Here is a 72,089-nt window from a genome sequence, read left to right as displayed (position 1 = left end):
GTCCAAAATTATATTTTTAAATTTAAAAGAACATTTTAAAATTTTCGTAGGGTGATTCTCCACTTCTTAGGTTGGGAAAAGCAATTTCCTTTTTTTTTAAATCTACAACTGTTCTAACTATTCTCTGAGGATATAAAAAGCAACTTGGGCTGGCCCATTTATTTTATGTAATAGAAACCTAACTAACTGTACAATTTTTAACTGCACCTGGACACATACTAGGTAGGAATAGGATATCTCAATAAGACCTTTGAAATGACCAGATTACCACAAGGGAAAAACAACTTTTGAAAAATATTGTTTTGTTTTTATCAAAATAACATAGGGTGTTTTAACGATTCTCTATAACTGTTGGATAAAATTAAAAATTCTTATATCTAGCTTTTTTGTCAAAATGAAATTGCTCTTTAAAAACAAACACATCCTTACATCATATAGTAATGGTTTTTAGAAAATATAAAGGAGGAGAGTTGGATAGTACCCTTTATTAAGCTATATCAATAATATAACAAGATAGTCATTTTATATATATATATAATCTTCGATGAAAACACTTTACTTTTGTGAGAAACAAGAATAAATAATCATATTAATTTTTTCTGAGATAGTCATTATATACATAATTATATAATATGCTTTAATACTAAAAGCATTAGAAGATATAATCATATAATATATTCTATTATTAAAAAATTTCACTGTCATTTAAAAAAATAGCATCCTCTTAATTCATTTTTTTTCTTATTTCTTTCTAAAATTTAAAATTAATAAAAAGTTGAAACTTATCTCAATTATTTACATATTTAATTCTTTTATTTAAGCTAATAATGAATTGTCATGTCTCATGCATCAGTATTTAAAATTTATATTTTAGATTAAATATATTTTAGATTTCTTTAAATACATAAACTTTTTTTAATTGATTTAGAAAAATTCAACTTTAAATTCATTTAAATTTTTTATTATTAACTTTAGTCCTGCTCTTTTTTCTTTTTTTTTTACGTAAAAAAAATAAAATAAATTTTGTAAATAATTTTTTTTAAATTGATTAAAAAAGTTTATATATTTTAAAGAAATTTAATATATGCTTATTCTAAAATATAAAATTCAAATATTAATGCATGAGACATGACAACTCATGATTAGCATAAATAAAAAATTAAATATGTGAATAATTGAGATTAGTTCCAATTTTTTATTGAATAATTTTAATTTTTAGAAAGAAATAAGAAAAGAAGATAATGAATTATGAGGATGTTTCTTTTTTAAATGACAATGAAAACTTTTAATAATAGAATATATTAATATGTGATTATATCTTTTAATGCTTTTAGTAATAGAAGTATATGATTTATGTATGGAAAAATTAATATGAAGCATTGATTTTCATTAATTATAATCTGACGGTTGTAATATTTTTTCTCGTTCCTCACAATAATAAAGTGTTCTTACCAGAGTCACTATATATATATATATATATATATATATATATATATATATATATATATATATATATATATATATATATATATATATATATATATATATATATATATATATATATATATATATATATTTGATATAATTTAATTTGAAATATTAAAATTTTCTTCATGTTAATTGGATTGAGATAATTTTGTTAAGTTTATGAGAGGAGAAATTTAAGGTCTAAATAGTCCAAAGGAAATTGTAAAAGGCTAGGCGAGCACGCTCCTGGGTCTTCCGATTAGGGTTTGGATTGTCCAACTCGAATATGTGTCTGCTGCTCCTCCATCCCACTAATATGTGGCATGAGAAAAATGGTTGTTGCTAGTCATATTTGAAAAAAAGGAAATTGTTCCTCCATTTTAGGAGAAAGAACTGCTCATCCCCTTCTCCCACGTATTTGTTGGTTAGTTGAGAAAATGCTGTCCCTCTTCCATTATGCAGCCCATAAGCTATCTATAAATATTTCAATCTCTAGGATCAGGAAGTGATCATTAAATATTCACATAATCAGAATGTAAAAACACCCTATTGTAATCACCTTTGTAAGTATAGTCACCCTCATGATATCGAATCAAACCATAGAAACATGTTTTAGGTAGCTAATCCACAATAAGCATTAAATACGAATAATTCATCAATATTTAATTATAAGATTAATTTAATAGAAAACCGTGATCACAATCAATACATGAGCATTTAGACGACTACATCTAACCCTAACAAAAGGGAAATTAGCTATAGTTACGCATCATATCTTTACAATTATGATCTAGAAGAAAGAAGTTTAATATGATAAGTGTCAATTCCTCAAAAATGTTTCCTCCCTTGATATTCCTCTCATTTCATCTCCTATTAGGATTTTGGTATCAAGTATGTTTCTACCTCCAACCTATTAGTGACATTAAGAATCCAATGAAAGTCCCTGAACTAAATGACTTGAAGTCTTATTTATAGAGTTTTTCCGAGGCCTCATCGCTTAACAAGACTTATAGCTTGCCTATAGAACTTGCATTTATTCTCCCATAAGTCATGCCAACTCATCTTCAATTGGGCTTTGTCGCTATTCCTCGATTGGCAATCCGCCCATCCTCGATTTTTGCAAAGACCCTTCCTTCTCTCTGAAGTAACTTAGTCAAGAAGCATTGAACCTCCATTCCTCTCTTAGCAAAGTTTCCAGTTTGCTTAGCGAGCATCTTGCCTATCTTGTAAATAACTTGGCTTTGAAGAAACCTTGTGTCGTCACTACTTGCTTATCGCAGCACTTTTCTTTTTTTAGTGAGCATGTCTTCTAGAAGGTGTTATGTTCTTTCTTTGTTAGATCTTTTATTTTTGTTTGTGTTTTCTTGGTTCTTTTTACCTACACTTTATGAATACATGGTTAAAAAGTTCATATAAGTGTTTTATGTCGTTTTAAGGATAAATTTGGGGTTTTCTGTTGATTACTTGTGAATTAAGTTAATAAGTCTTTATGTAGTTTAAGTAATTTTTAAACTTATCAACTCTCTCCAACTTATCTTTTTGTTTGTCATCAAACAAAATCAATACAAATGGTTCAGAAAAAATTCTATATGCATAGTTCATGTGAGGTTTCAAAACTTTAATCAAGATTTTTTTTAAAACCTTAGTTTCGCATGATTTTATTAAAATGCAAATTCACAATCAATATTGTAATATCCCATATTCCCTTAAATGCTCAATTAGTTGTCAGTTGAGACCAATTGAGTTCCTATGTACTCTATCTATTATCAGTTGTAACAATTGGAGCTCCTATGTGCTCCAAATATTGTTAATTGGGACCAATAGAATAACCAATGAACTTTGAAGAGATTGATTATTAATAAAAGTGATAGACCAATATCAATAAGTACAAGAGATAATATTTTTGGTAACATTAATAATTGATCAATTGGTACTGGAAGATAAAATATCAATTAAGATATTTTATGTTACTACTTAATATTATATATTATTTATATATATTATATAATATATGTGTGGTGGATAAGAAGAAAGGATAAGAATAAGAAGAGTATGTAGGGAAGTAGAGAGTTATCAGAAAGAACAAGGAAAGAAGAGAGAAAGAGGAAAAGAGAAGAAGGGAGAAAGGAAGAAGAAAAGAGAAAGAGGAAGGAAGCCATGGAACCACCATCATCATGTCATCTTCTTCATCCTCTTCTCACCATCTTCATCAATCATGAGGTGAGTTCTAGTGAGTTTCTTCTATAGAGTAGGCTTCTCATTTAGATAGAAGACTATGGTTTGGTGTTGTTGTCTTGAATCATAAAATTGTGAGTGAATCCATGATAGCATGATAAACATTATAAGTTATTCATGAAATATTCCATGAATCATGAGTTAACCATGTTTTCTATGATTATGGTGTTGTTGTGATTGAACATGGTTGTTGTTGTTATGAACATGTGTTTATAAGGTTGAGAAATCCCTGAGTGTTGATTGTTCTTGAAGAATCATGTTATGTGAAAATAGTAGGTGGAAGCCATATTATTAGTAGAAAATGGTAGGTAAAAATGGTAGATGGAAAGGAAAATAATAGAGGAGTTATTTAAGGAAAGAAGTTAGTTATTGACCTTGGGAATCAATTGATTGATTCCTTTGTACTTTGTGAGTACGAAGTTCCATTCTTTGATAAATTAAAATATGCTATCAATGAGGGTCAAACCTGGAACCTCCTCGATATGGTACAAGCCTTACCACTAGGCTAATGACTTTGTTGTTGAATACTTATGCAATGAATAAATGTTAATCTAAATCTTGATTAGGATTGATTGATTAATTAATTGAGTGTTATAACTCCGTTTTGGACGCGGACGGATGCGTTAGAAAGATAACGCAAAAGACTATCGTTATTATACCATGTCATAATATATCATGTGATTTATAATGCTATGAATGATATTATGATGAATGGTTAAAAACATATGATGATTAGTGAGGAAGCCTAGGAGAATAACTTGATTAACAACTTAGAAAGATAATCTAGGTTATGGAAATAAATATACGGTGATACTTGGATTCAATGGTACATAGGTGTGTATCGTGGATAAGTATTCACTTGGTAAGCAAATAAATATGCTTTGTATGGAACATGTGTAATATATGTATGAGAATGGATCATGTTATGATGCCATGAGAATTGATATGATATCATGAGATTGTTTGATATTTTGGTGAGGAACTTTTGTTCCAAAAGTCCTATTTTGATGAGGAGCGTTGCTCCGAAAGTCCTATTGGTTATTGAGAATTAATCACGTATTCAGAATTATTTGTGATTGTGCGTATACCACTTCAAGGGCTTAGGTAAAGCGGTAAGTGGGGATGTGGCACCAGTGATTCGTGCCTCAATTGGGTTTGAGCCGCAACCATGGTGGACATGGGGGAGAGGTGGACACCTAAGTGGGTTAGAGTCCCATACGGTGAAAGATACTCAAAGTGGGTTCGAGTCTCATACGAGTGATGGTTCTTAAAAGTGGGTTTGAGTCCCATAGGGGAACCTGATATCCACCGTGAAAGTCGAATCATACGGACATGCGTGAACCAAGCCTTGGCCTAGACGTAGGTTCGGTTAGGGATCGATGTTGCGTGAATCCGAACAGTGATTTGTTGAGTGGATGCACTCAAGTGACATGTTTCCATACATTGCGATTATCCCTTAGTTACTCAAGTCCTGGTTACAAGGTGAGAATGATGCACAGGTAACGGAAGGTGAAAACTTGAGTTAGAATCGAGTAGGAACCCTGTAGAGCCGAGTGGACCCATAGGATAAGAGAACTCACTGAGATTATTATCTCACCCCATCAATGTTGTTGTTTTTCAGGTGTCTTTGCAGGTTTGATTAAGAGGAGTTGCTTGATGACGTTTCAACATTGTTATGATGCTATGATCTTCCGCCGTGGATTTTGTACAATGGTAGATATTGTACATAGGTCTTAGATTTTTATTTTTGGAACTTTCTATATCTTGAACCATATATGGTATCTATTTTGTATAATTGGTCAAGTATGTAAATGATGTCAATAGGCACTTATGATTGTGTCAGTACCAAATAATAACACTTGTATGGTATTTTTCTAGATATGTATTATACGGGTTGTTACAGTTGGTATTAGAGCAGGTTGATTCTCGACCTAGCCTTGAAACATCATAAGTAAATCTATTCCTGCCTCATATGTGTGTTTAGCTAACATGATTCTTAATATCACTGTATGTAGTATTGGGCCTGATCAACCTAATGTTATGTGCATGTTAAGTAGGATCATGGTTGAGCGACCACGAGGACTCCGAAGTGTGGGTGGAACTTGTGCTTTGAGAGTAGGCTCAAGCCAAGAGTTAGGAAGTAAGGAGAACTGGATAACCCAGTTGAAGTTTCATAGGAGTTGTGATTTGGGTATTATGGAATTGAAGAGTAGTGTATTGTTCAAGCGATTCTGCAGTGTTAACGGAGTTGAGAAGTTGAGGATTTCTATTGGATAAATTGTCAGAGCTTTGAGAAAGATGTGAATTGCTAGTGGAATAAGATATACTCACTGATATGGAATAAGTATTGTGAGTAATTCCGTATGGTGAAGGAGAAAGGATGGTTATGTTACCCATATGTCATAAGGTCTGGAAGTGAGGTAGTGTACCAGTGTTTCAGTTTCTAAGGCCACTAAAATATTTTGGAAGAACGAGAGTACCTTATTGAGTATATATTTGGAATGGTACCTTGCAAGTGGTTGAGAACTTGAGGGATAAGGACCTTCAATTTTGTTGGGAGCCTAAAGTAGTGGTGAAGTCTAAGGAGAGACTCGAGGACATGGATGCCTGTTCTAAGTGAAACACATATGGACCAAATGAAGGCTAAAAGATAAATCAAGTATATTCAGTCTTAGAAGGGAGATCAGATTCAAGATAGCTAGTCAGAGGTTTAGTGTTAGTGAGAAACTGTTACAGAATGTTGAGTTACCTAAGGATCAATTATAAGAGTTTGTGTTGGAGAGAGAGAACACACATTATATAGTAATTGAAGCTCCAATGAGTTTTGGTTGTAGGAGATCTGGTTGAGGAGAAGAGCAAGTAAGTTAGATTTAAGGAATTCTAGTAGAATGGTTCTGTAATTGGATATGAGAGAATTACCATAGGAAGACAAGTGAACACCGAGTGTAGAAGTAGTGTGGATGTTGCAATACAACTGTTGCAATGGGGTACATTTTAGATAAAGGCACAATGGGACCATTAAGATTCATTAAGACGAACTTATGGGCATGTAGTTGATGATTGTTCGCATCGAGGATTTCTAGAGTATGTAGTGGAATGGAGGAAGTTAAACCTTGGTATTAAGAGAAGTATGTGATAGCAGCATTATGGTCACAAGCATGTGTAATGGATTCCTTGTCTTGAGATGGATGCGAAGTGACACAATTTTTTTGAGTAGTGAGTCCTGTATTCTAAGAAGTTAAGTTGATGATAGACAATGAAAGACAAGCCAAGCTGGAGCATGGGGACTAAGTGTAGAATGTGAAATATGTTATGTTGTAAAAGCTTATGGGGAGACAATGAGGATTGTCCGTGGCAAGTCGTCTAGACAAGTAACCCCAGTATGATGAAGTATGTGATAGGTATTGGGTTAGAAGAAAAATTCCAGTCATAAGCGTGCGACAATGATAAGGTTCATCTTAAGTGCATTTTATTTGAATTGCAAGAGTAATAGTGGATTATTGGAAGTTTGGTTGTTATTTATCTTCTTGAGGAGTGTTTGGTTGGTTGGTCACGGAGTATAAACATTCACACCGTGTTGGAGCTAAGGGTGTCTTAAATGTCATAAGTGTATCATTGTGGATGTACAAATTGAGGATGGAGTTACAAGTCACCACAAGTCAGATTGGTAGTTTTGAAATTGGGATTTCTTAAGGTGTAGTGCATAGTTGGTCATCTGTAGAGATATCATAGAAGTCATATGTTTGGGGAACCAACCTAGTGAACCATATTCGGTGTGAGTAACTCTTGGGTGTATCACTATTATGGATAATGGGACCATAAGGAGTGACGTTGGAAGAGACTTACTAAGTGATGATCTGGAAGAGATTAGTTCAGTATATTGTATTTGTTAGTAAGGTGTAAATTGGTTAATTAGAATAAGACATCCAATAACTTCTTGGATTCATGGCTTCGGATGAGGACCCCTAGGAGAGTAGTATTTTTATATACAATGATACTCTATCCTATTGGAAGGATTCATGAGTTATACTTCCAAGGAGGAACGAGGATAAGATATTCCTGAAATTAATCATGTAACTCAAGTTGTATATTAGTAAGAGCATGAGCTAAGATTATTGAAGATGGATCAGGACGTTGAGATGAGGAGTTTTAGATAAGAAGTGCAATGTTATTTCTAAAGGTGTGAAATGTTGTGTGACTCTGAGGCTAGTGTGGAAACTCACAGTTACAGTCTAGTTACTTAAGGTTTCTTGGAAGTGGTGTCTCATTGATGACTCGAAGTTCCTTAATAATGTTATTTTGTTATTGGTCGGGATCCTGTGTCAGCAGAAACCGTGAAGGAATCAGAACCCTATAAGAGGATTTGATATGGAACATAATAACAAGAATTGGATATTGTCAAACTAGTTTCGATAAGTTCATTTGAGCATAGGATAAATTTGAATGTCATACACCTCTATGGTTGTAGTATATATATATATATATATATATATATATATATATATATATATATATATATATATATATATATATATATATATATATATATATATATATATATATATATATATATATATATATATATATATATATATATATATATATATATATATATATATATATATATATATATATATATATCTTATGGAGGATGTTGGTCATATTTTAAATCTTTGTGTGTCAGCGAGAAATTTATTCTACTAATGGATGTCAGTGAGGTCCTATTATTGTTTTGGATGGTGGGCACTCTACAAGATATACATGGTCTTCTATGTAAACTGTTAGCTAACAAGTGGTACCTAGGAATCCTAGGTGATCCATTATTGGAATCAGAGTAGCGCAGTAGAAGGTGATGGATGAAAGAGTTCAATCAAGATTATGAGGATCAGAGAGATAGTTACTCATAAGAGTGAGAGTAAGACAATCTCGTGTTAATGGTGCTATCTTATTGGAATAGTACGAGAGAAGGGAAACAATAAGAGCAGAGGCTTGCAACATACATTATCAGATCATGTGAAGTTGATGAGATTATCGATAGATGGATTACAAGTTTGTCACAGTTGTTGAAGGGATAATGAGAGAAGAGTAATCAATATTGTGTGTGGTCAAGGAATCACTAATTTTTCTTATGAAGAATTAATGAGTATTGATTAACCTAGTCAAGATAAGATATCATAATTATGTTTTGTGTAACTTAGTGAAAGGAAAGAAAGTCGTGATTTCCGGGAGGAAAGTGACCAACTGATGTATATCGGTATATCAAATGAATTAAGTGGGAGCAAGTTTAAATGTTAATCCAATATCAGGATAAGATTATGATGGAAATCAAGAAGTTTCAAGAGTTCATGAAAGAAGGAAATTTGTCAGCAAGGACAAGTTAGAAGAATGAGTATGTCAGAGGTTTGGAATCGAAGAGAAGTTAAGTATTGGTCTAAGATGTTGATACAAGAATTGCTTGTTTGTTGAGTGAAGGAAATTCGGGGCGAATTTCAATTTAAGGGGGGGGGGGGAGAATGTAATATCTCATATTCCCTTAAATGCTCAATTAATTGTCAGTTGAGGTCAGTTGAGACCAATTGAGTTCCTATGTACTCTATCTATCTATCATCAGTTGTAACAATTGGAGCTCCTATGTGCTCTAAATATTGTCAATTTGGATCAATAGAGTAACTAGTGAACTCTGAAGACATTAATAATTGGTACTGGAAGATAAAATATCAATTGAGATATTTTATATTACTAATTAATATTATATTTTATTTATATATATTATATTGTATATGTGTGGTGGATAAGAAGAAATGATAAGAATAAGAAGAGTAGGTAGGAAAATCCTTGACAAAATATCAATTGAGATATTTTATATTACTACTGAATATTATATATTATTTATATATATTATATAGTATATGTGTGGTGGATAAGAAGAAAGGATAAGAATAAGAAGAGTAGGTAGGGAAATCCTTGACAATAACAACAATGGGGGACAAACCCGGGACCTCATTGGGATGGTAAAAGCCTTACCACTATGCCAATGACTTTGTTGTTGAATACTTATGCAATTAATAAATGTTAATCTAAATCTTGATTAGGATTGATTGATTAATTAATTGAGTGTTATAACTCTGTTTTGGACGCAGACAGATGCGTTAGAAAGATAACGCAAAAGACTATCATTATTATACCATGTCATAATATATTATGTGATTTATAATGCTATGAACTATATTATGATGAATGGTTAAAAACATGTGATGATTAGTGAGGAAAGCTAGGAGAATAACTTTATTATTAACTTAGAAAGATAATCTAGGTTATGGAAATGAATATACGGTGATGCTTGGATGCAACAATACATATGTGTGTATCGTGGACAAGTATTCACTTGGTAAGCGAATCAATATGCTTTGTATGGAACATGTGTGATTTATGTATGAGAATGGATCATGTTATAATTCCATGAGAATTGATATCATATCATGAGATTGTTTGATATTTTGGTGAGGAACTTTTGTTCCAAAAGTCCTATTTTGATGAGGAGCATTGCTCCGAAAGTCCTATTGGTTATTGAGAGTTAATCACGTATTCGGAATTATTTATGATTGTGCACATACCACTTCGAGGGCTTAGGTAAAACGGTAAGTGGGGATTTGGCACCAATGATTCGTGCCTCAATTGGATTTGAGCCCCAACCATGATGAACATGGGGGAGAGGTGGACACGTAAGTGGGTTGGAGTCCCATACGGTGAAAGATACTTAAAGTGGGTTCGAGTCCCATACGAGTGATAGTTCTTAAAAGTGGGTTTGAGTCCCATAGGGGAACCTGATATCCACCATGAAAGTCGAATCATACGGACATGCGTGAACCAAGCCTTGGCCTAGACGTAGGTCCGGTTGGGGATCGATGTTGCATGAATCCGAATAGTGATTTATTGAGTGGATGCACTCAAGTGACATGTTTCCATACATTGCGATTATCCCTTAGTTACTCAAGTCCTAGTTACAAGGTGCGAATGATGCACAGGTAACGAAAGGTGAAAACTTGAGTTAGAATTGAGTAGGAACCCTGTAGAGCCGAGTGAACCCATAAGATAGGAGAACTCACTGAGATTATTATCTCACCCCATCAATGTTGTTGTTTTTCAGGTGTCTTTGCAGGTTTGATTAAGAGGAGTTGCTTGATGATGTTTCAACATTCTTGTGATGCTGTGATCTTCCGCTGTGAATTTTGTACAATGGTAGATATTGTACATAAATCTTAGATTTTTATTTTTGGAACTTTCCATATCTTGAACCATATGTGGTATCTATTTTGTATAATTGGTCAAGTATGTAAATGATGCCAATAGGCACTTATGATTATGTCAGTACCAAATAATAACACTTGTATGATATTATTTTTGATATGTATTATACGGATTGTTACAAATATTATATACATTCTTAAACTATAGCATAAATATAAAAAACTTGGTTAACCAAGTATAATTTGAAAACATGTTTTAGATCAACATTTAATCAGAATCTTAATCTCACTAAGTATCACTCAAATGATTAGTGTTTCCCTCATTAATAGACAATGCATCATTTATATAAACAATTTACACTTCATCTAAGGAATATGACAAGATACATAACCAGTCATGGATCATTAAGGTCTTTATTTTAGTCTTAACGTGGATGGGCTACAAGAATCTTGGTTTTTCTGGAATTCAAAAGTGCCTAGCAGATAAGAGAGTAAAATTTATTCGTATATCACTTTGTTTTTCAAAAAGTTTCTTTTCTTTTCCACTTACAACTTTTTCTTTTTGGTAAAATTTTGTTTGTGTAAACTTTGATATTTTTTTTATTCTTTATTATTTCTTTTTCTTTTTGATTTTCAAAGTATATTCTTTTTCTCTTCTTTTGATTGCAATTACCAATTAACTATTTAGTTTTTCTTTTTCAAAATAACTCATTCTCCTCAGCTTTATCATTTGTAATACCCTTGAATTTTAATGCTCTCCTGTCTTTAAGACAAGATATGAACTTTTTTTTTTCTTTTAAAATTGATTAAGGGTTGGAATTTTTTCAAAAACAAAAAATTTCATGTTTAGGCTCAAAGAGGTTGTCAAAGAATCACACGCTACTACAAAAGGTACATTTTATCATAGTTGAAATAGTGATTTTACCATAGGTGATGGTTTCTGGTAAAGGAGGGTGTGATAGTAAATATGCTACATTCCACCACAGGATAGTGGTCGTGGTGAAATTTTTTGTAGTGCCCCATATTTCACCACGGTTAGGACTATCAACCATGGTGAAATGTTTCTAGGTCATGTGTTTGATTCTCAGCCAAACCATGCGTATAAAATAGTTGACGCGCCATATTTCACCATAGTTGATTGATAAAATCATGGTGAATTTCTTTATTAATTTTAATCTTTTTTTAATTTTCCATTTATACCAAATTATTTTTAATTCCTATATTTTGTACATATTTTCTATCAGAATATAAAATATATAAGCACCAACATATGCTTAAAATTTATAACAAAATTATACATTATATATAAGCACCAATGACTTCCATCTACTACCAAAATGTTAAACAAACTTAAACAATATTTATATCAAAACCAATATATTACAAATATATATTACAAAATTAGTGTCACTTTAGCCTATAAATCTAATTGAAGCAAGATGTTTAATGTGTACGAACGTCTTTAAGTTTTCTGATGTGAATGGTGTAATATCGTTAAACATCTAGATAAATTTGAAGGAAATTAATGTTAGATCACTTGATTTGAAATGATAACAAACTTTTATGCGCTAAAAGTTATTGATATGTTTTTGTTAATATATATTACATTCTCTCAATAGTCAATAATATCGACAGATATAATGTTTATCATGTATTTCATGACATAATATTCATACTCGTATCCTCTTGGATGTTTTCTCGTCTATAAATTTATTTTATATATTGAGTAATAATTCAAACAAAAAATATAATTATAGATAAATGAATGTCACAAATAATAGAGTTATCATATGGGTATAAAATTTGGGATTTTTTTTTCTAATTCCATTCAACATATTGGTTTGTTCCATATCTCTATGTATTGAAAACAATTTAAACATTACACGTTAAGCTAATTACAAAGTCAAAGATAATATTACCAAGAGTCTCATAAAATATAAACTTACGTAGAAATTATACGTTTCATCTTTAGTTAAGTCATTTGGCTAAGGAATATAGCATAATTACCATATTCTGCCGAGGACATATAATAATCAATTGCCAGTGACCACTGCATAAACATGGACATAATTAGTAATCTGTAAAATATGGAAACTAAATATAAGCCAAACCACAATTTTAAAATTACTCACGAATAGATAAACGATGCTAAATAACAAACTTTATTTCAATCTCTTAAATGTGATGATAAGTATGCTTCAATCACATTTTGATGATTCGATATAAGTCGCATACTAAATGGATCCAAGAAACCATAAATATGTGATTTATTTGATTCTATTCAGAAACAATGAATGTACCTAAATAGTTAAATAAAATTCAAAAAATGAAGCGAGTCTTAACATTGAACGTACTTAAGTGCATAAATTTAAAATTGTCATTGCTTAGCATATAAAATGTACTTATGTGGAGTATCGTTATGTCTAACCACTCATTTCCAAACAAAAAATCCCTTATTTCTTTAGAATCAGTATAGAAAGCAGAAACTTATGGATCATGTTCTAGTTGTAGATGAATGAGTTCTTTAACATCCATGATGAAACATACAGTTTATTTTAACAAATTGTCAAAAGGAACTTCCGTCTCATTTTGAGTATGAGCAGCTGAAAAACTTCCTTTTGTGTTTGCACAATCTAAAACAACCTTTAACAACCTTTTCATGCAATTCATCATCTACATTAGTACTCAGTTGGAAGATTACACTCACCGGTGCCAATTTTTTCATCATAAAAACAAAAGTAACACACAACGCATATGTCATATTATAAGACCATAAAATAAATGCAACACACAAAACAAAATTTGTACATACTTCATAAATCTCGCCCAACTCTTTCTTGCACTGTTCCCGCTCTTGTGCTAACCTTTCTTCCAACTTCCTATTGTAAAGCACATCCATCTTTTTTTTTTCAATTCTCGCTCTTGTGCTAATCCCTTGTCAAACTTCTTACCGTAGTGCTCATCAATCTATTTCTTTTTGGATTCTTAGTCCTGTGCTATTCTTTCTTCTAATTTTTTATTAACGAGCTCGTCCATCTCTTTGTTTCACATATCTTTACTTTTTCTTGATGTTATGAAGTATAATTTATGTCTGATGCATTGTCCAAATCACGCACACACCTACCATGCTCTATTGTTCCTATTTCTTCTACTAATATATCATGTTATACATGTGGAACAAAGGAATCTTAACTAGCCATATCAACCAACAAATCTTACACACGACATGAATAAGACATCATTATGAAAGATATTTAAATTACACACAACAAATCATACACACAAAGAAACATATATTTAATATTCTAATTGACAAAAGAATATACTTACAATCTTCTCAGCGACTGGACGTGATGCATCTGATGTGAACTCTCCATCTGGTGTTTGTCGGTCCTTCTTCCACTTGTCGTGTTGTTACAATGGATATGGGTTGTGATCACGACTTTTTGAGTCATCTCTCAGTTTTTTTTTTCATTATTCATTTTTTCCTCAAATTTTGTGTAACCCCACAAGACAATCTATGGGGATATTTTTTTCCTTGTTTTTCTTTCTTGATTGACTTTTGACATGTTATAAACATAGTGAAAATATTAATTTAAATGGTTGTATCTATTAAGCATCACCATAAAACACAATAAATTATTATTCATAAAATAAAATTACTATAACTATGAAATAAAAAGAACTACGAGACTTGACAAACTTCTCCCAAACACATTTCTCACTAAAATTATATTTCACAGTTGGATGCTCAAAATCAGGCTTAGACTTCCTAATATAATCACGTGTGAGTTGTGACTTAAAGCCCCTCTGACGCTCAACAATATAAGAGATTCATTTATTCATCAACTTATCTTCACCGTCACTTTCTTCAAACTTAAAAATTGATTACAGTTACATCAATAATTAAATATCTATCTATTATCTATTATCTATTATTTATTATTATAATATATTAATTATGAGCTACCATCTGATTTATTAACAATTCATTATCTTTTATGCCACATCATTAAAATTTGATGTGACACTCTTCAAAACTTATTAATATAAACCTATTAATATTCATCTTAGCACAATCTGTAACATTCTATTCATAATTTTTTTTTGAAACAACAGTATTTATATTCTACAAATTATTTCCCTATTTTCTTTTTCATATAGTAATCAATTTTTTGTATCTGTCCGTTTTTTTTCGAACCTAAAATAAATTACATATTGTTTTATTCCATAAAAATTATAACTAAAATGTTTTTTTTTTTAAAACCATAGTAAAAAAACGTAGTACATTATTTAAAATAAAATGATTAAATAGCACTTTTAAATTTATTTATAACTTTCAAATAGCCAAAAAAAATCTCACATTCTTTCTAAAATATAATTCAATTATAATTATAATTATAATTACATATTAAAAAATTAAACTTCTAATATAAAATTAAACAATCATTTTCTAAAATATAATTCAATTATAATTGTAGTTACATTATATTAAAGAATTAAACTTCAATATAAAATTAAACAATCATTTATCAGCCAATTTACATATAAATGCCCTCCAATATATTGGTAAATTAAAAACAATTAATATGAAAAGACAACTCAATTGAATTAAATCAATTATATACATTGAAAATTAATGGGATAATGAAAGACAAACACAAAAAAAAATATTTGTTGATTTATTTCAATACACAAGTCATAAAAAGATATTCGACAATTATGCTCTCATTTCACTTTCAAACTACAAAGACTTTGAAAAATGGAGAGTTTCATCTTATATCTAATTGATTACGAAGTGTCTGAACCGTTCGAATGTGACATATATTCAATTTATATAATGATGAAAAAACATTCTTGAATATGTTGGATAAGTGAAAAATGAAGGAATAAAAAACTACATAAAATTTATACACTTATTTTAGATTTTTCATTTTCATTTTAATATTTTATCTTATATTTTCATAATCCAAACATATTTTTTTCACTTAAAATTGTATTTTTTTAATACTCTTTTCATATTATTGTCTTAATTGTTGGTGCACAATGTGATAGATTTGAATAATGAAATAAGAGAGAGAAGACAAAATAATAATAAACTTTCACTACTCTTAAAACACTTACAAATGGTTGCACACACATACTGCTGAGTTGTAAGGCTGATGTCACACCTGCAGAAATAAATCAGAAATTGGATTCTGATTCTGAAGGTGATGATGTAGATGTCACAACTTTCAAGCAATTGGTTGACTCTCTGAGGTATTTGTGTAATACCAGGCCTGATATTTGCTATGCAGTTGAAATGGTTAGTATGTTCATGAGTAAACCGAAGTGGTCTAATTTTCAAGCTATTGTCAGGGTTCTGAGGTATATAAAGGGGACTATGAAGTATGAAGTTTTGTTCCCTTATAAAGAAAAGATTAATTCAGAGTTGATGTGTTACTCAGACTCTGGTATGGTGACATAGTTGACAAAAAAAATAATTCTGGATATTTGTTTAAGTATCTGGGTTGTCCTATTTCTTGGTGTTCCAAGAAGTAACTAGGTGTTGCGACTTGTGAAGCTGGATGTATTGCAGGTGTTTTGGCTGCATGTCAAGCTGTTTGACTTCTGGATTTACTATGGGATATGAAGATCAAGGTAAACAAACCTCTGAAGCTGATGATTGATAACAAGTCTACGATCAATCTTGCCAAGAACCCAGTGTTGCATGGGAGAAGGAAGCATATTGAGACTAAGTTTCATTTTCTGAGAAGTCAGGTTAAGAATGGAGTGTTATAAATTATGCACTATAGCACCCAGAAGGAGCTGACAGATGTTCTAACAAAAACGATCAAGATTGATCAATTTCTCCACTTAAGGATAAAATTGGTATTATTAGTTAAATCCTGAATTAAGGGATGATGTTGAAGGGTAATTTAGTATTTTAGTATTTCGCTTACGTGACATTATTATTTGTATATATATAGTATTGTAGTTATCAACACTTGTATCCACTGAGTATTGTATTGCAGTGTGTGTGCAACCAATTTGGTGTAACTGTTTTAGTAGAATAATGAAAAATTGTTATTCTCTCTCGTCTCTCTCTTCTTCCATCTTTATCTTTTCATCTTGTACACCAACAAAAACATCCCCGCTCAAAACTTCGACCTTATGTAAACTAATACTATTCGCGTCCAATAAACTTCTCTGCTTTGTTTTTAGCCCTATAAATTACACTATTGTATGTTTTTAGCCCTATAAATTACAATGTTAGTATGTTTTTTCAGCTTTCAGATCCATCATACTGAGACATTTTTTTATATGCATATGGGAAAATGCTGCCAAAAATAAGAATAACTATGTGAGAAATGTAAAAAATTCAAATAAATAACTATAATAACTTCATTTACAGCCTCTTCAACTTTAACAGCTTCATTGACAGCTACTCCATACTTACCAAATTCATTAACTCTTAGTCTATTATTTTCACAATAATCTATAATTATTCTAATAACTACGCAATTTGGCCCAATCTGTTCTAACAATTTTTTTAATTTCAATTTACATAAAAATACTATTAATATATATTATTAAAATATTAAGCATAATTATGTTTTATTATTCTAATAACTACAAATTATTATTAATACTTTTAAAATGATCACTTAAAAAAAATCAATTTATACAAATATTATATATTTAATTTTTTTGGAATAATTTTTAAATAAAAAACCTATTCTTTGTAATTTTAAAATTTATACATCAAATGTCACATTACAATTATATAAATAGTTTTGAAATAAAATTAATGCATAAACATTATATTTTTTATCAAGTATAATACTATTAAATTATATATTTTTTATTAGTAATGTATAAAGCACTATCAAATTGTAAGAAAATACGTGTTGCAATCAATTTTTACCTCTTGATAATTTTTTTAAAGCAAATAAAGGATCAAACTCAAATTATCATGTCGACAAATATTGAACACACTTTTACAAAATCATATGCAAGGAACTTATTCATTAATTTGTCTCAAGATAGAGGAACAACAAATTCTTTTACTATGTTTATTTGTTTATGTATATTTTTTTCTTTGCTAAGTACATCAAATTCGTTAATTTTAATTATAATAAAAAATGAGAGAGTACTATATCATTATTTTACATTGCCTTCGCTTAAACTTTCATTAAAAAAAAAAAGACTTTCATCAATTGATTATGTTGATTCTCATAACATTATATATTGGTTTGTCGTCTGAACAAGATAGATGTAAAGGTGAAAAACTGATTGCTTTCATAAACAGCAAGTTCAACAACCTAATGGAGTGTTGTGAAATCTAAACCTTCATTAAATCATTAATCCATGTGCATTTTCAATCATATATGGATAAGGGTTTAATTGGTTCAAATGAAAGGGGAGAGAAAGGGAGATGAGAGAGATTTTAATGGAGGAAAGAAAAAGAAAGAAGAGGTGAAGGAATTTTTTATTCAGGTTTAAAACAGAAAAATGGAGAGATTTTAATTAAAAATATGTTTGATTTGGAAAGGAAGATAAATTTTTTTTATTAATAATTTACATATTTATTTTTATGATTTTATATAAATAATATGATATTTAAATGACAAAATTTTATAATATATTTTTGGTAATAAATTTTTTAATATTGAATGATTAAAAAAAATTATAATTTATCAAATAACGTTAAAAAATTGAGTATATTTAATTTAGATTATAACTCTTCTACACAAATTAAATTATATTTTAATAACAACTTTTAAATTATGATGAATTATCTAACAAAATAAAAATATTAATAATTTAAATTTTTTAATAAAATTAATAAATAAAAATGCAAAATGAATGGTTTAAAATTTGATATAAAAGAAATATGATAAGATACATAACAAAATTAAAAGAAAAAAACAAACATAAATAAACATTAAAAGAAATTATAAAAAATGAAAAAGAAGTGATTTTTATTAAGTACAAATATTTAAAAGTAATTTGAAGGTGGAGCAATTATAATAAATTAACGAAAACAATTAGGAAAGACGACACCGAAAAAAGTAGAAATTTTAAAAAAATGAATAATTTTAAAATACAAAAATTAAATTGAAGACATTTTAATAAATGTAATAATTTTGTAAATATCAAAATTTATATTTTTTTCTCCTCCCCTCTAGATCCCTTCAATTTAGAGGTACTCAAAAAAAAATATTTTGCAGCTCCGTGCAAGGATCAGTTAATTTTGATAGTAACATAAATAAATATGTATTTTGTGTTGAATTAAACATAAATAAAATTGATATTTTATTTTTGTGAAAGAATCCAAGTGTAGAAGTGGGTTCTAGAGATCTATTTCAGTTTAATCAAAGATCATGTATACGAATTTATTTAAACATCCATAAATATTAATTTTTTTTAAAGAAAACTTTCTCATCTATTGAGATTTTCTCTAATTCGAAAAATAAATCTATACAAATATACCTATAAGATATCTATTTTTAACTCGCCACGTGTCATTTATTCATCTTAAATTATAAAATTTTAGGATATTTCATTTTTCTTAAATCTTAAAATTTTAGGATATTCCATTTACATCTTTAAGATATGAAACTCTAACCTTATAATTTTTAATCTTTTTAAAATTGATCCAATGTGGACCACTTACAAAGGTGATCCATTGTTTTTTAGTCCTAAACCTAAATAATTGTTAGGGTAAAGATTAATTAATGAATTCATTATTGTTAGTACTTCCTTAATCTATCAAAATAATTATTTTTTTCTTCTTTAGCTTCTTTCCCTCCCTCTTATTATTGACCTCAAATAGGACTGAATGAGTAATAAGTTGAGTAAATTGTACTCTAAAGCCTAAGGAAAGTGCAACAAACAAAGACCTATCAAATGTGTCATACTTAGGACAAGTTTCACAACTTAAGAATGGAAGCCCTTGCTTTTGTTTTAAACAAAGACCCATCAAAGTCTCAATGTTTTAACTCTTGTATTTTTCTACTTCTACTCTCAACCACTTGCACCCCCCAAAAAAAAGTAGTGGGTGGGCCCACAAAGAAGCACATTTTCTATAACCGTGATTGATGGTAGGGAGTGGGAGATTAGATTTTCACATGGAATTCTTAGGTCTCACTCACACCTCAAAGTTTGATCATAACATACCATGACTAGTTTTGGAGGGAACAAGAACATGGGTTACATACCCCACACACATCCCTTTGCTTTCTTTTTCTTTAGTCACTCTCAAGGTTCAACTAATAACTAATTTTTCAAAAGCATGTATAGTCAATTACCTACCTCATAAAGTAAGATTTGTATTATTTTGTACACTCATTTATTTGTACACGTGGAGGGATCATGATTTTGAGTGAAAAAATTGATCACGCTCTCAAAGATTATAAATCTTTCGATTTAGACGGATAAAAATCAAACAACCATAAATGCTTCGGAAGAAAAAAAACAATTACAAAAATTATTATTTTGATATAAAATTGCAGGTCTCATTTGTTAAGTTTAATAACGACCCAACTACTTGTAAAAGAGTTGGATTTAGATCTATTATTTAGTCTCAATAACGTATGATTTCATCGTTAAACAATCTACATCAAAAACGTCATATTAAAACGAACAATTTTAATTTTAAATTGAATTTAGCTAATTTGTGTCTTAAGAATTAATGATAAAAAAAGTTAAAAATAAAATTTTATTATTGAAAAATATAATATTTTGAATTTGGGTCCCACAAAGTCTATATCACTAGTTTTTAACTGATTTATTTTTTGTTTCACTTTACCAACCCTAAACCTCTCTTTCACCTTTTATATATACATCCCTCATGAAGTTAAAAACTATACATACCATACCATACACAACACAACACACTCATTTTTTCAGCTTAGAAACCATGGATTGGTTCTCATGGCTTTCAAAAACAAATCTTGATCCATCTCTTGTATATGAGTATGGCCTCACATTTTCACACAATGAGCTAGAACAAGAAGACATAGTTTACTTCAACCATGAGTTTCTCCAAAGCATGGGAATCTCCATAGCCAAACACAGGCTAGAAATTCTCAAGCATGCAAGAAAAGACAAATCAAAGAGACAACCACCGAGACCAGTTGCAAAGATCATGGTAGCAATCAAAAAGACAAAAAAGTGCTTAGCTGATTACATCATGAGAAAATTGGTTACATGTGAGGAATCAAATTCAGCACTTGTTGTTGTTCCAACATCAAGACCTAGTAATAGTGCTTATTATGGAACAAGATCATCATGGAAGAGTAGTTCTTTGAAGAGGAGTAATAAGAAGATGAAAGTGGAGAAACAAGAGAGGTTATTGCTTACAAATGGAAGTCCTAGTCCTACAATGATGCCTGGTTTTGCTCTAGATAGTTTTTCTAGTACTCCTATGGTTTATCATTTTCATGAAGGGAAGATGAAAGGAGAAGATGATGATAATAATGGTTATTGGTCTGCTGCTGTTGAAGATATCAGGTGGGATGCTATGTTTCAAGATCTAAAGCCAAATTAATTTTTCTAATTTTTTTATGACTCTTTTTATTTCAACCTCAAATTTTAATCGGGTGTTTGAAACTATGACAGATAGTCATAGTCATTTAACGGAGATCAGAAGCTCCAAGTTAGATCTGATCTAACTTAGAGTTCTTATCGTAACGTGTCTGATAATGCGAATTCAATGCGTTTTCAAACATGTGATATACTATTTGGTGAGAGATGAATTTTTTAGGGTTCTTCCACCATTTTGAATGTGCTTTTACTTTCTTTTTTTTTATTCATTAGTGGTGTGAATCATGTGGATGGGTAACTTTAGCACTTGTCTGTATGAGTAATGATGTTTGACTACTTTTGCTTTTGATTTTGAATGTTTGTGACTTTTAGGTTTGAATAGGTGAAATTTGGATTAGATTAGCGTAATTGTGGGGAGAGAATGATTAAGATAGGTGATTATTGTTTTGTTCTTTGTAGCAAATTTGAAGTCCAAATTTGTAATATGTTATGGTTATTTTGACAATATACACATTGACAAAAGTATATTTATAGTTAAATTATGTCTTACCTTCATATTCTTGTTTTTGAATTCTTGAATGGAACTTTATCTGAATAAACAATTGATTAATTTTATAAAAAAAAATTATATATAGTTTTTAGCTGCATATTTAAATTCTTGTAATCAATTAAAACATTAAAGTTACTATCAAATTTCGTCCCTATTTTAAAAAAGAAATAATATAACAAGAAACCTATTTGAGAAAGCTATTCAAAATGATGGAGGAATGTGGTTATTATGAAAAAGAAGGGAAAGGACGAAACTGCCCCGTGCCCCACATAGGTGACAACTGACACTAAGGCCCATTTATTTATTTCAAAGTGGTGACCATAGATTCAGATTTGTGAGTTATTATTTTGAACACTTAGCCAATTTGTTCAGAAAAATTGAACACTGAGGACCCCATTTATGTCCTTTCTTGTAATTATATTAGTCTAGCATTTAGTAGTACCTGAAGTTACTTTTTTTCTTCACATGGCAATATCAATAGGTTTAAAACATGTAAATTTATCTCATAGAGCTCTACAATTAATCAAAAATATGCCAACCATAACCACATTTCCATGTTATGCTACTTAATAAGTTGGAATCATATCCATTACTCCATAAATGAATATGACTCCACTTGAAGAGAGACACAAGAATGAATGTAGAAATAATGAACAATTTTTTTTTACAAAGGGAGCCCGCCGCCCTTAATGGAGAGGATTCTGACTCGTTTTTATCTACCTGCAATAAAATAACAGCTCGGTTTAAAGATAAAACATAATGTTGGAAACCTCCTAGGCCAAAACAATGTCAGGTCCGCATAAGGGCGATGATATTACGCAGTCAAGATATCTTTCCACGATCCATACTTTGAACTGAATGTTCCTCCACCAAATTGTTGTGCATATTCAGAAACAACACCGCGAGCAGAAACATCCCAAGTCTTCACTATATCTTTAAGGGACATCGGTTGTGAAAAATTACGTAAGGACATGCTAAACTTTGATTTCGCTTTCTCTGAAAGATCTTCATTCCCATTACTGTCATAATAATATAAAGAATAACACTTTGCATTAGAAACATTTGTCAGCATATTTAAGTTAAGGTTGAAAACTGCTACATGCACTGTGTAGATTACCAATATTTGGAAGAGAAAATCCAAAACACTTCAGATCCAAAATTAGCAAGTTAAGAGTGAAGGGGCTAAAATATTTCATATCTCACCATGATTCAACTGGAAACTTGTCTAGGAATATGGGAGAAGAATTAGGATAATTTGGAGGAACCAGTAAGCGCAGAGGCTGAATAGGGTACTGTAAAGTGATATAAATCACACATTAGACTAATAAAACAAATAAAAATCTAAAAGGTTTAAAATTTGTTTTAATTGCTAAATATGAGAGTCCCCACCTGTAGTGAAGCATAATGAGATTTTAAAGATGGGCTGAGAGCCACAGGAATGAAAGAACATTTGACAATGGTCCCTTCTGTCCCTTCAGCAGCAGCAACAGCAGCTGCAGTTGGATCGACATCTCTGTCACTTATTTCTACCACGGTGTCAATAAGTCTGCGATTAATTTGCTGTATTTCTTCCAAGAGGGCGTGAATAGCCTGCCACTCAATTCACATAAAGTCCCATATCAGAGCCAAAAAATCAAGGCATCAGATATTTTATTAACTAACAAAAGACACAAAGTGCATAACTATACAGTAGTTTGCTAGCAATGATACAATACAAGTGTATTAAAATCATCACACTCTAACTAACTATGTTTTAATAAGTATCCAGAAAGAGTGAGTGCATCTATTCAAACCCATATAATTGACAATATCCAGCCAATGAACAAAGATCACAGACAGTAAAGATAATGTTATATATTAATTATAAAATAAAATGTAAACAGTTAAAAACATATAATTTAGTAACCTCGGCGTTTGGTTTCTTGAAATCGGTTGTATCAGTTGACTCCTGTTGAGAAGCCTCTGAAGCAGATAACTGCGTTATACTGTCATTCTTGCTCACAGGCACAGCAGATGACTTAACATTCAACGGTCTAGCACTCGTATAGCGCTTTATCTTCCTGATTCCATTAGTACCATCTTGAGTGATGAAATTTCTAGCCTGAAGACGACAATTAGTCATGGAAACCAAATCCTCGCCAACAGCTGCTCTGGATCCATTACCTGGAGCTGATCCTGCTATCCTATCACTCATGCTGACAACTGAACTGATATCATTGACAGCAGCGGTTAATGTTTCAGTTGACATTGATTGCACCTGGAATCATCATTTGGACATAAATTTGTCAATTATAGTAATGGACACCTGTCCAATAATTTACTAAAACAGAGAACAGTAAAAGCTTTTAAAAGTATTGAGTAAACCACCAAATTAGTCCGAGTTTGTAGGACGCTCTCGAATAAGTCCCTGAGATTATGAATACTTCAAAAAGGTCCCTGAATTATTAAAGTGTCAAGTTGATCTCTATATTTAACCACTTACTTATCAATTAGGTCTCTATTTTAACCACTAAGTATCAATTTGGTCTGACTATTTAACCACATACTATATCAATTTAGTCTCTTACATTACTATCGCAGGATTAATATATTCATATGACTAAAATTTAATAGAGTCAGAGATCTCTTTGAAATATCCATAATCTCCAGGATTTATTCGAGCGGCTTACAAAGTCGGGAATGGATTTGGTGGTTTATATTTAATAGATGTGGTTTGTATTTTATTAAATCAAAAATAATATGTAGCGTATGAAAGGCTTGCTAGACTAACTGCTCTTATTAGACGATCAATAGGCTGCTCTGCAGTTGACTTCCCAGAAGTAGCTGCCAAAGTATTAAAATATGCACAATCTGGACCACTGAATTCTGCCAATAAAGGAGAGGCTGATATCCCAGGAGTCCCAATGGCAAGGGATTGAGCTGGTGCTGCTGCACCCCCTGTATGCTGTCCAACATTGGCAGCACTTGATGATGAAACACCAGGAATGGGCTTCTCAGAATCCACTAGCATAGGAGATGGAGCCATGGGAGGGGAAGGAGTAGGGAGCCCAAAAGGTGAATTAGAAGATTGAAGAGGAGTTGCAACTTTTGCTAGAGACTGTTGATGAGTTTGTTGATCAACTTGGGGAGATGAGTGTTGTGGAATTTGAGGAGACGCAGCCTGAAAGAGTTGGGGTGAAGCAACCTGAAATGGACTCCCTTGTTTTGACTGTTGATGGGAATAAGCAGAGTTTTGGCCTGAGTTAATATGTTGCTGAAATACCCCTGGCTTAACACCTATTCCTTGTCGCATTTTCATATCATTTATATCATTCATTTGGTTAATCTGAGACTGTACTGACAGCTGTTGCTTTCCTGGCTGGTGTAGCTGCTGTCGCTGCGGTAGGAGCTGCTGCCTCTGCATCAATTGTCCTTGCTGCTGATATTGTTGTTTGTACTGTTGATTCTGCAGCATCTGATGTTCCTGATGTTTCAGTTGGGGCTGAAGCATAGTTGAACCTGACTGATGGGTATTTAGATTTGGTTGGATCACATTCACCCCACCTTGTGATGATAATGAATTGATGTTGGTCTGTTGAGGAGTACTACCATTGTTTTGTTGAAGGGAGCTCAAGGGAGCCTGTTGCAGAGAGTTCGCAGAATTGCCTTGCCCAACGTCTACACTATTACTTGGTTGAATTGTATTCAACATGTTTTGTTGTGTTGTTGATAAACCAGACATAGAACTATGTTGCAAGTTCGCAGCATTGTTCTGCTGTATAGTTGCTGCAGAACCTTGCAAGTTTGATGGCTGCATCTGAGAGATCATTTGATTTTCATGAGATTGTACTGAAGTAACTTGAGATTGTGACTGTGGTGTCGAAGACATATGAGTTGGGGGAAGCTGTCCTGGTTGCAAGGACGAGATGGCTTTCCTAGGCCTAAATGAACTTATGAGATGTACAATCTGCTTTTCATATGCTCCCAATTTTTCCTTGAAACTAGGAATAATGATGTTCTTAGGAATCTGTAGGAATGTTATCATGCGTTCCAACATCATTCTATATTGCCTCAACTTTTCCACCTGATCTGACTTGGGCTGTTGAGGAGTAGAGTCATACTGATAAATAAAAATGGAAATTATATTAAACAGAGCTGTTGAGGAGTAGAGTCATACTGATAAATAAAAATGGAAATTATATTAAACAGAGTAAAAGTGGACATGTCAATAATTATGGCTTTTAAGAAAAATTGACCTTGCTATGATTGAGAAGAATTTAATACCCTTCAGTTACAGTATTATTTTTATAATAAATCCTGTGGCATACTGAAATAGTAAGTTTAGAATTTTTTTAGGTACTACCAAAGATTCATTAAAAGCTTCTCCTTTATCATCTAATAGTTTTTGTTTTTATTCCTACAACACCGATAAATTATTGGCAAACACATTGGGAATAAAGCATTTTTTTTCAGAAAGGAGTTGAGGCTTTCTTTTCATCTACTGCCTAGAGCATGCTGCAGATTCTAGCGGCTTGAATAATGCTATTGTTACACAGTCAGACATACGCTTTGAAGCATACGCTCTAATAAGATGTCACGTCATTCTTTTCATTACACCGTGCAACAGGCAACCTGCACAATTGGTTTACAAATTCAAGCACACACATCTACTTCTCTCTCCCTCAAACAACTGGATACACCATCCCTCAATATTGCCTGCCAAGTATCCCATGATGTTGATCGTCCTTCAGCACCTATAAATCACAACCTCGCCAAAACAGCACTGCTAAGCCTTGCTCTCACTGATTCATTTGCTTTTCAAATCTGGTTTTGAGAAGTATGCTTTTGAAATCTGGTTGAGAGGTTTGCTTTTGAAATCTGGTTTTGAGGAGTGGTGTATATTTGTGGTTTACAATATAGTGGGAACAGTTTGAAAACATTTTGCATAAGATGGAGATGGTGACGTACCCACCGTCAAACCAAACGTAACACATCATAGAACAATGGAAATCAAAAAGGTTCACAGAAGAGGACTCGAATCTGGTCTTCAATCATATCAGTAGTGTTTGTGGCAGTTGGAAAGCTAGATAGAAGGGAAAGTTTTTAGAAAAGGAAAAGTAATGTTCAGAAACTATGATCAAAATGAGAGAAGATTAAAAGTAGCTATTGGAAGGAAGATGACGTTTGAGTGAGGTGTTGAAAAAAAATGATAGTGGAGACGGCTCTCATGGAGGTAGCTTGGGTGGGTTTGTTGCAGACTAAAATAATCAGAAAAAAGAGTTTGTATTTAACATATAGAACCGGTTAGCAGGTAAATGGGTACAAAAAATAGGTTAAGTGGCAAACTATTTGAGTATTTGGTTGAAAGCGTTTGTTCTTAGCAACTCTCAACCCTGAATTAACAATATCAATTTTGATAACTGGTAAGTCAAAGAATCGTGAACATACCTGCTGAAATCTCATAGCAATTTTTTGGAATATTTCATTCAGATCTGGCAAGTAATTCTCTTTCATGGTTTGCAACTGTAGATTGAAACGTGCAAAGTCAATTAATCACAACATTAGTAGCCATGAAATCCCTCATACAATAATATTTGAATCACTGATGCATTAACACTTCTACATATGATATGAGAAGTTCATTTCGGTTTTAGTTTTATTTTCTATTGTTTTGTGGCATCATAAATTGCAAGTTTCATTTTCATGCTTAAATTGAGACGATGTCTAGAGTTAACCGTAACACAAACTTTCACTTTCACTGAAGCAATGCAAAATATATTAAAATGGAATCAGACTAGTAAGTACAAACATTATTTAAGGGTAGTAATAAAAACAACGCATTCAGGACATAAAACTGAATCTATTGTGGTCAAACATCAGCAATTTATATAGTTGCACAGCGCAAGATTTCAAATATCATGCTAGAGATGAGAATCATTTATTCAAACATGCACAGAATGGATAGCCGGTTCCAGACATATTTAAATAAGAACAACTTGATAAATTTCTCCTTAAGTAGGCATGGTAACAAAATTCAAAACCACCTACACCCACCCAAACTCGCCCTGACTTTGGCGGGGACACCTCGGTGGATAATGGGTGTGGGCCGGGGAAAATTGACTTATGTCGGGGCCATGTCCAAATAGTTTCACTCAGCTGCCTGCGGTGGTCGGAATCCTCCAATCTACCACCTGCCAAAACTGCGCCGTCAAAAACAATCCACTCGCACCCCCCTCGCCACCTTCTGGCCGCCCGTTTCTAGCGGCGATTGATTCTCCTTGCTTGGTGTTGCCTCCTGAATCCAGTGGGGCCACTTTCAGTTTGTGGGTCACATGTTTAAGGTGCATTCGACTAGTGCTTTGCCTCCGACGGATTTGTTCGTTGTTATTTCTCTTTGTTCACATACAATCTGGGGATGGTATAGTTTCTGTGATCCAGAAGTTCTGTTTTTGGTGGTGTTGAGATTTTTTTTTCCTGAAACATCATGACTGAAGTTTCAAGTCCAAAGGTTGTTGTTGTTAAGGAGAATCCCCCAAAAAGAGTCTTATTTCGTTTGCATTTCAAGGAACACCCACTATTACCACTGCTAAATTAAATGGTAATAATAATTATTTGAATTGGTATGCTTCGGCTGAGTTGTGATTTTTAGGTCAACGTATGGACGACCATCTTACGAAAAAAGGTTTCAGAAATTGATAAAGAGATGAACGATGAATGGGAATCCGCGGATTATCAACTTGTATCATTGTTATGGAATTCTATTGAGCCCAAGTTGATGGCACACTTTCGTGTGTATAGGACATGTTATGATGTTTGGCAAAAGGCGGAAAACCTTTATGCTAACGATATTCAAAGAATGTATGCGTCGGTCCACGCAACTTGGCTACTCTTCAGATGATTGATCAAGACTTATCAAAATATCATACCCATGCCCAATCTACTATTAATGGCCTTAAATTTATGTTGGTTAGTGATGATATCACGAAGGTACTGGGCAAGCTTGACAATGTGTTTATGGTGTTTGTTATTCGTGGCCTCTCTAAAGAATATGGTTCGGTTAAAGATCACGCGTTAACAAATACTACCATCCCTACGACAGAAGAACTAATAGATCGTCTCATCCGGGTATCTTTACCAAGTGATGACACCCATACTGCTTCTGAATCCTCTGCTTTTGTTTCTAATTTTAGTAATGGAGGACGTGGTGGTCGGGGTCAAGGACGTGGTTGAGGTAACTTCTATTGCACTCATTGTAGGAAAGATGGTCACACTCAAGATTGGTGCTTTGACTTACATGGCTACCCCGAACAAAACTGCTAATATTGCTTAAACCACTACAAACCGTGAACCAAAGTGTGAACTCAAAACTACTTTTTCTGCAGACGATTATAAGGAGTATTTGCGTTTGAAGGCAGCACAACACGCCGCCTCCTCGGCTACTAATGCTCAAACTTGTAATTCTATGATTTTTCTTTCTCACGTTACTCCTATTGGATGGGTTATGAATTCTGGTGCTTTAGACCATGTGACCGGTAATGCCTCACTTTTCTCTGAATTATCACCACCTAAATATCCACATTATATTACTATTGTGTATGGATCTAAAGTTAAGGCAACTTGCGTTGGACGAGTATCACCTATTCCCTCACTCTCTTTGAGTTTTGTCTTATTGATTCCTAATTGTCCTTTCAATTTGATTTCTATAAGCAAATTAACCAGCTCGTTAAACAATGTCATAACATTTACTTCAAATTCCTTTTTGATACAGGACCGGAGTACGGGACAAACGATTGGAGTCAGAACTAAATTTAATGGTTTCTAGTATCTTCAACCATCTACTTCTGCTATATGTGCTACTACCGAATATCCTGATCTTATGCATCGTCGCTTAGGTCATCCGAGTTTACAAAAATTGAAAAAAAAATGCGTTTGGTCTTCCTCATTTTGAATCTTTACAATGTGATTTTTGTTAGTTAGGAAAACATGTTAGAGTTTCTTTTTCAATCCCATTAATAACAGAGTTTTGTCTCTTGCTCTTTTTGATGTAGTTCATTCCGATGTATGGGGTCTTAGTCGGATTCCTTCTATCCTAGGGTATAGGTATTATGTTATTTTTATCGATGATTTCTCAAGATGTACTTGGATGTTTTTAATGAAAGATCGTTCTGAGTTGTTTAATATTTTAAAGAATTTTTGTTCTAAAATCTCGACACAGTTTGGCAAAACAATTCGCATTTTACGCAGTGACAATGCAAAAGAATATTTCTCTAATTGCTTCAACTCTTTCATGCACTCCAAAGGCATCGTACATCAATCTAGTTGTCCTCATACGCCTCAACAAAATGGTGTTGCTGAAAGAAAACATAGACACATTGTTGACACTGTTTATACTCTTTTACTAAATGTCAATGTACATCTAAAGTTTTTGGGTGATGTTGTCCCTTACTGCCGGGTATTTAATCAACCAGATGCCATCCTCTGTGTTGAATGATCAGGTTCCTCATGTCCTAGTGCACCCTACAAATCCCTTGTATGTTGTTTCCCATCGTATCTTTGGATGTACTTATTTTGTTCATGATTTGAACCCAGGTCGTGATAAAATGTTTGCTCGTGCTATCAAATGTGTTTTTCGGGACTACTTCAACGTCCAAAAGGGATATCGATGTTACTCACCTTCTACACGTCTGCAGATGTTACATTCTTTGAGGACGTACCATACTTTCCCAACTAAGGTGTCCCTGAAACTAATTTAGATCAAGTTTTGCATATTCCTTATTTTGAGTCTTATTGAATCCAGTCCTTTATCGGCTAGTCCACCCGTTGTGATAGATGAGTCTCCACCACTATTGAACCGATATGGTATTACCTATGAGAGAAGGTTGAGACCACCCGATTCAACTCTTATTCCAAGCGCCTCTACCCCTTCTCCGGCTCTGTCTCCTGACTTGCCCATTACCATTCGTAAAGATAATTGTTCAACCCGTAACCCATATCCTACTTATAATTGTGTCTTGTCATCGGTTATTTCCTACCTATTGTGCTTTTTTTACTGCACTTGCATCTGTTACTATTCCTAAAACTATTCAGGAAGCTTTATCCCATCCAGGGTGGAGCCAGGCAATACTTGACAAAATGTCAGCTTTAGAATCTAATCATACTCGGGAGATCGTTCCTCTCCCACCTGGAAAATTTGTTGTTGGCTATTTAATGTTAAGGCGGGTCCTGATGGAGAGGTAGATCGATAGAAAGCTCGCTTAGTGGCAAAAGGATACACTCAAGTCCACAGTCAAGATTATAGTGATACTTTCTCTCTTGTTGCGAAGATGGCATATGTTCGCCTCTTTCTAGCCATGGTTGCCATGAAACAATGGTCTCTATTTTAATTGGATGTCAAGAATGCATTCTTGCATAGTGACCAAGGTAGTCAGACTCGAGATCCCACGCAAGATCGGGTTGGGGTAATTAGATCGTGAATCGGGGGATCGTAACACGGATCGTAAGATCCTACCAAATTTAAAAATGCATACATATTTTGCATATAGATTAATAATATGCATATGACACACAACATAATATAAAAATAAAATTCAAATAACACCAAAATTACTTAAAAAGCTGAAATTTCATATGATAATATTCATTGAAACTAATTCAAGACAATTCAAAACAACACAACATTCAAAACAGTAACAAATAACAATTGAAAACTTTTAAGAAAAACTTAATGAAAATTCACTAATTTTTCAAACAATTCATGTTGGAGTTGGTCATAATCACTCAATGAAATATTGAGTGAGATAGTGACTATATTTAACGGGAGAGGTGAAAGAGTTTGAGGTGAATGAATTGGAAAGAATAAATGTATTTTGGGAAGTTACACTAATCATGATGTATTTTGGGAAGTTGAATAAATCTTTAATTATTGGGTGGTTGAGTATTGATTACCCCTAGTTATTATCATTTATCCTAGTTATTAGGCAGAAAAGAATCGTTTCAGATTTTAAAAAAAAAATTCTTTTTAAGGATTTTTCAACAGAAACGGCGATTCTACCGATATCACGGCGATTCTGACCATGCCTACCAAAAACCGATTCTGATCATTCACTGGCACGGTGGGGAGTTACAAGATCGTAAAACCGTATGATCCTACGAGTAGGATCGCGATTTTGACTACCATGATAGTGACTTAGAAGAGGAGATTTACGTGGAGCAACCTCTTGGGTTTGTTGCTCATGGGGAGTATAATCGGGTTTATAAATTGCACAAGTCTTCGTATGGCTTGAAACAATCACTTTGGACATGGTTTAGAAGATTTATAGTGTTGCAACAATTTGGGATTAACCGTTGTGAATCAAAACACTCTGTTTTCCCCAAATGCTCCTCAATAAATATATTTATCTAGTGGTTTATGTTGATGACATTGTAATTACATGTGATGATTTTGAGGGTATCAAGGCTTTAAAACAACACTTATTTCAGAACTTTCAGACTAAGGATTTTGGTCCTCTTCGTTACTTTCTAGGAAGTGAGGTAGCTCAATCAAAGTCAGGTATTGTTATCTCTCAAAGGAAGTATGCTCTTGAGATTGCAAACTGGTTAACACTCTTATGGATCCTAATGTAAAATTTCTCCCTAATCAAGGGGAGCCATATACTGATCCAGGAAGATATCGAAGACTTATAAGAAAGTTGAATTATCTTACCTTGCCTAGACCTGATATATCTTTTCCAGTCAATGTAGTAAGCCAGTTCCTAAACTCTCCTTGTGACAACCATTGGGATGTAGTTATTCAAATCCTTAAGTATATCAAAGAATCACCTAGAAAAAACTTGTTTTTTTGTAATAGAGACAACACTGATATCATTGGATATTTAGATGCTAATTGGGCAGGAGATGTAAGTGATAGACGCTCTACATTGGGTTATTGTGTTTTTATTGGTGGAAATTTGATCAAATGGAAAAGCAAAAAGCAAACCGTCGTTGCTCAATCAAGTACAAAAGTTGAGTATCGAGTCATGGCCCATGCCACATGTGAGCTCATGTGGTTAAAGAATTTACTATAGGAACTTCATTTTGGAAAAGTCGGACATATGGAACTTGTATGTGATAATCAGTCAACTTTGCACCTCTCCTCCAATCCAATTTTTTTATGAGAGGACAAAGCATATAGAAGTCGACTGCCACTCTCTTAGAGAGAAGATTAACATCGGAATCATCAGAACCTCCTTTGTTAATTCCAAGGATCAACTTGTTGACCTCTTTACAAAATCTCTTTGAAAACCTCGGATTACTTACATATGTGACAAGATGGATGCTTATGATGTATATGCACCACCTTGAGGGGGAGTGTTGAGATATTGGTTTATTATTATTATGTATCTATTCCTTTTATTAGTAGAGTATCAATTAGGATATTATTGTATCAAATCTTTCCTTCACTTATTATATCTTCTCCTTAATTAGTGGGGTTTATTAGGAGACTTGGACATATATATATATATATATATATATATATATATATATATATATATATATATATATATATATATATATATATATATATATTTTGTTGAAGATTAGCACATATCAAATCATAATCATTTGATTATGATTTGTTAAGCTGTTACAAAACAGTGGTGTAAATAGATTTATTCTCTATTATTATTATTTCCTTATTTAGGTAGCAACAATTATAGGGAGTTATTTCTCTGTTTATTAACAAGTTAGTACAGCTTGTTGTATCCTATTTATACCTTACAATGTAATAGTTCCTAACAATGAAATATACAATATATTTCTATATGGTATCAGAGCACAAGATCTGAACCATCCCTAAATCTTGAGCACCACCCATGGCAGATACTAAAGCAGAAAATTCAGCCAACAATTTGGCTGAAGGACATGCTCTTCCTATCACTGGTCACAAATTGAATGGCCAGAATTACAATCAATGGGTGCGCTCAGTCAAAATCTACCTTCAAGGAAAAGGGAAGGAAGGTTATATCACAGGAGACTCCAAGTGTCCAAAAAAGGGGGATTCAAACCTCGAAAAATGGCAACTAGAAAACAGTCTAGTAATGTCATGGCTGCTAAACACCATGACAAATGAAATTGGAGAAAATTTCATATACAATGACATTGCCAAAGAGATGTGGGATGCCGTAAAGGAAACCTACTCTAATGTCGACAATACATCTGCAATTTTTGAAATCAAGAGCATACTCCATGATTTGCGTCAAGATGACCGCTCAGTCACAGAGTATTTTAATACTCTCAATCGTCACTGGCAGCAACTGGATGTATATGATGAAGTTGAATGGAGTTGCACGGAGGACAAAAAGAAGTACAAAGAATTGGTGGAGAAAGATAGAGTCTACAAATTTCTATTAGGTTTGAACACAGAACTTGATGAAGTTCGTGGGAGAATCCTTGGAACCAAACCTCTTCAAAAAATTCGAGAAGCATTCTCGGAAATACGAAGAGAGGAAAGCAGGAGAAAAGTGATGCTTGGAAAATCCAGTGCAGTCCCATCTATAGAAGGATCTGCAATGGCAACAAGGGGAGATCAGCGTTCTTTCCAAAAGAAAACTCGGCCTTGGTGTGACCACTGCAAGAAACCGGGTCATACCAAGGAGACATGCTGGATCATTCATGGAAAGCCATCAGAGCTAAAATGGACTAAAAACCGGGACAGCAGGGGGAACACAGCTGAGGTAAATTCTCACTCATCACCATTCAACAAGGAGCAAATGGAAGCCTTACAAAAAATGCTTCAACAAACAATTGGTACAGCTACTGTGGCACAAAAAGGTAATCTTTTTCATGCTCTAAACACTAGCATGGGAAAACAAAATTCATGGATTATTGACTCAGGAGCATCTGATCACATGACTGGAGATTTGACTGTCTTTGATAGCTATTCTCCATGTCAAAATAATTCGACTGTTCGAATTGCTGATGGTACCCTTTCTAAGGTCATGGGTAAAGGTTCAGTCATTATTTCACAAAATATTACTCTTAGTTCAGTACTGTATGTGCCTAAACTTGATTGTAACTTGCTGTCCATCAGTAAACTTACAAAGGATTTGAAGTGTATCACTAAATTCTTTCCTAACCTGTGTGAATTTCAGATTTTGGAGTCGGGGAGGACGATTGGCAATGCTAAAGAATGTGTTGGACTCTATATCCTTCAGGCTGAAGCATCTAAACCAGAATCCGAGGCAACCTCTTGAGCTGTAGTTTCTGCATGTAGTGAAATTCTGCAATGCTGTGGCACTATAGACTAGGCCACCCAAATTTTATGTACTTGAAAAAAATGCTTCCTAAAGTATTCAATAAAAATCAGAAGTTGTTTCAATGTAAAATTTGTCAATTGTCCAAACATACACGCAGCCCCCACCCACCTCAACCCTATAAACTTTCCCAACCTTTTTATGTTATTCATAGTGATGTATGGGGACCATCGCGAGTCAGAAATGTAACTGGATCAAGATGGTTTGTCACCTTTATTGATGACCACACACGGATCACTTGGGTCTACTTTATGAAAGACAAATCGGAAGTTGGTAGAATATTTGAATGTTTCCATACCATGGTGCAAACACAATTTCAAAGCAAGATTAGAGTGCTTAGGAGTGATAATGGTCGTGAGTACTATAATTCTACCCTAAGCTCATACTTTACGCAATATGGAATAATACACCAAACCTCATGTGTGGATACACCTCAGCAGAACGGGGTTGCCGAGAGAAAGAATAGACACCTCCTAGAAGTAACCCGATCTCTCATGCTAGCTACAAATGTCCCTAACCATTTTTGGGGAGAAGCTGTCCTCTCTGCAACCTATCTAATAAACAAAATGCCTTCCCGAATCCTTAACTTTCATACGTCTTACTCCACTCTCCAAACCTTATACCCAACCAATCGCATCCTTACATCTATTCCTTTGAAAATATTTGGATGCACAACCTTTGTCCATAATCTTGATCCCCAACGCAGTAAACTTGACCTGAAATCCATTAAACGCATATTCCTCGGCTACTCTCCTCACCAAAAGGGATACAAATGTTATTCACCTCAAAACAAAAAATTCTACCACACCATGGATGTAACTTTTTTTGAGAATCAACCATATTATCCCAAAGTTGGCATTCAGGGGGAGAACATCTATCCAATTGAAGTGGTAGAATCCCAACTTTTGGAACTTGAGCTAACTGAACCCAAACTCACGGCAGAGGCATCAAAACCTACACCTGAACCAAATGAAAATGCAACAGAAACTGCAGAACCTACACATGGACCAAAAGAAACTACGTTAGAAAATGTAGAGGAAATTGCAGTAGAAACTACAGCTCCTACAACAGAAACTGCACCAGAAAACAACGTGAAAGTGTACTCCGGGAAGAGCAAGAAGGGAATAGAGTCCTACACAGCACCAAGGCAGAACCAAGAAACCTCCAAGACTCTAGAAAATGACGTTCCCTCAGGTAATACTGCTCCTAACTCTGTGAATGTTGATGACATTAATATTCCTATTGCTTTGAGAAAAAATGTAAGATCGTGTACTAAACATCCCATTGAAAGATTTGTATCTTATGGAAAATTGTCCCAGAGTTACAAGACGTTTGTAACAGCCCTTGACAATACACATATTCCAAGCAACATCCAGGAGGCACTCCAAAATTTTGAATGGGCAGCAGCCGTAACTGAAGAGGTTCAGGCCTTAATTAAGAATGGCACTTGGGAGATCACAAGCCTACCATCAGGGAAGAAGTCGGTAGGATGCAAATGGATATTCTCCATGAAGTATAATGCAGATGGGAGTGTAAATCGGTACAAAGCTCGACTTGTAGCAAAGGAATTTACTCAATCATATGGAGTAGATTATGAAGAGACTTCTGCACCGGTGGCCAAACTGAACTCAGTTAGAGTTATTCTCTCTTTGGCTGCAAATTTAGATTGGCCACTCCATCAACTAGATATCAAGAATGCCTACTTAAATGGTGACCTAGAAGAGGAAGTTTATATGCAGATTCCTCCTGGACTTGAATCATCCAGCACCGCAAATATGGTGTGCAGGCTCCGAAAATCCATTTATGGCCTCAAGCAGTCTCCAAGGGCGTGGTTTGATAGATTGACTCGAGTTGTAAAGAAAGACGGGTTCAACCAATGCCAATCAGATCACACTATGTTTGTTAAACACTCCATGGAAGGAAAGGTAGCTTTGTTTATTGTTTATGTTGATGATATCGTTATTACAAGAAATGATTATGATCAAATTGATCATTTAAAGGGACTCTTGGCAAAGGAATTTGAAGTTAAGGACTTGGGACAACTGAAGTATTTTTTAGGGATGGAAGTTGCTCGAACAAAGGATGGTATCTATGTATCACAAAGGAAATACACCCTTGACCTACTTCAAGAAACTGGAATGCTTGGGTGCAAGGCAGCTAATACACCAATAGAACAAATAAAAGGAAGAGAAGATGAAAGTCCACCAGCCGACAAAGATAGATATCAAAGTTTAGTTGGGAAACTAATCTACCTATCTCACACTAGGCCCGACATTGGGTTCGCTGTAAGCTTGGCTAGTCGCTACATGTCAAATCCAACTGAGTCTAACATGAAAATGGCGAATAGAATCCTCCAATATCTCAAAGGCACACCAGGTCGAGGCCTCCACTTCAAGAGGAATTCAAACAGGGACATTGAAGTTTATACAGATTCAGATTGGGCAGAATGCTCTACAGACAGAAAATCGACTACAGGTTATTATTCATTTGTGTGGGGGAACCTAGTAACTTGGAGAAGCAAGAAACAATCTGTAGTGGCGAGGAGTAGTGCAGAAGCAGAATTTAGAGCTATGGCCCTAGGTATTTGTGAAGGAATGTGGCTTAAGAGCATCCTAGATGAAATCAAAATTCATGTGAACCATTCTGTGAGGTTACTATGTAATAACAAAGCTGCTATAAGCATTGCAAAGAACCCAGTCCAACATGATAGAACAAAACATGTGGAAATTGACCGACACTTCATTAAAGAAAAAATTAATCAGAAGATTATAAATATTGATCATGTCCCATCATACAAGCAAACTGCAGATATCTTAACCAAGGCTCTTCCAAGGAATACTTATGAAAATATCAAATCCAATTTGGGTATGATAGACATCTACCACCCAGATTGAGGGGGAGTGTTGAAGATTAGCACATATCAAATCATAATCATTTGATTATGATTTGTTAAGCTGTTACAAAACAGTGGTGTAAATAGATTTATTTCCTTATTTAGGTAGCAGCAATTATAGGGAGTTATTTCTCTGTTTATTAACAAGTTAGTACAGCTTGTTGTATCCTATTTATACCTTACAATGTAATAGTTCCTAACAATGAAATATATATATATATATATATATATATATATATATATATATATATATATACTTACTGTGTATTCTCTTCATATAATAAAATAAGAATTACAGATTCAACTAGTACCTTTTGGTATAATTCTTCTTGCCAATCACCCCCACTTAGTTGTTCAGTCTGTATTGTAGAATCTACAGAAGCTACAAGAAGTATGATACAGAAATCAAATGAAAATACAATGCTAAGAAAATACATGAGAGTGCAATAACAGGTTAACAATAACTGGGGTCTACAAATGAAAAACCATCGCCCTACTTAAATTATTGTAATATCTAGGTATGTTTAGGAGTTGAGAATATATACAAAAGGAACACCAGGCAAGCGCAGGGGATAGCACCCCACTTAAATTATTGTAATATCTAGGTATGTTAATAAATGGGGTCTACAAATGGAAAACCAGCGCCCACTTAAATTATTGTAATATCTAGGTATGTTTTAGGAGTTGAGAATATATACAAAAGGAACACCAGGCAAGCGCAGGGGATTGCACCCCACTTAAATTATAGTAATATCCAGGTATGTTTAGGAGTTGAGAATATATAGGATAGAAAGGAAGGAAGCTAAGGAAGGAATAGATTAGAGAAAGTAAGTTGATTGAGGGTACGGGTCCCTCAAATACCAGCGAGGAATGTTCCTTCCGTGCATCACCTTCTACCTCTGGATCATCATGATCAGAGAAAGCACTGTTGAATGATACACCCGTTATGGTATCTTCCTATTTTCACTCTATCGCTTGGTCCAGCTCTACCAGAGTACTTTGCATTTGCTAATAGAACTATTGAATCACAAGGAAAATGATGACACAGCAAAACACATGGATGCAAGTACATACTTGTGGGTGTTTCAGGAAGAGTTCTTTGGGATTGATATAATTGTTTTTGCTGATCAAGAGCACTTTGCTGTTGATGTAAGGACCCTGATGCTTGGAGTTTTTGCTGCATATCTCGTTGCAAAGAACTTGGCTGCTGCTGCAAACCCATTTGCTGTTGCATCTGTGCAGGCTGATTGTGAATCTGCGACATTAGTTGCTGCTGTGAAGCCTGTGGCTGGGATTGCTGCGACTGAGATGCCAACGACTTTGATGCATTTTGTTGCAATTGTTGCTGCATTGAAACCTTTGGTTGTTGCAACATGTGTGCAGAATGATGGCTTGTTTGGATGCCTTGGTTGCCAGAATCAGTTCCAAACTGCTGTTGCTGTAACCCCGGTACATTATTTCCCGACTGCTGTTGATGTATATTTGCTAGATTGTTTTGCTGATTTATTAACTGTTGTTGTTGTCGCTGTTGCGGGTTCATGAGATTATTCTGTTGTGGATGCAACCTCTGGGACTTAAGTGTGTCACCAACATTGTTCTGTTGTCCAAGCATCTGAGCATGTTGCCCATTTGTTACATTTGATTGAGTCCCTCCAAACTGCTGCTGTTGCTGTGCAGGCAAGATTGACTGTTGAGTCATTGGTGTTTGTTGCTGTTGAGAAATAGAATTCTGTTGCTGTTGCTGCCTAATAATTTGGGAATGTTGCTGAAGCCTAGACTGTGTTGACTGTGGAACATTGTTAGACTGCTGATTTTGTGGAAGGCTAGATGATAGAGACGATTGCATCGTCGAAGGCTGCATAGCAGATGACGTTTGCATAACTGATTGTTGAGAGGTATTCAACTGATTTGGTTGCAGAAGGTTCTGCTGTTGTTGTTGCTGCTGCATCTGAGACAGCTTATGCTTCATAACCTGTTGCTGCTGCTGGTAAAGAATCTGTTGATTCTGTGGTTGTTGCTGTTGCTGTGGGGGCACAACTTGCTGCCTACCTGGCATTTGTCTCTGAGAACCAGGAAACATACCCTGTATATTGGAGTTCTGGCCAATAGAATTAGTCGCAGAATTTTGCGGTTGTTGTGTGTTTGAATTTTGGCTAATATTCTGGCTGGGAGTCTGGGATAGAGTTGTTACCGATGACAGGTTAGGTTGGGGTGCAACATGATTTTGACTGGTTTGTGGTAGAAGCTGCTGACGAGGATTAGGATGTTGTTGTCCTGGATTAAGAACTTGAGACTGTAAAACAAGTCCTGTGATAAAGGAAAAGAAAACAAATATGGATTAGCACAATATTTAACATGAAAACACCATTTGGATTTTAACAATACATGGAAAAGATAAATCTGAAAATTCAAAAGAAGGAAATAAAACAAGACAAGAAAAATAGTAAGATGGCCATTAAGAGTCTCACATTTGAGATATGGTCTAAAAATTATTCTATATAAGAGGTGGGTAGTCGTAGCCTCTATAAGCTGGTTTTGCAAAGGTTGAGTTAGACCCAACCCAAAAATCAAATATTGCATCAGAGCTTATCCAAGATCTATAGGACCACAACATTGTTGGACCACTCGGGTCACGCTCCAAGTGTCTATTCCTCCGGCCGGGCATATGGGGGTGCCTTAAGAATCCCACATTGAATGAAATATGGCCTGAAATTGTGTTTAGAAGTGGTCGATAGTACTCCCCTATGGTTAAGTAAGGGTTGAGCTAGGTCCAACATAAAATTCCAAGAAGGGCCAATAGAATAAACTTCATTTATTAGATCCAGATCAATAGGATGTCAATAATTATATATATAGTCCCAACAACATTTATACATGCTAACAACTATGTAGTCCCAACAACATTTAGCAATGTGTGTTAACTGTTCATCAACCTGTCCTTTAACAATATGGCCCCCTTAATTGTTTAGGTGGGTCATTTAATTTCCTTCCAAGGATCATTTAGAATAGAATCACTGAGAAAACATACTATAATATAAAACTAAAATCATCAAAAATCAGTAAACAAATTCTTTAACAGCTAATAATATTATTCACAAACCATGCCAAGCAAATACAAAACTTAAATACATATATAATTAAATAGGATTTGCAAACTTTGGTACCATACTGAATACAACCACCGAATCCCAAAATAAAATATATGCTTACCTGGATCTGGCGGATTATTGCTAGGGCCTCCTTCATTTGATGGCATATTGCTGGCAATGGTGCTTTGAGATTTGGTCTCCATTGTAAGCATCTTCATAGAAATCTTCCGGAGATAATCAGACTGAAAAAAAGGAACACAAGTAGCAAGTTAAGCAATTGATGTTCAACATAATGGAAACCTAAGTTGTCTTTGAGGATAAGAAAGAGAAGATGGGAGAAAATCTCAATGTTGCTCATTGATTAAAAAAACTAGTTATGATAACATGATGACTTGTATTTATAGAGGTCAAGTCCCTAACTTATTTGATTCAGTTAGTTAGAGAGATCACATAAGACCAGCTAGTTAGTTACAACAAGAATAACTGTTTGTGAGAACAATTGTTCTATAGTCTATACACAATAAGCTACAGTAAGATACTAGTATATGCTACACTACAATACACCATAGTTGCATGAGTAACCATGAATGAAAGTGGAAGTTGCACAATACTCATCATGAATGTACCTGGCTTGTGGCAGCAGCATAAATCTTATCTTCAAACCTTTGAGCAATCTTCCGAAGTTCAAGTAATCCCTCATTCCCAGAAACAGGAAGATGTTTTTTTAATGTGTCCATTCTACAAATGAATATCAACATTATTTTATATTTAGATGACTAAAGTGACAGAGATTGTTTCGACAATGCCACAAAAACAAAACAAGATCAGTGGTGTAAAAGGCCAATCAGTTTGTCAAATAGTTTTACATTCCCCACCAGCTGAACAAAGAAAATAGGGAACTTTACTTGGATTAATGTTTAGAGGACAGATCCAATCACCGTTTATCGATGATACTACAACAACCAATCCTTATCCAACTAAGTATACTAAGTATGGTCAGCTACATGGATCAAACTATGTCATAATATTGTATCAAAAACCATGTTTCTATCCAACTCATCAATGATAAAAATAAAAATAAAAGTTTTTTCCAACTATTTCAAAATGTTAGACAATGCAACAGTAAATGGTTGGAAAACTAAAAAGTATATAATATTAATATTTTAATATTCAGCTACCCACCCATTCAAGAAGTAATCTAGTTGTAGCACAAACATGCTAAAAATCATGCATAGAACTTAAAATGATCTGGTAGTGATTTGGATAAACAACATTCATCTGGAAATTAATGAATGCATTTGCCTATTATTTCTACAAAATTGAACAAACTTTCAAGCAAAGTTGTATAACTGCATGTATAGAAGAAACAAGAGAAATATTGTTACATTTTGTTGACAATTCTTTGGCGGGATTCAGGATGCAGTTGAATTCTCCAATCAGCAGTGTCGAGAGTGGGTTCAGAACCCTGATTAGGCATCCAATTATTGGAATCCATCCAAGCTCAATTATCTGATGAACAAGAAACAGTGGAGTCATGAGCAAAATTCTAAAAAAACACTAATTAATAGTGTAGTTAGCTAATCGCGGCGCAATCGCGGTGGTGGCCGCTGGCCGCTGACCGCTGCAGTGATGCAATGTCACGGCGCATGTAGCTGGCGTTGCGGAGTATCGCATCCGCTAGAATGAAGAATGACAGTAGAAAGACGAACCAGAAAGACGAACCAGCGTCGTTTTTGAATTAACGTAACTGCTGCTAGGTTAAACGAAAAGCAGAACTTGGGGCTTTGGCAAGTTCACACACATAAAATGTAAAAAAGATTGTTTATTAAAACAAACATTCAACTATCTATCTAACTAAGATTAGAAAATGCCTAAGTATCCCTTTATCTTTTACTTTATCTTTTACTTTATTTTTAATTAAGCTTTGACTAAATATTACTTCAATGCACTTTCCTTTTCCAATATTTTTTGGATTTGGCGTGCATATATAAATGATGGATGGTTCAAATCGATAGGTTAGTGATATCATGGTAAAATTAAAATTTGGTCTAATTCATTATACAAAACCGACTTATAAAATAAAAAATGTCATTCTATATAAATTTTTTGTGGATTCTATCTTTAAACAAAACAAAATGGGACTTCAATTTTTGCCAATAGTTTTAGTAAAGAAAAAAAAACTGCCCTAAATGACCCTAAGATAGATGTTGCAATTGAAGATCTGATTGCTAAAATTGAGAAAGTTGATTATCAAGATGTTGATCCAAAACTTGACGAACTTAATCCTATCAATCCCAAGAAACCAAAACCTACAAATGACGAGGAAAAGAAACTTGTCAATGCCAAGAAACCAAAACTTGCCAAGAGTTTTAAAATTCCAATCATGAATAGTTAGAGTTTAAAGTCAATTTGAAGAGCTAAATCAATCAAATGCCTTAATTTAAGTGCAAATGAACCTTTTGAAATTGAGAATACACTAGATGTTTGTAACATGAAATCATGAGACGAAATTTCAAAGCAACTTGCTCAAGATGAAAGTTAGAAAGATGTATTATGTTTTGAAATCCTGTTACTCAAGGTAAAAGTTAGGATGATGTATTCTATTTTGTAATCCTGTCACAATCGGTTAATTCTAATTCTTGTTTTGAATATGTAATTTTGTCTTGTAATATTGTTTTGAATGTGTTATGTTTTGCTACTTAATGCAGTGTATGTGCTTATTTTGATTTATTTTTATTGTAACTTTGCTACATAATGCATTATATGTGTTTGTTTTGAATATAATGGAGTAACATTTCTATTCTATAAAAACAAGCTTGCAAATTCTAATGCAGTACTTATGCATCAATGCTAAAAGTGTATATTAAAAGGCTATATATCAAATCGGTCTGGATATGTAACTAGGTCTTGTTTTGAACTTGGTCATTTTTTATCTCTCAAATATGCACATTAAAAGGCTATATCAGTTTCAAAATAACTTACAAAACATACTAAAAAACCCAAACACATATTTACCAACACAATCATAGGTCTTTCATTGAACATCAAATGAACATCAAGTTACATTTAATATCAAAATACATTGAACATCAAATTGCATTGCACATTGAAATTCCATTCATGGTTTCCCTCCATTTGTTACATGGACTTATAAAATAGCACAAGAAAAACCCAAAAACAAATAAGAACTAGGATGAGTAACTTCATCTTCATCACGATACTCTCAACCTCCTTCTTCAACTTCTCAATCTTTTTTGATCTCGTCTCCTTCAAAAGTTCTTTTCCAAATTCTTCCCCGAAATCTTTTCCAGAAGTAATTGTGAAAGCATTAAAATAGGCATCATCTAGACCACTGAATTCTGCCAATAAAGGAGAGGCTGATATCCCATGAGTCCTTATGGCAAGGGTTTGAGCTGGTGATGCTGCACCCCCTGTATGTTGCCCAACATTAGCAGCACTTGATGATGAAACACCAGGAACGGGCTTCTCAGAAACTACTAGCTTAGGAGATGGAGCCATGGGAGGGGAAGGAACAGGGAGCCCAAAAGGTGAGTAAGAAGATTGAAGAGGAGTTGCAACTGTTGCTAGAGACTGTTGATGAGTTTGTTGGTCAACTTGGGGAGATGAGTGTTGTGGAATTTGAGGAGACGCAACCTGAAAGAGTTTGGGTGAAGCAACCTGAAAAGGATTCATTTGTTTCAACTGATGATGGGAATAACCTGAGTTTTGACCTGAGGTAATATACTGCAGTTCCCCAGACAGCTGGTGTAGCCGCTGTAGGATCTGCTGCCTCAGCATCAATTCTCCTAGTTGCTGATTTTGTTGTTTGTACTGTTGATTCTGCAGCATCTGATATTTCTGATGTTTCAGTTGGGGCTGAAACATAGTTGAACCTGACTGATGGGTATTTAGATTTGGTTGGATCACATTCACCCCACCTTGTGATGATAATGAATTGATGTTGGTCTGTTGAGGAGTACTGACATTGTTTTGTTGAAGGGGGCACAAGGGAACCTTTTGCTGAGAGTTCATAGAATTTCCTTGCCCAGCATCTACATTATTACTTGGTTGAATTGTATTCAGCATATTTTGTTGTGTTGTTGATAAATGAGACAGAGAATTGTGCTGCAAGCTCGCAGCATTGTTTTGTTGTAGAGTTGCTGCAGAACCTTGTAAGTTTGATGGCTGCATTTGAGAGATCATTTGATTTTCATGAGACTGTACTGAAGTAACTTGAGATTGTGACTGTGGTGTCGAAGACATATGAGTTGGGGGAAGCTGTCCTGGTTGCAAGGACGAGATGGATTTCCTGAGCTTAAATGAACTTATGAGATGTACAATCTGCTTTTCATATGCTCCCAATTTTTCCTTCAAACTAAGCCCAATGCTGTTCTTAGGAAGCTGTAGGAATAGTATCATGCGTTCCAATATCAGTCTATATACCCTCAACTTTTCAATCTGATCTGACATTGGCTGTTGAGGAGTAGAGTCATACTGATAAATAAAAAATGGAAATTATATTAAACAGAGTAAAATTGGAAATGTCAATAATTAAGGCTTTTAAGGAAAAGTGAACTTTGTTATGATTGAGAAGAATTTTGTTTTCAAAAAGAAAAAGATTGAGAAGAATTTTTAATACCCTTCGGTTACATTGTTTTTTTATAATAAATCCTTTGTCATCTAATCATTTTTAGTTATATTCTTGCAACAGCGATAAATTATTGGCAAAAGACATAGGAATACAGCATTCTATTTCAGAAAGGAGTTGAGGTTTTTTTTTTCATTTACTATGTAGACTAGAGCATGATGCAGAATCTAGTTTTTACCAATCATAATGCTATTCTTACGCGGTCAGATACACGCTTTCAAGCATACACTCTAATAAGATGTCACATCATTCTTTTCATTAAACCATGTAACAGGCAACCTGCACAATTGGCTTACAAATTCAAACACACACATCTACTTCTCTCTCCCTCAAACACCCAGACACACCATCACTCAACCTTGCTTGCCAAGTATTCCATGATGTCAATCATCCTTCCGCACCGATAAATCATAATCTCACATAAACAGCACTACTAAGCCTTGCTCACTGGATCATTTGCTTTTGAAATCTGGTTTTGAGTGGTGTATAAATTGTGATTTTCAATTAAGTGGAACAGTTGGAAAACATTTATCGAGATGGTGATGGGCCCATTGTCGGACCAAATGTAACACATAATAGAACTAATTGAAATCAAAAAGCTCACAGAAGAGGACTCGGATCTGGTCTTCAATCATAACACTAGTGTTTGTGGCACCGGAAAGCTCGAGAGAAGGGAAAGTTTTTAGAGAGGGAAAAGTGATGCACGGAAACTATGGTTGATAAAGGTAGAAGACCAAAAATGTCAAGATGAGAGAGGAGATTAAAAGTAGCTATTGGAAGGAAGATGACACTTGAGTGAGGTGTTGAAAAAAAATGAATGATAGTGGAGACTGATGGAGGAAGGTTGGCTCTCATGGAGGTAGCTTGGGTGGGTCAGTTGCAGACTAAACTAATCAGACGAAGAAAGAAAAAAGAGTTCATATTTAACATATAGAACCAGTTAGCAGGTAAGTAGGTAAAAAAATAGGTTAAGTGGCAAATTATTTGGGCGTGTGGCTGAAAGCGTTTGTTCTTAGCAATTCTCAACCCTGATTTAACAATATCAGCAGCTTTGATAACTGGTAAGTCAAAGAATCGTGAACATACCTGCTGAAGTTTCATAGCAATTTCCTGGAACATTTCATCCAGATCTGGCAAGTAATCTTCTTTCATGGTTTGCACCTGTAGATTGAAACAGGCAAAGTCAAATAATCACAACATTGGTATCCTTGAAATCCCTCATACAATAATGTTTGAATCACTCTTGCATAACACTTCTAGATATAATGTGAGAAGTTCGTTTCGTTTTTTTTCTTTTCTTTCCTATTGTTGTGTTATCATAAATTGCAAGTTTCATTTTCATGCCTAAATTGAGATGATGTCTAGAGTTAACAGTAACACCAACTTTCACTTTCACTGAAGCAATGCAAAATATATAAAAATGGAATCAGACTAGTAATTATAAACACTACTTCAATGGAAGGACAGCTTTAACAAACACTATTTTCTGAAACGCATTCAGCAATTTATATAGTTGCATAGCGCAAGATTTCAAATGTCATGCTAAAGATGAGAATCATTCATTCACACATTGCACAGAATGGATAGCCGGTTTCAGAAATATTTAAAAAAAGAACAGCTTGATGAATTTCCCCTTAAGTAGGACTGATAACAAATTCAAAATCGCCTACACCCACCCAAAACCGCCCCGACTTTGGCGGGGACACCCCGGTTGATAATGGGTGTGGGGCGGGGAATACTAACTTATGTCGGGGCCGGGGGAGACAAAAACTGCCCCACCCGCCCCAAACTGACTTCAGACCAAAAGAATTAATTTTTTAAAGTGAAATTCCAACATTAAAATCCATCATATATAATAACCCTTCTCTATTTTACTATATGATTTGCTTGACTAATTTCTACAGTCCTTGCAAGACTTTTCTGACAATATAAAAGTGATAAAAAAAATAGCATAGTACCCTTTGGTATAATTCTTCTTGCCAATCACCCCCACTTAGTTGTTCAGTCTGTGCTGTAGAATCTACAGAAGCTACAAGAAATATGATACAAAAATCAAATGAAATAATACACTGCTAAGAAAATACACGAGCGTGATAACCTATGAAGCAGACACCGGAAACACAACACCGACTCTGACACGTCGATATCGGTAATAATTTGATAAAATGAATAAATTAAACGTAATCACAAGTGTCGGTGTCGGTTTCGGACACCGACACTGACACAAACACATCTTTTTCTAGAAGTGTCGGTGCTACAGAGGTGACAACAGGTTAACAATAAAAAGGGTCTACATAAGGAAAAACATGCAAGCGCAGGAGATAGCACCCCACTTACCTTATTGTAATATCTAGATATGGTTAGAAGTTGAGAATATATAGGATAGAAAGGAAGGAAGCTAAGGAAGGAATGGATTAAAGTAAGTAAGTTGATTGAGGGTACACGGGTCTCTCAAATACCAGCGAGGAATGTTCCTTTTGGACATCACCTTCTGCCTCTGGATCATCATGATCAGAGAAAGTACTGTTGAATGATACACCATTTATGGTCTCTTCCTATTTTCACTCTATCACTTGGTCCAGTTCTACCAGAGTACTTTGCATTTGCTAATAGAACTATTGAATCACAAGGAAAATGATGACAAGGCAAAATACATGGATGCAAGTACATACATGTGGATGTTTCAGGAAGAGCTCTTTGGGATTGATATAATTGTTTTTGCTGTGGATGTAAGGACCCTGATGCTTGGAGATTTTGCTGCATATATCGTTGCAATTTTTGCAAAGAACTTGGCTGCTGTTGCATCAGTGCAAGCTGATTGTGAATCTGCGACATTAATTGCTGCGGTGAAGCCTGTGACTGGGACTGCTGCGACTGAGATGGCAACAACTTTGATGCATTGTGTTGCAGTTGTGGCTGCATTGAAAACTTTGGTTGTTGCAACACTTGTGCAAAATGATGGCTTGTTTGGATACCTTGGTTGCCAGAATCAGTTCCAAACTGCTGTTGCTGTAACCCGGGTACATCATTTCCCGAAAGTTGTTGATGTATATTTGTTAGATTATTTTGCTGATTTATTAACAGTTGTTGCAACATTGGTGTTTGTTGCTGTTGAGCAATAGAATTCTGTTGATGTTGCTGCCTAATAATTTGGGAATGTTGCTGAAGCCTAGACTGTGTTGACTGTTGAACATTGTTAGACTGCTGATTTTGTTGAAGGCTAGATAGAATCGATTGCATTGTCGAAAGCTGCATAGCAGATGACGTTTGCATAACTGATTGTTGAGAGGTATTCAACTGATTTGGTTGCAGAAGGTTCTGCTGTTGTTGTTGCTGCATCTGAGATAGCATATGCTTCATAAACTGTTGCTGCTGCTGGTAAAGAATCTGTTGATTCTGTGGTTGTTGCTGTTGCTGTTGAGCAATAGAATTCTGTTGATGTTGCTGCCTAATAATTTGGGAATGTTGCTGAAGCCTAGACTGTGTTGACTGTTGAACATTGTTAGACTGCTGATTTTGTTGAAGGCTAGATAGAATCGATTGCATCGTCGAAGGCTGCATAGCAGATGACGTTTGCATAACTGATTGTTGAGAGGTATTCAACTGGTTTGGTTGCAGAAGGTTCTGCTGTTGTTGTTGCTGCATCTGAGATAGCATATGCTTCATAACTTGTTGCTGCTGCTGGTAAAGAATCTGTTGATTCTGTGGTTGTTGCTGTTGCTGTGGGGGAACAACTTGCTGCCAACCTGGCATATGTCTTTGAGAACCAGGAAACATACACTGTATATTGGAATTCTGGCCAATAGAATTACTCACAGAATTTTGCCCAGGTTGTTGTGTGTTGGAATATATGCTAATATTCTGGCTGGGAACCGATGGCGGGTTAGGTTGAGGTGCAACATGATTTTGAATGGTTTGGGGTAGAAGCTGTTGATGAGGATCAGGATGTTGTTGTCCTGGATTAAGAACTTGAGACTGTAAAACAAGTCCTGTGATAAAGGAAAAGAAAACAAATATGGATTATCACAATATTTAACATGAAAGCACCATTTTGATTTTAATAACACGTTTAGAATCACGGAGATACAATACTATAATATAAAACTAAAATCATCAAAAATCAGTAAACAAATTCTTTAAGAGCATATAATATTATTCACAAACCATGCCAAGCAAATACAGTACTCTAGTTAGCTTTCTCAATATTTAAAAACATATATAATTAAATAGGATTTGCAAACTTTAGTACCATACGCCCATACCCGAATACAACCACCGAATCCCCAAATAACATATGCTTACCTTGATCAGGCGGATTATTGCTAGGACCTCCTTCATTTGATGTCATATTGCTGGCAATGGTGCTTTGAGATTTGGTCTCCATTGTAAGCATTTTTATAGAAATCTTGCGGAGATAATCATACTGAAAAGAAGGAACACAAGTAGCGAGTTAAACAATGATATGTTCAACATAATGGAAACCTAAGCTGTCTTTGAGGATGAGAAAGAGAAGATGGGAGAAAATCTCAATGCTATAGTTAGTTACAAAGAGAATAACTGTTTGTGAGAAGAGTCGTTTGTTCAATAGGCTATATACAGTAAACTACATTAGGATGCTAGTATATGCTATACTACGATACACCACAGTTGCATGAGTAACCATGAATGAAAGTGGAAGTTGCACGATACTCATCATGAATGTACCTTGCTTGTGGCAACAGCATAAATCTTATCTTCAAACCTTTGAGCAATCTTCCGAAGTTCGTGTAATCCCTCCGTCCCAGAAACGGGAAGATGTTTTTTTAATGTGTCCATTCTACAAATGAAATGAATAGCAACATTACTTTATATTTAGATAACTAAAGTGACAGAGATTGTTTAGACAATGCCAGAGTAAATGATTGGAAAACTCGAAAAGTATATAATAGTAATATTTTAATATTCAGCTATCCCGCGTTCAAGAAGTATTCTAGTGATAGCACAAACATGCTAAAAATCATGCATGGAACGTAAAATTATCTGGAAATTAATGAATGCATTTGCGTGTTATTTCTCGGAAATTGAATAAAATTACCAGCAAAGTTGTATGTTTATTGGATATAATTGCATCTATAGAGCAAACAAAAGAAATCTTCTTACATTTTGTTGACAATTCTTTGACGGGATTCAGGATCCAGTTGAGTTCTCCAATCAATAGTGTCGAGAGTGGGTTCAGAACCCTGATCGGGTATCCAATTACTGGAATCCATGGAATCTAAATTACCTGAAGAACGAGAAAAAGTACAGTCATAAGCAAAATTCTAAAAAGACACTAACTAATGTGTAGTAAGCTAATCGCGGCGGTGCGGGAGGCCGATGGCCGCTACAGTGATGCAATGTCACGAGAACGACACGGCGCATGTAGCTGCCGTTGCGGAGTTTCGCGTCCGCTGCGTTGAAGAATGACAGTAGAAAGACGAACCTACGTAGAGGGGATTCTTGGGAGTTTTGCAAGGTGACGACAGAGTGAAATATATAAAGGATCGTTTTTCCCTAATTTGTTTAGGTTAATGCTAACATGGCCCCCAAGGCCCAAGTTAATGACTTATTTGTTGAAATATTATCTTGAAATGTGTACATTTAATTTTTTGAAACTTAAAATATTATTTTATTTCACATAAATTTTTTAATTATAGTAACCTTAACTTGTGTTTTAATGGCACAAGTTAGCAAGACTCTTTTGTTTATTAAAATAAATCTTTATGTAGAGGGGAGGTAGGGGAAGGGAAGTGGAGTGAGTCATTTTTTTGAATTTTTTTTTAAATAATCTATCTTTTTAAAAAAAATCGAAAATAATAAATAATTTAAAAAATATATTAAATTAATCATTTTTAGAAGAGAATGTGTTAGATGAACTGACGTATTTCCTAAACATGAAGAGGAGGCGCCGATAGCATTGACGCATGTATTGGGTTCCTCATGAGAATGCGTCATGCATTGGTTCTCATGAGGAGGTGTCAATGCCCCTGGTGCCTTAGTGTTGTTTGTGGTGTGGGCGTTAATGCCTCTGGCGCCTGCACCCCATGTATTTTTTTTTTAATATTGTTTATTTATTAAATAAAAAAGAATAATATAATAAAAAAATTATTCATGTGGTAATAATGGGTTACATTGGACTGACAATAAACTAATAACTGACATGATCATAACGTCCCCCTGTTCCACATCCAGGTGCATTAGTTTGTCTCTGAGGTCTCCTACGATTTTCTTGAGGTCTTTGCGTGCTGGTTTGATCAAATAATGGTCCTGCGGAAGCTCCTGTGGTATTTGAGATGTGTCATCATTTGTTCCCAATATCCGGAGAGACTCTGACCAATGGCGCTTCCGTAATGGAGTTCCGTACCCATGTCATCGTAATTAGGTCATTGGAGTTGGGTGGATTGGGGACGGTATAATTGCCCAAATTGGACCATTGAATCGTTTTGGAAACGAATCAATGGTTCCTAGGACGTACTATAAATAAACAATGGTTGGGTGTTATGGTGATGGGATGTTTGAGTGGTCATTGGTGGGGGGCTACGATGAATTGACCCATATGAATCATCTGGGCTATAGACGATTGTGATTGTGGGGTTTGATTCTTGGTTTTGTGTTTGGGTGGGTGGTATGAATGGATTGCGACATTTGATGGTTGGTTGTTGGGTGGATGACATGAACGAGTTGCGAGGTTTGGTGTTTGATTGTTGTGTGTATGTGGTAGGTTGATGTTGTGAGGTTGGTTGTTGAGTTTGGGTGGGTTGACATTGATGTTGGGTAGGGAATTGTTGTGGGGCGTACGATGACGAAGCAAGTTGGCGTGGATCTATCAAATATCGCGGCTCAGATACAAATTGTTGAGTTGTTACCAACCTAAATCATGACATATATTGTTGAGTCGGTCTTGCAACATGGATGACTGATTCGTTTAAGATGTATTGTCGTCGATTCCTCCACTGACGACACATCTCTTTTGTAAAGTCTCTCTAGTCAGAATAATCTCTTCATGCGGGAAATCAAAGATAAGATGTTGTGGAAGAAGGTTGTCAATGCAGGTTACACATTATCAAAACCTTCTTTCAAACACTACCGCAAAGAAATAAGATTGTCAAACGAAGATGCAGTACGGTGGATCTATAGTATTTAATTGGAGAACTGGACTAGGGCATACGACAACGGTCAACGTTGGGGCCACATGACAACAAATCTTATGGAATCAATGAACTCTGTCTTCAAAGGCATCTGTAACCTACCTATAACCGCTTTGGTGCAGGCAACATATTTCAGGCTAGGGACGTTGTTTGAAACCAGACGCTCAAAATGGAGTTCAGTGTTGCAATCTAGACAGTTGTTCAGTGATACTTCAATGAAATTCATTAGACATGAAGCTGGCAAATCAAACACACACGTGGTTACAGTCTTTGACCGAACTAAAGGTTGGTATAATGTTGTCAAGTCAATGGATCACAATGAGAGCATGCCGATGGGACAATACAGAGTCAAACTAGATAGAGGTTGGTGCGACTGCGGAAAGTTCCAAGCGTTTCGTACCCCTGCTCCCATGTAATTGCGGCATGCTCAGAGGTTCGAAGGGATCCCTCATACTTGCTATCTGAAGTTTACAAAGTCGTCAGTCTTTAAAATGTTTATAAAATTAGTTTTTGCGTAGTGGCAAAAGAGGATTATTGACCAGAATATCAAGGGGACATCGTCTGGCACAACGAAGTTATACAAAGGAAGAAAAATGGTTGCCCAAACAGCACCCGGATTTGAACCGAAATGGATACAGCGAACAAAATGGTTAGACTATGTAGTTCATGTCGTCAGCCATGTCACAATCGTAATAACTATCATAGTGTTGGAACGAGCACAACCAGATAAATTCACATGTACATCTATTGCAATATATGAAAAACTAAATTTATTTTATATTAGACGTCTGTGAAGAAAGTACCATTACATAAACAGTAATACAAATAATTATAACAACTAGAATACAAGAACTATACGATTACAACCATCAAAACAATTTTGAACATGTAATGCATCACCCTACGAGCGTCTTGGTCGGTCTTAATATCCACTCATTCGCGCACTTCTCCGTTTTGGTTGAACGTGGACATAAACCATTGTATTCTTCCAATCCTTTCACCCTCTCCAATTTCTCCCTCTAACCAACTGTACAACGTCCGATTAAGACGTTCAAACGTATCTGTGTTCCAAAGCCAAATCTGTACCAGAGCCGCAACGGCGAAAAATATTACATCAGCATTTCATTTCTGAATGTATGCAGACATTGTTAAAACAGAGAAACTTGAAGGTGAGTGGGATTGAACTAGAGAAAATATGGTATTAAGAGATGATTTTGTGTGAAAAATATTGCATCCAAGGTGTGACATTTATACAGGTGGACATAAAATACATGCGTCAAAAGTGCTGGCGCCCACATGACATGACATGCAGGCGCCAGAGGCATTGGCGCCCACACCACAAACAACACTAAGGCGCCAGGGGCATTGGCGTCTCCTCATGAGGAGCCCAGTGCATGCACCAATAGCATTGGCGCCTCCTCTTCATGGTTATGGGATGCGTCATTTTATCTGGCGCATCCTCTTTTAAAAGTGATTATTTTGATTATTTTTTTGAATTATTTGTTATTTTTGATTTATTTTTTTTAAAAATGGTTATTTTAAAAAAAATTGATTTTTTTAATTATATATACTAATGTTTAGATGGGAGGATCTGGTTTTTTTAATCAACCTAGGCTAATAGAAATTATTATGGAAATTATCTAAAGGTGAAATTGTTTGGAAAAATATTCTACATCAAAACTAAGTTTTATTTATATATTATTATAGATTATTATTTAAATTATTAAAGGATAAAATCGGTAGAAAAATATGATATATCAAAACTAAATTTTATCTTTACATATTATCATAGATAATGAATGATTTAAAATATGATGTAAAAGATATAATATGATAAAAAAAATTAAAAAAAACTAATATTAATATAGGTAACAATAAAAACTATAAGAAAAAAAATGATTATAATTTATATTAAATAAAAAAATATAATTTAAGGATGAATAACAATTATAATAAATTGATAGAAGCAATAGAGAAAAACCATTAAAAAAAATAGGCAACAGTAACATGAAAGAAAATAAATAATTTTGAAATATTAAAATAAAACTAAGGATATTTTAGTAAACATAATAATTTTTTAAATGTCAAAGTTTAGACTCTCTCCTCACCTTCAAATCCCCCAATTGGGGGTTATGCTCCCCTCATATCTCCTCATAAAATTTGAACTAAACATATTAAATTAGAAATATTTCATCCTCTCATCTCCCCTCCCTTTCATCTATCCCAAAGAGGTTGAATCGAATTTGGCATAATTTGTTATCAAATCCGCTCAGATTTTGATAGATTGAGTTAGGGAAATACTTAATGCACCCTTTAGATTAAGCGGGAAATACTTAATGCATCTCCGTAAGTCTTACGAAGGTGTATTTACGGAGTGTAGTGAAGTAGAACGCATACAAAAAAATCAAAAAGTTATAGTTTGACAAAATAAAATTAACCGGGATAACATAAAATCAACAGGTGGACGTTTCAACATCTTTATACTATCTTCGACCGATCTCGAAATCGTTGCGTCCACCTCGATCAAAAAATTTGTTTCTAAATGGAAAAATATATTTCACATAGTCATTAAATTTGCATCTGTCTTAAGCTAAAAGTTGTTGAACTCAATCTTCCATTCGTTGTCAATCGACGGTGAACGATACTCGAGTTTCATGATTTTTCGATTGTCTTCGTAAGGTAGGAGATTATGTCGTATATATTTCAGATTGCAAGAGGAGTATACTCATTTAACTTAAATTCAATTAAGGGTTTTGCGTTGTTGAAGTAGACGTATGTGATATGTCGATTGATGTTCATTCTATGTAATGTGTTTTGGTATGAAACATGAGACAATATCTCATTCTTATAATTGTTGTAGACAAATATGAATCTCTGAAATCATATCTTGTATCAGGGGATGTTCCGGAGATACATCACTAGTACCATCTTATTTTGTTATTCCAAAACTACTAAGAACAGACAGAATCAAAATCATGTTCTCTATTTATATATGAAGAAGAAGTAAAAAGGGTTAGGTGTGGATGATGTATTGTTAAAATTAATAGACCGTCAAGATTTAACACCCTAAAGTTTGTTAAAATGATCAAACAATTAATATTAAATAATTAATAAAGTTAATGGTGGACACTCTAAAATATTATCTCACTTAATATATTTAAAGTTAAAAGTTAACAGAAAGAACCAAATTGACTAACGAAAATATTTAAAAATAATGTCCATTCTCCAAACTTCATGTGACTTTTTATCTTTATTGCTAGAATGTCAATGTAATTGATAAATAATAATTATAAAAGGTAGTTATCAAATTGATTTATAAATTTATGGATAATTACTTCAAAGTGAAAATATCAAGCAGGAGAGACAAGAGTTATGAGAAATGGTTGGTGTTGATTTGAATTTGCGATGTTCTAGTACCGAAACGTTGAGATGAATTACGATTGTATCACCGAATCATTGAGAAGAATTTCAATTGTTGCATCGAAACGTTGAGATGAATTGCGATTGTAACACCGAATCGCTGAGATGAATTCCAATTTTTAGTGTCGAAACATTGAGATGAATTGTGACTATAGTACCGAATCATTGAGATGAACTTCGATTTGTAGTGTCAAATGTTAAGAAGAAATTGAGGGGGGGAGGGGGGGTTGAATTGCGATTGTAACACTAAATCGTTGAGATGAATTTCAATTTTTAGTGTCGAAACATTGAGATGAATTGTGATTATAGTACTGAATCATTGAAATGAACTTCGATTTGGAAAACACGAAATTAGGGTTCATATTTAGAGAAAGAGAGAACGCGATTCAATTCAATATGTGAAATTTGGAGAGTCTGAATTTTTTTTAATAATTTTTAAGTTTTTTTAAATAATTTTTTAATAAAAGAAATTTTATTTAATTTAAATATTTAATATATTTTTTTAATAAAAAACTTTATTTAATAAACTATTAATAAATTATTATCCAATGGTATGGATGGATTGAATCCATCCATATGATTTGATGGATAGATTGGATCAAATCTATTAAATTATTTTTTTTCATGGATGAATTTAATGGATTAATTATTAGATACATTGGATGGACATTCTATTAATAAATTTATTGATAACTCTACCTTAAACCAAAGCCGTACAATGGAATTGGACGGATAGATTCTAAACTAATAACTTGTATTTGTTATATTTTATTTTCAAAAGGAATTGGTATAAGCTCACCTGTTGAATTACAAGAAGCATATCTGTTAGCATAATATTATGAATATATATTACAATCATATGTAAGCCGGCAGCCGGCAACAATGTAACAGCATATTATATATACAAAATTCTGAACATTATATATTTGAAGAATTCAAGACATGTACGGCAAGCAATACCATAGCCGGCAACAATGTAACAAACTTACATGGCTTATATCGTAACTTAAAATGCCATGCTTTATACAATTTATTGATCCTAGTGTCAATAATAAATTTAATAAAATAAAATATTGTAATTATTATCACTATCTTTTGTCGGTGAATCATGAGGTTCATTTGTTTACATCAAAATTATAATATATAAAATTGATATTCAATTTTTTTTAGAGAGAGATCATGCCGTCCTTACTTACATAAATTGATATTCAATACTTATTTAGGGCCAGTCTTGATTTTTTTAGAGATTCGTGATAAATAATAAAAGTAAATTCTTAATAAAAAATATAATTTAAAAAATATTTGTATATTCGTCAAATAAAAATATTTTATTGCACTCAATTCTTTGTCAAATTCTTGTATTCGTTAGTGTCGATATTAGTTATAATTACTTATTCCTTCAACATGAATATAGCGACAACTTTTCATTTCACCTTGGAACTCCAGCCTGACAATGAAAAGACAACATTTTTCAATTTTATGATGGATGAAGTTTGACAGCATGTCAAACGTTTTAAAGGCAAGCAACCGTTGGTTGATTAAAATAATAATATAATGAAAAGTTAATTAAATAAAATAATAATAAATTTTAAAATAAATGCTAATGAAAATTAAATGTTAAATTCCTGCAACGACTCTTTTGCAGCTGTTGCTCCCAACGGCTACTTTTTTTTTTATATTTTAGTTAATTATAAATAAACCAATATGAAAATTTGTACATACAAATTTTTTTCTCACACCTATTTTCTCTCACAATTTTATCATTTTACTCTTCATTTGTAAAATTTTGTCTTACAATTTCATCCTTTTACTTCAAATTACAATTGTTTAGGCCAAATGGATCCTAATCATTTTCATTATCAACAAGCTTTTTTCAATTACATGCAAAATTATCAAAATCCTAATCCTCAAAATTCTCAAATTTCACCGGTGCCAACAAACCCCGCCATATTTCTTCCGTCACCAAACAATCCAAATATGTATCCTATATCTCAAATGAATTCTAATAGTATGAAATTATCTACTCAAGTTCCACCATTTTCTACTCAAGTTCCACCATTTTCTACTCAAGTTGGTACTGAAAAAGAAGAAAGGGTTGTCGTTAAGAAAAGATCTCGAGAGCAATTTACAAGGGAAGAGGATATATTACTTATCCAATCATGGCTCAATGTTTCAAAGGATCCAATGGACAGACTTGCGCAAGCTAAGGAGGACGAGCTAGAATTAAGGGTAGTGCAAATGATGATGAAAGACACTTTTACTATGAACGATAGTCAACGAGATATTCATGAAAAATATTGTAATAAGATGAAAAAAAATATGGAATGTAGTTAGTATCACTTATGTAAAATGGTCAGTACTACCACTTTAATTTATCAACACCTATGTAAAATGGTCATTAGTACCACTTTAATTTATCAACACCTATGTAAAATGGTCATTAGTACCACTTTAATTTAAACTAGCCGTTATTCAAACTACCACTTTAATTTAAACTAGCCGTTATTCAAACTAGTCGTTATTCAAACTAGCCGTTATTCAAACTAGCCGTTATTCAAACCATTATATATACTACCACTTATGTCATTGTTCTCTCATTCTCATCTTATTCTTCTCATTTTTCTCTCATTCTTTACTCACTAAATGGATTCAGAAAATTCAGATAATTACGATCAAGAATTTTGGGAGTTGGTTGAAGATGAATTTATGGACGACAGTGATGAAGAACAACAACTTCAGAATGAACGTCGATCTGGAAGTTCCTCTAGGCCAAAGAGAAGAACACCGGTAGATCGAGGTCGTGAAGAAGGGCACAGTCGATTATTCAATGACTACTTCTCGGAAAACCCAGTATACACAGATGTTCAATTCCGAATAAGGTTCAAAGTGCATAGGCATGTATTTCTTCGGATTGTAGATGCCCTTGGAAATCATGATGAATATTTCCAAATGAGGGTCGATGCAACTGGTAAAATGGGTCTTTCACCATTGCAGAAATGTACATCTGCTATTCGTATGCTGGCGTATGGGTCTCCTGCTGACCTTGTAGACGAATATGTTCGAATCGGTGAAAGCACTTCAATTGAGTGCTTAGAAAGATTTGTTAAGGGTGTCAATGTTGTATTTGGCGCTGAGTATTTGAGAAAGCCTAACAACACTGATGTTGAACATCTTTTACAAATGGGGGAGTCACGTGGCTTTCCAGGTATGTTGGGTTCCATCGATTGTATACATTGGGTATGGAAAAATTGTCTTGTTGCATGGAAAGGACAATTTTGTCGAGGTGATCATGGTAAGCCCACAATCATGCTTAAAGCAGTGGCATCACAAGACTTATGGATTTGGCATGCTTTTTTTGGTATTGCAGGTTCAAACAATGACATTAATGTGCTAAACCAATCCAACGTGTTTAACGATATTTTTGAAGGACGTGCTCCCAATGTGCAATATATAATCAATGGGACACCATATAATATAGGGTATTATTTAGCAGATGGTATATATCCCGAGTGGGCTACATTTGTCAAGACTATTTCAATGCCACAGGGAGAAAAGAAAGAAATATTTGCTCAACATAAAGAATCGGCTAGAAAAGATGTGGAGCGAGCATTTGGAGTGCTTCAATCTCGATTTGCAATTATACGTGGCCCAGCGCGTGCTTGGCACATGGACACTCTCAAGCATACCATATATGCCTGCATCATATTGCACAACATGATTGTGGAAGACGAACGACATACATATGGAGGTAATTTTGATTACTCTTATGATAATATGGATATCAATAACTCAACAACTGAAACATTTAGCGGTCCTCATCCGAATCTTGCAACAAGACTACAAAGAAGAGCAAGTATTCAAGAAAAACAAGTTCATCGTAAACTTCAAGGAGATCTAGTCGAATATATTTGGGAACGTTTTGGACATGAAGATGATGAAATTTAAGTTTGATTAATTATGTGATGTTATTTATTTTTATTGTTTTTAATTATATATCATGTATTTGAGATTAATTTTAATTATCATTTTAAATTATAAGTTTAATTTAAATTTTCTTTATTTTATATCAAATTTAATTTAAAACACTAAAATTATTATTTTAATTAATATAAAATTTAATATGAATAAAATATTAATATATAAAATAAAGTTGTGAGATCCAATCTGAGTTCTTCAGAGTTGCACCATTGGAGTGAAAAAGTAGTTGAGTTGCTTCAACCTGACGTGGCTTAATAGGTCCCACAAAAAACCCAAAAATGGGTTCACGGTTGGAGATGCTCTAAGTCTAAATAAATAATAAAAACAATACTATGATCAACTTTGATATGGTTAGTCACAAATAAAAATTATCATATTTTGTAACATTTTTTAATAACATATCAAATACTGACGGCAATGAAATAAAGTTTAAAAACATTCAAATGTTACGAAGAACATATAGATGACTAACTATCAAGAAAATATATAATGTATTCGCGACAATCTATAAGGCATGAATAAAATTGAAAAACAACATAGAATGGTTAGATTATACTACTAAATATACATAACATTTACTCAAAATATGTATGAAATGATGAAGTTAACAAAGAAAGAAAGACATTATGCTAAATATTTTTGAAAAAAAACAAGAATCATTTATACATTCACGTAAATAGCTCATTCCATATTTACAAAACTAGCAAGAGCTTCATCGATATGCGCACATTCAACACCGTACACGATACCGACACGTCAACGATGATAATAATTCTTTACAAAAATTAAAAGTAATCACACATGTCACTATCTAGGACCGTACAATCAATCTGAAAATCTTAATCTAATTTTTAAATGCCTAAATTAAAAATAAATATAATTTTAATAATTAAAAATAATATATAAAAAATACAATTATAAAAAATAGATGCAACAGTAATTAGGAAAAATGAAATAAAAAATAGATAAAATAGTAATTAGAAAAAATAAATTGAACCCATAACCTTTACTAAAGTGTTTCAATTTTTTTCTTCCACTAGGCCATTGATAAATTAATGTTTATTTCTCATTTTATAATTTATTTAATATAATATTAATTATATATTTTGTTTATTTTAAAACAAAATGAGACCCCTTAATTTGGAGGTTTTGGGCTAAGGATCGTCTTGCCCTTATCCAGGGTCGGCCCTTCTTATTCATGAAACATGAGCATGATAATGATAATGACATGTTCCGGCTCTAACCCTTCTTAAACCAATTTGACCTTGCATTTCATCTCTTCCATATTGTTGTCATATGTGTATATACATACATGAGTGTATTTGTTTTGAAAAATGTTTTACCACCATGCATACATAAAAATTATATTGATACTTTGAGAAACTAAGAATACAAACCTTAGCTTCAAAAAATAAACATGTAGATGAAACTTTAATGGAAGATGATGGTGAATAATGTGAGAGAAAGAGTGAATAATAAAGTTGTAGATTATGATTAAATCATTCAATTCAAATAATTATAATTTTGTAGAGATTGAGAAAGATTTGTTGGAGGGTTTGAACATAACAAACAAACTTAGTGAAGAAGCATGTCAAGATAGATGTTGGAGAATGCATCTTTTTTGAAGCTTTATCCACTGTATAATAGCATTGTTTACATCACCTTTCGTAGTACTGGGTACCTACCAAAAGGTATAACATACTGAAGAAGTCACATCACTATTCCTTGAGTCTTGCAAAACTAAACCCTAGTTGACTTTGTCCAGAAATCTTGGGCTTTGATAAGACAAGTCTACTTTGGTAGAGTGTTCAGAACAAATGCTCTTCAACCTTTCAAAATCTGAGTTGTCATCAGAAGTTGGGTCATGAGACCAGAGTCTGAACCTTCAGAGTCTAATGCCTTCAGATGTTGATGAACCAATTAGATTCTGATAAATCAGAATTAGACTAACATTGCTTATTCACATATGCTAACAATCATGATTAATTCTTTACTTGTGATCCTGCACACTTAAACATATGTTAGCATACCCATTTTTTCTTTAAATACTTTATTATCATCAAAACCTAAGAGATATGAACAATTTTGTTCCAACAATCTCCCCCTTTTTGATGATGACAAACAAACGTATTTAAGAACAATGGTTTATCATTTTTAACTAACTTGACAACATCAGAGTCTGAGGTTTATAAGCTCCCCCCGAGTCTAATACTTCATAGGTTGTGTTTTGTAAGCTCCCTCTGAGTTTTATCCAAGTTAATTTAAACTTATTTTGATATAAAAATATTTTGAAGATATTAATATCAAATTTATTGAATAATTAGGGTTCAGGATTAATTAAAGCATTAAAAAAATACTTTTAAACTTCTTAAATATTCCCATAATTTTCTCCCCCTTTTTTCATTAATAAAAAAGATAATAAATATAGATACCGATGACTAATAAGCACATGAATCACAATTTTCAAGATGGTCAAAGGTAGTCTGTGACAACATGGATTCCAAGAAATAGTAAGTTCATATGCACAAGACTCAAAGACACAATCTTCAAGATATAGGATATTTTAACTGAAGCCCTATAAAAGCATATGCAAAACCAACACCAAATTACACAGCTCACAAGAATGGGCAAGAAGAAGACATCCAAAGCAAATAAGCGAGATTTTGAAAAAGAAATTCACAATATGATGAGAGAGGATGTAAGAAAAGAGAAAGAAGAAGAAGAAGAAAAAGGTTGAGGAATTAGCAAGAAATCAGAGAGCCACACCAGCAGATGAAGAAATCACATATGGTGGATTTATTGAGAAGAGAAAAATTCCAGCAGCAGATAAGGAATGGGATGAAGACTATAGGACTTTTCTAGAGACTTACAAGTTAACATAAGACCAAGAAGATTGTGTTTAGGAACTGATCTTGTAATATTTTATGAATAAAGTTTCCATTTATTTTCCAATAGTCACACGTAGCCTTTGATATCTTTCAAAATAGGATGTATGCGTAAAAAATCAGTTAGTACAAGAACCAAGAAAGATTAAATTAGACATAGCAAATAAAGAGCTTTTTTAAAAAAGAAATATAAGCTACAGAGTTAAAACATAAAACAAATAAAACATTTAAGCAGAAGAAGAAGATCCATGCATAGAGACCACCTTGACCTTAAACGGGTCACCAACTTTCAAATCTTACGTAAGCTTCAACTTATCTCCCTAGACTTTTGATTTAACCTTAGTCATAGTTAACTCAACTCCTTGTTGAATGAAGAGTTTAGAAATAACTCTCCCATAAGGAATGAAATATGACTTCCCCTCTTTAAAGGAAGTGAGAGTCATTTTCAAGTAATCAAACATAACTTAAGGGAGGTTAATCTTTAGATATGAGCTGAGAAGTAACAGAAAAGCTTGTTCATCAATATTCAAAGAAATCAGATCCTTGTTCTTTGGTAGGAAGTTTAAGATCAGTAGGTGATACCAAACTAATACCTTGGAATTGAGATTTAAAACTTTGAACAGGTCGGAGAGATCATCAAAGATAAGATGAGGAGACAAAAATGATTCCCGAAAGAGCATGTCTTGAACCACACCTTCATCCTCATATTTTATTGCATTAGCAATAGTTATGGGAGTGATGATGATAGGAACACCATATACAACTGAAAGAATAGCATATTCTAGATTAAGATCCTGAATGGAAGCATTTACCCCAAAATTATTAATCAGGTTAGGGTAAGTAGGACCGTCAAGCATATCAAAGAAATTATCCTAACCATTTTTGGAGACAATGCTTTAAAGATCAAGGCCAATAGCCATCATTTCTTCAAAATCAACTAGTCCTTCAATGTTTACATTCAATTGGTTTTACATACCAAGGTCAGATATAAAAGTCATCTTATATAGGGAAAGATACAAGAAAGAAAAATGCAAATAAACAAAAGAGTTTTTCAAATATATAGAAAGAGATTTGTCAGAAAGTTTCAAGACTTTACTTTAAGACCACTCAAAGAATATCTCTAGAAAAAAAATAGTAAACAAAAATAAACAAGTAAGCAAACATGAGGTGATGACATGTGAATATTCTTACAGAAATCAAGAAGTTGTACATCATTATCCAATAATCTTTACCCAACCAACTACTGTGCAAGATAATTATTAGGCATGTGAGTGCAATCTAAAGCAAATAATCCACCTCAAAAGTCTCATAGTCTGATAATTTTTCAAAAGCCACTTTTCATCAGAGGCAGTTACCTAGACTCTTATTGAAGCGACTTCTGAACAATATTAGACTTTGATACTGTGATCAGATTCAAGCATTATTCCTCAATATAGACCATGTTCAGATTCTTTTTTATGAAATTAAATATTTAAATATCTAAGGGTTTTGTAAATGTGTCAGTCCATTGATGATCATTATTAATGAAATTAATATCTATAACTCCCTTCTGAACATAGTCTCTTATGAAGTGATGTTTAATCTTAATATGCTTGGTTCTGGAGTGTTAACCTGAATTCTTTGTAAAACAGATAACAACAGTATTATCACAGAAGATAGGGATATTATTTCCATAAATCTGATAATCCTCTAACTGGTATTTCATCCATAGTAGTTGTGTGCAACACTTAGTAACAGAGATGTATTCTGCTTCTGCTGTAGAGAAAACAATAGTTGCATGTCTCTTGTTAGCCTAGGATATTAGGTTTTGACATATGAATTGACATTTTCCACTAGTGGACTTTCTTTTAATTATATCCCTAGCATACTCAACATCATAAAATCCAACCAGCTTATAATCTAGGGATTTCTTATAGAGAAGTTTTGGATTTGTTGTTCCTTTCAGATACCTAAAGATTCTCTTAACAATAGTTAAATGAATTTCTCTAGGATCTGATTGGAATTTTGCATACAAATAGACGCTGAATAAAATATCAGGCCTAAAAGAAGTTAAGTAAAGTAAAGAACCAATGATACCTCTAAAAATCTTTTGATCCACTTTATAGTTGTTTTCCTCCTTGTTCAAGCTATAGGTAGGATGCACAGGAGCTGCCATAATCTTGCAATCCTAGGAAATAATAGTTAAAAGAAATAACAACTCACAGTTATGAACAAGATATTTCAAATGTGTTGTGATATTGTAACCTTCCTTTGGATCTTCGGCTTCCTTTTATAGAGACTGAGAAAGAGTCGTTGGAGGGTTTGAACATAACGAGAAAACTTAGTCAAGAAGCATGCCATGAGAGACGTTGGAGAATGCATCTAGTTTTGAAGTTTTGTCCACTGAATAATGGAATTATTCACAACACCTTTCGAAGTAATAGTTATCTTCCAAAAAGTAGAACAGACTGAAGAAGTCACATCACTATTCCTTGAGCCTTGTAAAATGAAACCCTAGTTGACTTTGTCCAAAAATATGGGGCTTTATTAAGACAAGTCTACTTTGATAGAGTGTACGAATCAGATACTCTTTTACCTTTTAGAATCTGAGTTGTCATCAGATGCTAGATCATGAGATCAGAGTCTGAATCATCAGATGTTGATGAATCAATTAAGATTCTGATAAATTAGAATTAGACTAACATTGATTTATCAGAAATGCTAACAATCATGAATAATTCTTTGCTTGTGATCATGCACACTTAAACATATGTTGGCATATCCATTTGTTCTTTGAATACTTTGTTATCATCAAAACCTAAGAGATAGGAACAATCTTGTTCTAATTGTCTCTACATAGTCCACGCGAGTGCAAAGTAGAAGGCGATGCTAGTCGTTTTCAAAGAATGACAAAATTGACAATGAAAATCTATTTATATAGAGCTATTAAAACCCTAATACTCTTATTTTGAAATTTTCCAAAATAAGCTTAATCTTATTTAATTAAACAATTTTAACTAAATAAACACTATTTATATTTAATTAAACAATTTTAATTAAATAAAATATTAATTAATTAAATTAAATCATATTTAATTTAAGGCTTCAATAGTCTTTTAGTCTTTATAAGTCAGCATGTTTTTGTTTTTCGTCCTTGTATCTTTTTTTTTTGTGTGGATAAAGTCCTTAAATGTTGAATTTTATTTGGTTTTAGTCCTTAAAATTAAAATGCACAGGGACGAAAATAAAAAACATATCAACTTACATGGACCAAAAGACTATTTAAGCATTAATTTAATCAATTGTCAATTCTCATTTATTTAATCAAATCATATTTTATCAAATGAGTTATATATGTGCTAATGTATTAAACAATTTAAATACTATTAACACATAATTAAATTAAATCTTATTTAATTTAATTGTCAATTCCACTATTAGTACTCTATGCATGTGACCTTTAGGTTCTTGTAACGTTGACAGTAATATTAAATTACATATTTAATATTATAAACAATGAGCAATATCTAGTAACACATCACTGTTACCAAAATGACAAGAATTTCATGTGATATGACATAACCTTTTTGTGATAATGATCATCTGTACAATTACTCTTTTTCCATTATATCTATATTGAACACAAGACATAAAATATGTTACCCTTGTATAGTCCAATATTTTATTCATTGATCCCCGAGTATATTTGATAACAACAAATAAACATATTATCTCATATCTACTTATTTAACACATCCATGCATTTTACAGTCATACTCTATCAAGGAGCCCACAAATATTACTTTGTATATGTAGGAGGGGCAAATCACATCTAGGTCACTCATGTTCCTCAACATGATTTGTAAAGTATACATCAACCATCTTTATGGTAATTCTGTTGCAAATAATGTTTGATTGACAATAAAGTACTCAACTCCACATGTATGGTTCACAATGGTTTCAGGTTAAAGAGTGGTATATACCACAATCACTATGAGAATAGCTTATGACACTTACATAACAAACTTTATAGTATTCTCATGGTGGGGTCGATCTAATATAAACATTACTCATAATATTTATACATAGGTGAAAACTTGATATCTCATATTCATGACCTGTGAGATACAGTCACCAATCTACTCATATAATGGCCTATATGCATTACTGTTGTCATATTTGACAGTAAAGCTTGACTACAAACATTTTAAGAATAACGTTCTTATGTTTAATGAGATCTCACGATTAAGCCACATTTAATGAATCATTAAACTGATTAATTATTCTAAGGATTTTATTATATCATATATAAATAACATAATAAATACAACTCCTAACAATATATATATATATCAAGGTCATGATACAAAAATCATATACAACCAATACTGACTAGCTATAAAAAAAATGGTTTCTCTTCGTTTCCAAAACACGTTAGAAAACATATTTCTATATACTTTCTCACTTTCTACTATATCCATTTTATTTATTTATTTTTCACTAAATTGCCCCTGTACTTTAAGAGTGAAAAGTATTAGCGAGACTTTTATTTTGTTATGGTGTTGGGGGTTATTGTCGTAATTTTCTCAAGAGGACTTTATCTATGGTGTAATATCTCTTGTGAGAATTTATTTGGTTTATGAGTTAAGCCAATAAATGCTCATATTTGGTATGTAGATTAGCTAATAAAAACTTTGGTTTGGTTATTGACTTCAGCCCAGTGCAAGAATTGTCTTTTGGTTTGTGAGTTTAGTTAGTCAAAATATTTTTTTGGTTTGTTAGCTCAGCTCAGTGTAAAAGATCTCGTTTGATTCGTGAGATTGTCTATTAAAATTTTTCATTTGGTTTCTGAGCTCATCTTGATGTAAAAGATCTATCTATTTCCGAGATTATCTTGGCGTAAAATATCAAGTTTGGTTTGGAGGATAGACATCGTAAAACTCATGTTTGATTGTAAGAAGGTTCGTGGACATAAATTGTGAAATTTCATTTCTAATATAGTGGAAACTCTCAAGAAGAAATTCTTGAGAATTTGAGTATGCCAAGTGGTTAGGCCGAACCTGCTAGGTGAGAATATGGAAGTAGAAAATGGTATATATAAGGGGTGAATAGACCCTTATTAAAAGTTTCAAGTGCTTAAAAACTAAATATCAGAGATTTTTCCAAAGTGGCCGCGAAAGGATTGAAGTGAAAATATCAAAATTATACTTTTCGAAACTTGATCACATTAACACTAAATCAATCTACAAATACCAAGGATGGTCTTCATGATGATACACAAAGGTATACAATTGATTCAATTATATATTTTACAAGATGTGATTATACAACGATTCAATTATAATGAATTCTAACCTCAGTTGTTTCTCAGATTTTAGTCACCAATGCAACTAGATTAGGCACAAATTCTAGCAAAACCTAAGATTATATAATAAATTGCTACCAATTAAATAAATGATAAACTACGCTAAAATTGAAATACCTAAACATGCAAATCCTACAAAAATTAAATGCAATAGTAAGAAGAGAGATGACATTAGGATTTATAGTGCTTTGGTGTTCGTCCTCGCTTTTCCTACGTGCACGCTTCAATGGTTTCCCATTGGAATATGCACTATTCATTTTTATTTGAAAAATATTTGCAAGAGTTCATACAATCACCAATCTAAAATAATGCTAAGAAATATAAAATCTCCTATTAGGATCTTGACTTGTATACAACGTCATGCCAAACTCTTATGCATAATCTTTACACGACTAATGCTTTTTTAATCTTCCAATATCACCAATCTGCTCTAAGCCTTAGCATGTAGCAATCAACCCCTTGATCCTACCGATTCCTTGAGCGATGAATTGTCTAAAGATTTGAGAAGAACTCCGCTTTATACGTAACCTTCCACACAGTCACTACCTAGGCAATTTGAAGAGAAGAACCTCATTCTTTTTCACTTGAATTTGTCAGCACCAATTACAATAATATCAATATTGCAAGCTACCTAAAAATCTCAACCAAATCTTCAAGAACGATTAGTTTTAAGAGCGCATCTCCTTCAATCAATTACAAATCTCCCATTATCAATATCTAGAATCAAACTGAAGTTGAACTGTAAGAGTTTCGTTACAGGAGCATTGAACTTTAAAAGACAGAGGGTGCTGATTTTTTTATAGAATTGCACAAAAATGGTTATGGATTTTTTGATTCGTTAATTGAAAAATGATGACAAAAATATTTTATATATGCTTGAGATTAAGAACATAAATGAATGGAAAAGTTAGTTAGATTCGAATCAATATCATTTCATGATTTGAATCAACTAAACAAGTGAAGTGGAATAAGAAGAAAACAGAGTTTTGACTCATTTCTCATCTGAATCAAATCAAGAACAAAGTTTGATTCGAATCAAAGGCCCCATGATTCAAATCAAGTATTAATTATGAAAATCAAGATGACCTAACAGAAAAATATGGAAAAATTGTCTGATTCGAATCATGTGTAAAGTCTGATTCGAATAAATTCTAGCAAAGGTGACCTAGAATTGGCTAATTCAAATCAGGTGTAAAGTCTGCATGGATTCCACAGATTGTTCAGGCTCCATACGGAAAAGTTCGAACTTTTATGTTAACATGTTAATCTTAGAATCCTTGACGTCTTCAGCTCTTTCATAAAGGGTTTGAAGAGCATCCATATAGCTTGTGCGCTCTTATGATGTGAAATAAAGTATAATACTTTCACACTTAAAACTGAGATAAGTGTAGTCCCTGCTTTTGAATCATACAAATACTTTTTGGTTTCATCGTCTGTCCAACCTTTTGTGTGTTTTATAGAGTTATCATATTCTTTCATAGGGATGAAATGACAATCCATAATTGCTACCCATAAGCATGTTTTCTTTTCAATAAACATAATTATCACCTTTAAAAACTGATCAATTATATATATATATATATATATATATATATATATATATATATATATATATATATATATATATATATAGATAGATAGATAGATAGAGAGAGAGAGAGAGAGTACACCATGATGTATAATGGTTCACTCCATCGTCCTCGCAAGAGCCTACTTATCTTTGGCAATGACTAACATGAACTTGTTTGATTTGAATCATGTGCAACTTGTGATTCAAATCACAATCACATAAATTCTTCTTATTCTCCTTTGTTAGATTTTATTCAAGTCATAGTTTGTGAGTGATTCGAGTCACACACAAGAAATCTCAAATTTTCAACTTTTTCAAAATAGTTTAAAATTTCACTTCCCACATAACTTGAACCAACATCAAATATGGTTCTTATTCTATTAGTTTAACCAATTGAATTAAAACATAATGATCATACTCAAATGCAAACACTTGAATTATGCATGCTAAAGCGAATAGATTCAAAAACTTAATCCAAAGATCTACCATTGAAGAAGAGACTCAATAAACAATAATAACAAAACAAAAACTCAAATAAGCAACAAAATCATATTGGGATTCTCTCCCTTAATGTATTAGAGACATGCAATTTCATTATTGTTATGTGGAGTATATTTCATCATTACGAAACATATGATTTGATGAAGGTGAATGTGAAGGTTGTGAGATCGATTGAAAGTATTCTAAAGATGTTGAAACGTCTACAACAATCACTTGATGAAGAAATCTAACATTAGATTTATATTAACGATTATCTATGTAATATTATATATTTTTATGTATGTCATAACAATATTGATGTTAATTTATGTTACATTTTCAGCATTTGTTTCTGCTTTCTCAAACGCATCTGTTTCCGCAAATAAAATTATGAATTTGAGGTTTTGGTGTATTTAGAAATGTATTTTTTGTAAATCCTTTTTTTTTATCTGCCAAACATATCTATAGGTGGGAATAAGCCTAGTAAAGTTAGGTTTTGGAGAATTTTACTTGACATCCCTAAAATCATACTTGTCATCTTGTACATATTTTTGTAATGATAAAATATATTTCTTATTTATTTCATTAATCACATGTTGAAAAATTCTCTCTTAGACGCAAAAAAAAAAAAAATCCCGTATGCCATACCAAATTTATTGGCATTTTCGAAAAATTCAATTTAAAATAATAAATTTTGAGAAAATATATGATTTTATATCGGATTTTTTATATATCATATTAAAATACTAAAATTTGAAAAATCTTTGAGTTTATATCAGATTTTTGAAATCATCAATATATATAATGTTGGGCTATATTTATAGTAATTATTTTAAAAAACGAAGTTAATACTACCAAATTCTTTCATAAATCTAGTATGTTTGTCGTTGTTCGCATTTTTGAAAATCAGGTATAAAATCATAATTTGTTTTAAAAGCTGTATGATTTTATAAAAGATATTTGAAAAATTCGATATAAAAAAATATGAATCTATGTCAGTTTTTTTAAACATCGGATATAAAATCGTAGATTTTGAAAACAAATGATGACTTTATATTAATTTTTTCAGAGAAAAATCATATTTTTTATACCAACTCTTTCAAAAATTTGATAATAAATTCATTTTTAATTGTCAACATAATTAATTTAGAAGTATTATGATAAAAATATTAATGATGTGGGGGTGCCGATATAACAAAATCGGTGTAAGGTAAAATTCTCTAGGTTTTGTCAGAACGGAGGGCCGATTCGTTTTAATTTTAGAAAAAAAAGTTTTTTCTTTTATATTTTTGAAAATAAATTTTATAAAAATGTTT

General features: G+C 33.3%; 3 protein-coding genes across 8 annotated transcripts; 2 read left to right on the top strand and 1 right to left on the bottom strand.

Moving 5' to 3' along the window:
• The first annotated feature begins 20,756 nt into the window (after positions 1 to 20,756).
• On the top strand, positions 20,757 to 22,018 carry LOC127105389 (uncharacterized). The gene has a single exon (XM_051042571.1). It carries the CDS (start codon positions 20,785 to 20,787, stop codon positions 21,481 to 21,483), a length of 699 nt encoding a protein of 232 aa, XP_050898528.1. The 5' UTR covers positions 20,757 to 20,784; the 3' UTR covers positions 21,484 to 22,018.
• A 489-nt stretch (positions 22,019 to 22,507) lies between these two features.
• On the bottom strand, positions 22,508 to 51,524 carry LOC127105387 (mediator of RNA polymerase II transcription subunit 15a). 6 transcript variants are annotated; one of them, XM_051042565.1, is made up of 13 exons: positions 51,392 to 51,524; positions 51,070 to 51,193; positions 50,635 to 50,746; positions 50,233 to 50,353; positions 48,603 to 49,919; positions 47,889 to 47,959; positions 47,017 to 47,091; positions 24,800 to 26,128; positions 23,936 to 24,286; positions 23,419 to 23,619; positions 23,233 to 23,321; positions 22,848 to 23,048; positions 22,508 to 22,749 (listed from the first exon to the last, which is right to left on the bottom strand). In XM_051042565.1, the coding sequence occupies exons 2-13, from the start codon at positions 51,177 to 51,179 to the stop codon at positions 22,746 to 22,748; spliced, it is 3,981 nt and encodes a 1,326-aa protein (XP_050898522.1). In that variant the 5' UTR covers positions 51,180 to 51,193; positions 51,392 to 51,524; the 3' UTR covers positions 22,508 to 22,745. The 6 variants fall into 6 exon arrangements, with proteins under 6 accessions (XP_050898522.1, XP_050898526.1, XP_050898525.1 ...); XM_051042569.1 differs by lacking the exons at positions 47,017 to 47,091; positions 47,889 to 47,959; positions 48,603 to 49,919 and adding exons at positions 27,457 to 27,531; positions 38,505 to 38,575; positions 39,268 to 40,500 and having other exon boundaries at positions 22,508 to 23,048; XM_051042568.1 differs by lacking the exons at positions 47,017 to 47,091; positions 47,889 to 47,959; positions 48,603 to 49,919; positions 50,233 to 50,353; positions 50,635 to 50,746 and adding exons at positions 27,457 to 27,531; positions 38,505 to 38,575; positions 39,268 to 40,500; positions 41,404 to 41,524; positions 41,909 to 42,020 and having other exon boundaries at positions 22,508 to 23,048.
• Positions 51,525 to 59,159: 7,635 nt separating this feature from the next.
• LOC127104917 (uncharacterized) lies at positions 59,160 to 60,461 on the top strand. Its single transcript, XM_051042056.1, has one exon. The coding sequence runs from the start codon at positions 59,160 to 59,162 to the stop codon at positions 60,459 to 60,461; it is 1,302 nt and encodes a 433-aa protein (XP_050898013.1).
• Positions 60,462 to 72,089: the final 11,628 nt, after the last annotated feature.

This window comes from Lathyrus oleraceus, chromosome 7 (assembly GCF_024323335.1).
Source record: "Lathyrus oleraceus cultivar Zhongwan6 chromosome 7, CAAS_Psat_ZW6_1.0, whole genome shotgun sequence".
Classification (NCBI taxonomy): Eukaryota; Viridiplantae; Streptophyta; class Magnoliopsida; order Fabales; family Fabaceae; genus Lathyrus; species Lathyrus oleraceus.
This window is presented reverse-complemented; position numbering and strand designations above follow the sequence as displayed.

What these genes read in the sequence shown, in the direction of transcription:
- LOC127104917 (XM_051042056.1), top strand. Translation starts at nt 59,160, where the DNA reads ATGGATTCAGAAAATTCAGATAATTACGATCAAGAATTTTGGGAGTTG.
- LOC127105389 (XM_051042571.1), top strand. Translation starts at nt 20,785, where the DNA reads ATGAAGTTAAAAACTATACATACCATACCATACACAACACAACACACT.
- LOC127105387 (XM_051042565.1), bottom strand. Translation starts at nt 51,179, where the DNA reads ATGGATTCCAGTAATTGGATACCCGATCAGGGTTCTGAACCCACTCTC. An exon ending in CAAAGAATTGTCAACAAAAT is followed by an intron (nt 50,747 to 51,069) that starts GTAAGAAGATTT and finishes TTTCATTTGTAG; the next exon opens with AATGGACACATTAAAAAAAC. An exon ending in AAGTTTCCAGTTGAATCATG is followed by an intron (nt 23,049 to 23,232) that starts GTGAGATATGAA and finishes TTATTATGACAG; the next exon opens with TAATGGGAATGAAGATCTTT.